This window comes from Pleurodeles waltl, unplaced genomic scaffold (genome assembly GCF_031143425.1).
Source record: "Pleurodeles waltl isolate 20211129_DDA unplaced genomic scaffold, aPleWal1.hap1.20221129 scaffold_65, whole genome shotgun sequence".
NCBI classification, from domain to species: Eukaryota; Metazoa; Chordata; class Amphibia; order Caudata; family Salamandridae; genus Pleurodeles; species Pleurodeles waltl.
Genome location: NW_027150363.1, coordinates 2,154,641 through 2,226,729, shown reverse-complemented (window position 1 = coordinate 2,226,729; position 72,089 = coordinate 2,154,641). Strand labels below are relative to the sequence as shown.

The 72,089-nt window shown below is 48.5% G+C and overlaps 1 protein-coding gene across 2 annotated transcripts; it reads right to left on the bottom strand.

Moving 5' to 3' along the window:
- Nucleotides 1-27,827: 27,827 nt before the first annotated feature.
- Nucleotides 27,828-47,716, bottom strand: LOC138278830 (avidin-related protein 4/5-like). 2 transcript variants are annotated; one of them, XM_069219340.1, is made up of 4 exons: nucleotides 47,599-47,703; nucleotides 39,817-40,000; nucleotides 38,204-38,324; nucleotides 27,828-28,094 (listed from the first exon to the last, which is right to left on the bottom strand). In XM_069219340.1, exons 1-4 carry the CDS (start codon nucleotides 47,692-47,694, stop codon nucleotides 27,971-27,973), a joined length of 525 nt encoding a protein of 174 aa, XP_069075441.1. In that variant the 5' UTR covers nucleotides 47,695-47,703; the 3' UTR covers nucleotides 27,828-27,970. The 2 variants fall into 2 exon arrangements, 1 of the variants encoding a protein (XP_069075441.1); XR_011200867.1 differs by lacking the exons at nucleotides 27,828-28,094; nucleotides 38,204-38,324; nucleotides 39,817-40,000 and adding an exon at nucleotides 43,838-43,883 and having other exon boundaries at nucleotides 47,599-47,716.
- Nucleotides 47,717-72,089: the final 24,373 nt, after the last annotated feature.

Genomic DNA, 72,089 nt, shown 5'->3' with positions numbered 1-72,089 from the left:
ATCTTCTTTAGCAGTTATTTACAGCTTTCAGTCTTTCTTCCAGGACCTTTTCAAAAGAAGGTTACTTGCCAGAATCGGTAAAATGGTCAAGATCAGTTTAGCAGCTTGTCAAATCAGGTTTTTTAAAGGTCTCTTCTGGTTACTCTCAATAGTCTCTGCTGCACGTTTCTTAGTTTCACAAATTTACAAAGTTCAGTTGATTGATCTTCTTCATATTCCAAAATATTGACCTGAAATTTCTCGATCAAAACAAAAAGACAAAATTCACTCTTCCATTCACATGTCTTTGCATATGCCCATTTAGGACCTGCGTATCTCCAATTTGCAATTCGCTTTCTTTTCAATCTTCGATCTCCATTTAACTCTCCATCACTCTAGTCTTCTCTTCTTGTTGTGTCTATTTCTTCTTCAGTTGTTGACACAATAATTGTTTCTTTCCTCTTGGCTTGTGATGCTGACCACTTATCTCTTTTCAGTGGACTTTTTGTCAATGCTCTTTTCAGTGCTGGACTTGTAACTTCCTTTTGTTCTGTAGGATTTTCTCTTGATGTACCTGCGGCTGATTCAGGAGGAGTCAGACGGTTTTGGCTTTGATCTACCTCACCTCCTTGCACCTCAGGCCTTCAGTAACAATTTAGAGATATTTAAATGAGAAAGCATTAGGAGGCTTTTCTACTTTTGAGGTTGCCTCTATTTTCACTAAAATATCTGCATTAATCTTAACTTGGGTTTGAGTTACAGCTGCTATCTCAAAGATGTGTACCGCTGTTTTTGAAGCCACATCTGGTACATGGTTCCCTTTAAGTAAATTTCTTCACTCTTGTGGGACTTACTGTGCTGTTCATGGACCAAAGGAAGTTTGTTATTTAGAACAGCTACCCTATCAAAAAGTTGTTTACTTTTTATTGACTTCTCCTCTGAATCTGTAAATCTGTTTAAATACCAGTGCTGTAAATCTAAATTGTAGCTTTGTACACAGAATAGTGAATATGACACAATAAATGTGAGTATTGATTGGATCAGCTTTCTGAAGGACAACTAGCAGGGCATGTATTTCTGCTAGCGTTGCAGTGTTGTCACCCAGTACATATTGTAAACATCTGTGTGTGTGAAGTGTTATATTATATTCACATTTTATATCAGTGATATGTAATGAAGTAGTTCACTGTACCCAACAAAGACATAAAGTGCATGCTTTGGGAATACTGGTTTTTATTGCTTTTATTGCTCCTTCAGAATAGGTTTGGGAGAAATTATAATGATTTGAATTCCCTGGGCAAGGATACACCCCCTAAATATTTCTGTTTACACTGCAGTGACAATTTTCCTAATGGACTTGAAGAGCAATACAGAGGTGATCTACATATAATGGGAGTCATCAATTCATCATTGTAAACTGTCCATATGTAGCCCAAGGTGCTAGGAACAATGTTCATGATTAGACTTGAATTATGGTCACATGTCTGTAAATATTTTGTCTCTAACGTGCCTGCTTGCAGTACATATTAGATAGCTGTATGTGTTTCTGTCTGAATTTCCCATTTTGTGTGGGTGTAGTCACCTCATACAAGGTCTGTTAGAAATTAGGCCTCTAGTTGTCAGAGGAGTGCAACCTGTCCAAGTAGGGATGACAATCCTAATAAGGGGAATTCACAACACAACCTAAATTATTCTGTGTTCACCCTCTGAGCCGGGAGGTTTGACTTATAATGCAGTGTGTAAAGTATTTGTGCAATAACTCATACAGTAACACAGTTTAAACACCACAAAAGACTCCAAAAGACAGGGAGGTTGGATAAAATAGATTATGATTTTATAAATAAATCAAGACCAAAATGACGAAAATACAATACGTAGAGTTATGCAGTTTTAAAGATTTAGGAAAAATGTTTGCATAGAAGCACAGAGCGCCAACTGTGATTATCTGGTCACGCTGGACCAGGATATAGTCACAAGTTCAGGTCCACCGCAATGAAGTGCGGGCCAGCTATAGGGACCAATTTGGGCTCTCTGAACACCCTACCTTAAATCCTGGTGCGCAGTCTGCGCAGTGTTGCTTTGTGAGGCTTCGCATCATCCGATTTGGTTTTGAGGAGCTGTGCAGTGAGGCTTTGTGGGGATTGGAGTTGCTTTGCATTGATCCCAGGGAGCGGTGCAGGAAGGCTTTGCAGGGCTTGGCGTCGCTTTGCATCGATCCTGGGAGCTGTGCGACGAGCCTTTGCAGGGCTTGGCATCACTGTGCGTTGGTTCTGATGGGTTGGCAGCTGTGTGGTGAGGCTTTACAAGGCTTTGGGACACCCAGAGTGGAGCCTGGTGAGGCTGGCAGCTGTGAGACGAGGCTTTGCATTGCTTCGTGGCAGTACCCATGAACACCACAGAAGACAGAGCACCTCATGTACGTTTTCAAGGCAGAGCAGACTCACAACTTGCAGAGTCCATGTGCAGAGGTTCAAGTCTTTGAGACTTAGGAACAGGAGGCAAGCTAACAAGCCTTTGGAGATCCCTTGTGGTAGGAAGGCAGAGTTCTTCCAGCAGACATAGGGAGTAGCAAGCAGCCAGGCAACAAGCAGAAAAGCAGTCCTTCCAGAAAAGCAGTCCTGTTGAGTCATTTGAGCAGCACCACAGCCCTTCTGAAAGAGTCCAGTTGTAGGTTCAGAATTGTCTGATTTTAGTTGGTCACAGACCCGGTATATATATACCCAAATGTGCCTTTGAAGTGGAGGAATCTTCAAAGAGTATATTTGAAGTGCTCCAGTTCCCCTTTCAGCCCAGTCCTTTCTGCCAGGAGATCTGTGCGGGTTATCAGTCCTTTGTGTGGTCTCGGGCCAGTAGCCTTTGAAGCGTAAGTGAGAGCCCCTCTACCCTTTCTGGCCAAGAATACCCATCAGTGCGCACATGCAGCTGAGTGTCCTGTGTTTATGGCTGTCGGGATGCAATGTGCAAGGGGAGCTATCACCCAGCAAAGGCCAGTTGTGGATTGGAGACAGGCTGTAAGGCACAGAGAGATGCCTACTTTCTAAAAGTTGCATTTCTAAAATAGTAATGTAAAATCCAACTTTACCAGTAAGCAGGATTTTTCACTACCATTCCAAACATAACAATCATAGCAACGCTACTCTTCTCAGATCAGAAATTACCACTTAAAAGTATATCAGGGAAATCCCAATGCTGGCCTGTGAGAGGAGGGGGCTTCACAATAGTGAAAAATTACTTTGAGAGTTTTTCACTACCAGGACATGTAAAACCTAAAAGCACATGTCCTGCCTTTTAAATACACTACACCCTGCACTGTGGATCACATAGGGCCTACCTTAGGGGTATCGTATAGGTAATAAAAGGGGAGTTTCTGGCTTGGTAAGTAGTTTTAAACGCTAGGTTGAAGTGGCCGTGAAACTGAACACACAGGCCTTGCAATGGCAGGCCTGAGGCATGGGTAAGAGGCTACGTGTGTGGGTGGCATATTCCGTGCTGCAGGCCCACTAATAGCATTTAATCTACAGGCCCTGGGAACATGTAGTGCACTTTACTAGGGTCTGACAAGTAGATTAAATAAGCCAATTTGGGTATTAACCAATGTCACCATGTTTTAAGGGAGAGACCATATGCACTTTAGCACTGGTTACCAAAAAAAGTGTTCAAAAAGTGGAGGGAGGCAGGAAAGAGTTATGGGTGACCACCCTAAGGCTGTCAGGTCTAACACTAAGTACCCTGGGATGGTGCATGATGCCTTTGTCCGGAGGAATAGCAGCATCCCAAATGTGATTGCCCAACTACACAGGCACAGGGTGTGGCTTGTAGGTAAGTCTTGGTCTCCACCCAGTGTATGTTGGTGTATGCCTATTCTGTTGGCCAGATAGGTTAGTGTGTGGCTAAATGTTGTACCTCAATATTTGCAGGTGACTTTGTTTACACAAACCTATCGTGGCTGCTGACCCCTCTGAGGAATGCCATGACAAGGGCAGAAGAACGTTATAATGAGGCACATGGGCGAACCAGAAGGATAATTGAGAGAACCTTCAGCCTCCTGAAGGCCAGGTTCAGGTGCCTCGATCTGACAGGTGGATACCTGTGCTACTCACCCGAGAAGGTCTGCCAGATAGTAGTGGCATGCTGCATGTTGCACAACCTGGCCCTCAGACGCCATGAACCTTTTCTGCAGGAGAAGGAGACTGGAGATGCCCCTGTGGCTGCAGTGGACCCTGAGGACAGTGAGGATGAGGAGGCAGAGGATAAGGATGTGGACAACAGAACATTAGTGATCCATCAGTACTTCCAATGAGACACAGGTGAGACAGTGCAATTTCACATATCTATGCCTATTGTAGTATTTGGTGTGGCATTGGCATTCTGGCATTACCCACTTATTTCCCCTACTTACTGTTACCTATGGATTGTCATTTTACAGATGTTGCTGATATGACAACAATATCCTGATGTGATCACAACAGCCAGCAACAGGTCATTCATTCTATGCTCTCACTGTGTACAGTTAATTTGCAATAGATGTAGCTGTTTCAATCAATTCACATTTTCAATACATGAAATACTAGTAGTCGAAGTTTGTCCAAGGGTGTTTATTGTAGTACTATGATATTGAGGGAAAGGTGCAATGGAATGGTGTGATGATGCAGGAAAGTCCAGGGTATTGGTCCAGTCTGCTTGAAGCACAGGTGCAGTGTCTAAGGGGGACATATAAAATGGAGCAATGGCAGTTCAAGGTGGACAAGGTGACAGAGTGGGACACAAGGGGGACAATCAGGGGAGACTCATTTCCTGGCGGTGGTCTTGGCAATTGTCTCTGGCTTCTACCTGGGCCTCCTGGAACGTTTGCAGTTTGGTTCACCTTCTGCAGGGGAAGGGATGCTGGTGGATTGCAGGTCCTTTGGTGGTTCCTCCTGTCCACTAGCAGCAGCAGAAGTGGTGGGCTGGTCGATGAACTGGCTAGTGGTAGGGGCCCGCTGGTATGCTGTTGCCTCCCTCATGATGTTGGCCATGTCTGCTATCACCCCTGCTATGGAGATCAGGGTGTTGTTAATAGCCTGAAAGTCCTCCCTTCTCCCCTGATACTGTACCTCCTGCAGCCACCTGTTCTTCTGCACGTTGTCAAGGATCTGGCCCATCATATCCTGGGAATGTTGGTTGGCTCCCAGGATCTCGGACAGTGCCTCCTGGAGAGTCAGTTCCCTGCTCCTGTCCTACCCCTGGTGCACAGCAGTCCTCCCAGTGTCCCTGTTGGCCTGTGCCTCTGTCCTCTGAACCGTGTGCCCACTGACCCCAGGTCCCTGATTGTCTTGGGGGGGAGTTGTGGCCTGGGGTCCCTGTACAGATGGGCACACTGCTGATTGACGTGTCCTAGGGACAGAGGTGTGGGTACGCTGGGTGGGTGCTGTGGTGTTGGTTCCTGGTGGGGGAGGCTCTGTGGTGGTCTGTGAGTGGGATTTGGTGATGGACTGTCCAGTGATCCCTGATGGGCCAGGTAGGTTCTCCAGATCCAGAAGTCCAGAGTTATTATCATCACTGGGGGCGTCTTCTGTTGGGGTACTGGATAGTGGTGGCAGCTCCTTTCCACTGACACTGGATGGGGTACCTGTGGGGATGTAAATGATGTATTATGCTTCATGTGTCTGATATTTGTACATTCCTGGCTTCCCCTCTATGGTTGGTGTTACTCTGCCAGCTTTTGCTTGTGTATGTGATATATTGTGGGACTGTTAGTTTCTCTATGCTGTGCATGTTTTAGTGATGGGTGTGCATGCAGGGCAGGGAGGGGTGTCCATGCATTGGTATGGCAGACAGGGCTTAGCATTAGGATTAGTGAGATGGGTGGTTGCAGTGTGTGGGATGAAGTGGATAGATAGGAGTGAGGCTGTGGGTGTGAGATGGCGTGCCTGTATTGGGGTGGTGATAGGCAGTAAATATTGACTTACCAGTGTCCAGTCCTCCGGCAACTCCAGCAAGTCCCTTAGGATGCAGCATTGCCAGTACTTGCACCTCCCATGCTGTGAGCTGTGGGGAAGAGGTGGGGGTCCACCGCCAGTCCTCTGTGTGGAGAGCTGGTGCCTTGCTGCTATGGAATGTACCTTCCCCCGTAGGTCATTCCACCTCTTCCTGATGTTGTCCCTTGTTCTTTGGTGCTGTCCCATGGCGTTGACCCTGTCCACGATTCTCCGCCATAGCCCCATCTTCAATTTCCTCAACCATGACCTTTAACTCCTCCGCAATGAAATGGGGGTGCTTTGTGGTGCCACGGGTTTTGTGTGATGTGTGTTGCTAAGGGTGTGTTGGATAATGTGGTGCGGTGTGTGATGTAGAGTGCGTGAGGGGTGTGTGGGTGTAACTGCTGTGTGTGTCTAGGTGTCTCTGTGCTCTTCTTCTCAGTCTCCTGGTGGCAATGGTTGTTAGTAAGGGGTTGCGGGTAATGTATTTTATAGTGGTGTGGGTGTGTGGGTGTGGTGTGTGTGTATAAGTGTGAGGTGTGTGTCTTTAGTATTGGCCTACATGGTATTGCTTTGTATGTGAATGTCAATTCTGAGCGCGGCGGTATGTACTGCCAATGGTTTACTGCCGTTGAATGTCCGCCGTGGTGATTCCTGTGTCATAATGTGGTGGGCGCTGTTTTGTTCGCGCAACAGTATGGGTTTTGGGACCATCACTTTTCCACTGACCTTTGGGCTGGCTGATTTGTGTATGTGGCTGTATTCTGTCGGATTGGTGTGTGTGTGTGTGTCATAATATGGTGAATGGATATACGCCACTGCGGCGGTAAGTTGGAGGCCGTCAGCATGTCGGTAAGTGGGATTTACTGCCAATGTTATAATGAGGGCCTTAGGCCACAAACTATGAGCACTGGCGTCCTGGCTAGCAGGATCCCAGTGAAACAGTAAAAACACACTGACAAACTCTCACAAAAATGGGGTAACCATGCTAGAAAGAGGCTACTTTCTCACAGGTAGGCTCAGGGGCTTTACCTGGGCAGGACCTATCCCCTGACCTATGACCTTTACCTCTGCACTCATAACACCAGGGCTTTTGTATTGTGTATAGAGTGAGAAGAAGAGGAGGATGATTTATCCCCACCCCCAGAGGAGTGTTGTGGACCTGATGAAGGATATTTGTGCTTACTTTTATCCCCATGCTTGTCCTGGGATTTTTCACTATATTTCTTCTTGCTGTCCTTGTCACCCCCAGTATGAGCTTTTCTGCTCACCCTTATTCTGCCCCTTTTGTCTGCCATCTTTCCCAATTCTTGGGGAGAGGTCAGATCTGAGTCCAAAAGATATTAGTGCAACAGATCAGACACACAATTACTAAGAATATGCTCACTCAAAATCAGATTATATAAGCTTTCATAGTCAGACACCTTGATGCCATGCAACCAACCTTCTAAAACCTTCACTGAACAGTCTACAAAATCTATCTAATCCTGTGAGGACTCTTTTCTGGATTCTCTGAACTTTAGTCTATATTGTTCATTGGTTAAGCCAAATCCATCCAAGAGTGCAGTTTCAAGAACATTGTAGTTGTCTGAGTCATCTCTAACAGTAAAGAGTCTATCTTTTCCTTTGCCAGAGAAAGACAACCGCAGGATAGCAGCCCACTGTACCTGAGGGACCCTCATAACTTTAAAGGCACTCTCAAGTGCAGCATACCAGCTGCAAATGGCATCCCCCTTCTTGGAAGGGGGCAATCTTATGCAGGTTTCTAGAATCAAATGTGTTTTCTCTACCGCCGGAACTTCTGAAACTACTTCTGCTGCTACCACCATGGGGAACTAACCCCAACCCCTGTCTTTCCCTTTTCACAGCTAGGGATTCCCTATCTAAGGCCAACTGTTTCTGCTGCAGCCTCAGTCTGGCCTCCTCCAAACTCAACTTTCTGAGTTCCCTATTTAGGGACTGATCCTCAGGGTTGGATGTGTGGGACACTTCTAACACAGAAGTGACATGAAAATGAGCAGAGGATGACCTTTCTTTAACTTGAGATACTTTAGTGACCTGGCCTCTAGGTGTGAAGGGTGCCCCACCTGTGTATGACCCCTTCCCACTACTAGCTACACTAAGAAGTTTGTTAAGGGAAAGATCTGTGGAAGGACCCTCCCCTGGATCTTCAGGACCCTCTCCTGAATCTCCCTGAGTGGAATCTCCCTCTGCCTCCCCTTCTGATTGTACCTGACCAATAGGATGCTCCTGGACATCTTGCAAGAGTAGATTCAAGAGAAATTCCTTGTTGGGGTTCTTCCCAATCCCTAAGCTTCTTTCCAAGCAGAGACTACTCAGACATTTGAAATTTAGACTTTCATAAGTAGTTTTAACAACCCTCGTGGTAGCCTCTACAACAGACATAGTGAAAGAAAAGTTTAGGGAGAGGAGAAACAAGTTAGTAAACTATTTAACTTTTAGAGGAAAAGAAAAAGTTTTCAGAACTTTTGAAAACTTTTTGAAAGTTTGAAAGAACTTTTTGACAGTGAAGAATGACTGCTAGGTACAATTGTATGTAGCTCCTAGTATTGGAGTACACTTTTCTTGTGAAAAGCACCAGTAACAAAGTGGTAAAGCAATTGCAAGTACTTATCCCAGCGCTGCACCACCAATGTAGGAGGCTGGCCTGGATTGTAGTGGGTACCTAAGGTACTTACACCTTATACAAGCTCCAATTATCCCTTATTAGTGAAATGTAGGCAGTGTTCTAGCATCTTAGGCTGTCTAGAGATAGCTGTAGCAGAGCAGCTTAGGCTCAACTAGGAGACACGCAAAGCTCCTACAATACCGCTATAGTTACACAGTACTTATACAGGAAGATGCAAAAGTGGATTCTCCGGTCAGCAGAAAAGTACAGAAGAGCACCAAAGAAGATGGCTGAAGGTTCCTGCTTGGTGCAGGAGATATCCCACGTTGAGTTGTTGGATGCAGGCGGTTTGCGTCAATGGATTCCGCCAACAAGCCTTGGTTCAAGCAAGTACACGGTTGGCATCAAAAAGGAGCTGCCTGGACCCAGGATGGCCATGGGGGTCTCAAATCCGACTGAGAAGACAGAGCAGTCTCTCAGAACTCCAGAGAGCCCTCAGAAGACCAGGCAGCCCCCCTGGGAGTCCCAGAACACGGGGACAAAGAAGATGCAAACTGTGGTTGTCGCAGCACTACACTGGAAGGTCCCACGCCGCCGGATAACAACTCAGGGAGCTGTGCGTCGCAGGATGGAGTGCTGGGGACCTGGGCTATGCTGTACATGAAGGATTTTTGGAAGAAATGCACAGAAGCCCAAGGAGCTGCAGAAGACACAGTGCACAGTGTCAACACCAGGACAGTGCATGCTCTACGGGAAACATAATGCAAAATGCCAAACCTTATGCAATGAAATAATTCATGCATTGTGTGTTGATATTGCATATTAACTTTTTGCATTGCAGGTATTTATCTTGAAATATCATTAATGCTGCTTGTAATGTATTGATCATTTACAAGCCTTTCCTGCAGCCTGGTTGGGTGTGGCATGTGGGCGGGGCCTGGGTCTATTTAAGGAACCCAGCCCAGCTTCACGTGCTCACTATTCAGAGGTCCGGTGCAGAGCAGCAGCAATTTCCAGGGCTCCTGTTCCAGAGGCCTACTTGGACATTTCCTGGCCCTGTCCTCATTATCTTGCTGATCTTCAAGCAGGGCGGTAAGGCGGAGTTCAGGGTAGCCCCTCAACCCTGTTTCTACAAACATTTGAGTTTTTGGCTTTGTGATTTACAGTGTGTGTGATTTAATTCTTGGCACTTAACCCTTGCAGTTCGGATTGGCAGAGTGCGCGATCATTTCAAGACATTTGAATGTTGACGGTTGAATCAGCAACAGTGTGCGCAATTCATTCTTGACAATTAACCCTTGCAGTTCAGATCGGCAGAGTGCGTGATCATTTTTCAAGGCATTTGAATCTTGATGGTTGAATCAGCAACAGTGTGAGCGATTCATTCTTGGCAATTAACCCGTGCAGTTCAGATCAGCAGAGCGCGCGATCATTCCAGGTACTTGAGTCTTGAAACGCAGTCAGGCAATAAGGTGCACAATAACTTCTGGGCAAATTGAATCTTGAAAATTAGATCAAACAGAGTGTGATCTTTCTAGACAAAACAAGTTTAGTCAGTTTGTCAATTCTACAGTGTCATTCATGAATCCTATAGCAGTTAATTCTTTGGGAACGGATGTACTCATTGACTCTTGTTGTGATGTGATTGCTATTCTAAGGATTAACTTGAGATAGTTCAATGTTCAGATTATATGATTATAAAAAGGTCACGTTATTGAAAAGTTCTTGATCTCTCATGTTATTAGGGCACAGAGAATTAAAGCAAAGTTCATGAAGATTAATGTAAATGACCTTGGTATTGTGTTCTTAACTCTTGCTTCCACAGGTCTCCTTCCCCGCTGTTCCCAACCTAAACCCCATCCCCTGCTTGGCCATTCTTTAACTCTGTGCTATGATAGCTAGTAGAGTTTGGAGCTGCCAAGATGTGGACATATTGGGAACAGGCGCAAACCCAGAGGATCCGGTCTCGCTGACACACAGGGGTACTCTCGCAGCACGGTTAGGCAAGCTCTTACCTCCACCAAATTTGGACAGCTGGACCATCGGACAGTCTGGGTCACTTTGGTCCACCACCTGTGTTCGAGGGAGCATGCTCGTCATCAGGAGAGGATTCCCAGAGTACCAGTTGTCGTCGCAGAAGAGTGTCTGCTGAAGCAGGGAAGTGACTCCGTCACTCCACAGGAGATTCTTTCAGTTCTTCTGGTGCAGGGTGAAGACAGGCAATCCTCAGAGTGTGCACACCTTGGAAATTGTTGCAGTTGCTGGCTGGAGCTGAAGATGCGGGGTCACAGTAGCCTTTCTGGATACTTTGTTGCAGTTACAGTGGTTCCTGGAGCAGTCTGCTGTTGATCCGACGGTCATAGGATGAAGCAGGAGTTGCAATGGATTCCTAGTGGAAACTTGCAAGCTGAATCTGAAGAGGAACCCACAGGAGAGACCCTAAATAGCCCTGAGAGGGGGATTGGCTACTTACCCAGGTATGCACCTATCAGGAGGGGTCTCTGACGCCACCTGCTGGCACTAGCCACTCAGAGATCTCCAAAGTGTCCCCACACCTAGGAAAACAAGATGGCTAACGCCAGGGACACACTGGAGGAGCTCTGAGCACCACCCCGGGGGTGGTGATGGACAGGGGAATGGTCACTCCCCTTTCCTTTGTCCAGTTTTGCGCCACTGTAGGGACTGGGGGTCCCTGAACTGGTGTATATATGGAAAGTGCATTAGTCATACCAAAAGGCATGACGCAGTATTCAGAATGGCCTAACGGAGTTCCTTAATTCGTAAAAGAAGATGGGCACCCCGCAGATCTGACTTGGTGAATATCGTAGCCCCATGGACTGCTTCTGAAATATCCTTAATAAGAGGTAGGGGATACCCATCCTTGACGGTAATTTTATTCAACTCTCAAAAGTCAATACAGGGGCAGAGATCTTTAGTCTTCTTTGGTACAAAGAAAAGAGGAGCCCAGGCAGGTGAAGAAGAGGGAACAATCAATCCGCTTTGCATGTTTTAATCTATGTATTCCTTAAGTAGTTTCCTTTCCTGCTCTGATGAGGAATACATTCTTCCAAATGGGACCACTTCCCCAGGTATCAAAGGAATAGCGCAGTCATGATCCCGATGAGGAGGCAAAATGGGTTTTTGAGGTTTGTGGAACACGACGGAGTATCCTTGTTAGCATCTGGGTACTCCTTGAATCATATTAATGGTCATGTTTTCTTCATTGGAAGAGGAAATGGACCCTTTCGGAGACCAATAGGCATCTGTCGAATAGCAATGTAGTTGACAAAAGTGGGACGAAAGTGATATAGTCTGTGTCTCCCAATTTATATATGGATTATGTTGTGTTAGCCAAGGAATACCCAGAATCATAGTATGGTTAGGGGAAGATATCAAGTTAAAGGCAACATATTCCTTATGTCTTCGGAATTGCAGGCAAAGGGTAGGAGTGTTATCCACCACTGGTCCGGAAGTTAAAGGAGAGCCTTCTACTGTTTGAACATGTTCAGGGATCTCTTTAGGAACACAAGGTATTGTTTTTTCCTTTGCCCATTTCTCATCTAGGAACATCCCACTGGCTCCACAATCCAATAACGTGAATATTTGTTCTCCGTGTTTAGGGCACTGTAGATTTACTGAAAATATAAAAAGAGCTGTGGTATCTTCTCTGGAAGACCACATGGAAGGTATCTGAATGCCTCCCGTCCCCTTCCTTCTCACAGGGGATGGGAGTTTGCGTTTCCCAAATGTCTGATGGGACGGATTGGACACATTTGAATTAAATGACCCGCACTGCTTCAATAAAGACACAAGCCTTTGCGACGTTTGTTTTCTCGCTCTGCTTCAGGTAACGATCCCCAAGCAACATCTATTTGCATGTAGAAGCTGGTTTCTCTGATCGGTTTTCGTCAGGGCGATATGCAGAAGGGCGCATTGCTACTGACTGGGACTGAAACCTGGTCCTTAGTTTTTCCAATCTGCGTTCTTGTAAACGGTACTCAGTATTAAGAGCCAGGTCCATCAGTTCTTTCAATGATTCTCCCTGGGTGGAATGCACCAGTTCATCCATTATTTTTTCTTGTAATCCTCGATGGAACAGTGTCAAAAATATGCATTCAACCATGTGATTTCAGCCGCTTGTTGTTTGAAACGGGTTATGTAAGTCAGGACATGATGTATCTCACATAATGCCTCTTAAGCAGCGGATTCCAGTCCAGGTCATTCAAACATCTGTTTAAAGACATTTAGAAACAGTGGATGTGTCACTCCATCACAACCATGACTTATATCTCATCCGCTGAGCTCTAAATCGGCCTAAAGTCACATGCAGAGGTCTCCGGGACCACTACTACAGCGACAACAGGAGGGTCCCAACCACAAGAGGACAGTTTAAAGAAACTGAGGGGCAGATTTACTGATCTCTCACCAACCACAGTGAAGTACCATAAGCTGCTGCGCTGCACGAGAGGGATGGAGCAGGACAGTCCACTATCTGCTGCTCAGTGCACAAGAGCTGGTGCACAGCTTGGCTGCCTTGGACCACACACACACACCTGTGCACCGTAGTGTAAATGTTTCGACTTGAGTCCAGCATACGTTTTGTACTGGAAGGGTGTTCAAAATACTGTGCTTAGACATACTTCCCAATGTTTTCCATTCTGTGATTGTGTTGTCCAATACACCACACATGCAAAGTTGTTCCTACATCAAGGACGTGTAATTTTTGGAGTCAGGCCCTGTCTACAAATGTTAGGAAATAAAGCTTGTTGTAAAAAACTGTGGGTGGTTGCATCACTGCAAAGTAGCTTATAGCACTTCTTTCATTTACTTCAAGACAACTTTCCAACTCAAAGCAAGTGCTACACTGGGAAGAAAACCTAAACAGGGTTGCAGCACTTTGGACCGGTACAAGGGGATGATAAATCTATTTCTGAGTGTGGATGGTCTTTCCCTGGGTATTTCATCTACCTGGTGCCTAAGTGCACTCTTGCTAATTACCAGGTTTGCGGTAGTGAAGGCTGTGATGACCACAGGGCCACGAGATGTGTGAAAGCCACGTGCTTGTATCTACACTGTGAAAAGCATGGCATTACTATGGACCCAATAATGAAAAACTGAAAGTTACAATGTGCCTGGTAACAGATAGAGGGTTAGCACAGCATCCCTGGATGCCCTGTCCATCACTTTCTGACCCTTCTTTGCATCAGGGCCAGGATCGCCTTCAGCCACATCAGCTCCTTAATGGTCATTCCTGGGTCTTGTCCTCCGACCTGTATCCTGATGAAGGACCTAGAATAAAAGATAAGAAACACAACATGTGGACAGCACCGGAAATCACCCCTAGAAACCTGTAGATGTCACAAGTGGCTCTTCTAGAGTCCACGCGCTTGAGGTATGGTTTATGATGTGCAAAGGGCCATTGTGGCAGGGGGGAGGCATAACCGCCTTCAATTGAAAAATACATAACAGCGCATTAAATACATAAAGTAAGACAGATTGATGAAATGTGCACCTTTAAGAAAAATACAAGAGACCATAGATGTACAGTCATAAAATTACAATACTTACATGTACATAAAAGAGAGTGTTTAAAATAACACAGTATGGGTTAAATACATGACATTCATTGATATGCAGTAAAGGTACAAAAAAGAAAGTATGTGTAGAATCAAATGCCATGAAAAAGATGTAACTGCATCGGAAAAAACCCTTTAAAGATCTGAATGAGATTAAAAAAATTATTTGAGTACATAAAACAAATTAAATCTGATATCTAAAAATTCACAAATCGGCACTGACATATGTTGGAAATGGGGTCTCTGGTTGGCAGTCAATATGCACTCTGTCCAAGCAGGGACCCTCACTCTAGTCAGGGTAATGGAGATACACACTTGGATAACCCCTGCTCACCCCCTGGGTAGCTTGGCACAAGCAGTCAAACTTACCTCAAAGTCAATGTATAAAGTATTTGTACCAGCACACACGGAAGCACACTGAATACACTACAAAATGGACATCACACCAGTTTAGAAAAATAGGCAATATTTATCCTAATCAAACAAGACCAAAATGAGAAAAATCCAGCATACACAAGTAAAGTTTTGAATTTTTCAAATAATAGAATCTTATTCCATAGAAAACAATGTAAACATTGTTGTTACACAAAGTACCTGGTTTGCATAAAAAATAAAGCTACACGGGTGAGCATGCATCGACAAAGTCAGTGATGTGTCGTTTTTCTCTCCCACAAGGGAGCGATGCATCGATTTCCAGGTTGGACACCTTGGGTCCACTCAGGTTCGCATTGATTTTGATGCGTAGCGATGATGCGTGCGAAATCTGGCCGCACGATGATGGAAAAATCACGCTGCATGGGGTTTGCATAATTTTCAGCAACTGCAAGTGGGTGTTGCATCGTTTCTCCAGCTGTGATGAAGGTGATGCATCGATTTCCCTGCCGCGATGCAGGGGATGCACTGATTTTAGCTTTGAGGTGGGTCATTTTTTACAGCCGTGTTGCAGGAAGTGTGTCAAAAGTTTCCCCACATGGCTTCCTGTGCATGGATTTCAGTTCATGTTCTTCCAGCTTCACCTTTCAAAGGCCGAGGGAGCTGGCAGGGCAGGAGTCTCAGCAGAGAGTCCAGATGCTGGCAAGGTAAGTCTTTGATGGCCCTAAGACTTCAAAACAGGAGGCAAGCTCAGTCCAAGCCTTTGGAGATACTTCACAATCAGGAATATACCACAAAGTCCAGTCTTTGTCCTTTTTCAGGCAGAAGCAGCAAATACAGGCCAACCCAGCAAAGCACAGTTATAGGCAAACGGGCAGTACTCCTCCTTCAGCTCTTCAGCTCATCTCATTGGAAGAGGTTCCTCTTGCATCCAGAAGTAAACTAAACATCTGGGGGTTTGGCTCCACTACTTATACCCTTGTTTAACTTTGAAGTAGACTCTGTTGAAGGAAAGTCTCTGTTGTTCACAAGATCCTGCCTTTCCCAGGCATGGCTTCAGACACAAACCAGGGGGTTGAAGACTCCGTTGTGTGGGGGCAGACACAGCCCTTTCAGGTATAAGTGACTACTCCTCCCTCCACTTTAGCACAGATGGCTCATACGGATATGCAGGCTACACCCCAGCCCCCTTTGTGTCACTGTCTAGGGGAAATTCACAAACAACCCAAAAGTCAGCCTGACCCAGACAGGGAAACCACAAACAGGCAGAGTCACAGAATGGCTTAAGCAAGAAAATGCCTACTTTCTAAAAGTGCAAAAAGTGCAAAAGATGGACAAAATGCTGAACAATGTCGAACATTCAACCCTTGTACAGAGATCTGGGCCTAACTCCATCATTTTATTGCTATCCATACCATTATAGTTTGGACCCAGCCATATGCAAATGATTCCTGACTCTGCTTCCTGTGGGAACAGTCGAGCCCTAACTAAGAAGCCTGATCCTCTCTGGATTGGAAACAAACATCCTGGGACCGGTTTCAGGGTATCATCCTTTATCAGCCAGGCTAGCTTGAATCCAGTGGATGTTCAGGTTGAGGTCTGAGGCCAGTTCAACTTTCTTAAAGGGATTTGTTTCCAAGCTTTGGTAACATTTCATCCACAGTGCTGGAAGTGTAGGACAGCCATAAAATGCTGACACTAGTGAGCTGTGGGGCTCAGGACGTCAGTTCCATTTTCCTCATCACAATTCTTTATATGAACGAGGCATATCTGTAGCTCCTGGAGGCCCCCATGACACCGCTATTAGCTGCTTTTATTTTCTGTCAGTAGATTGTAAGGCCACATGTGCACATGTCCACATGTGAAGGGCCTTCCCTTAACTGATCAACTCTACCCACAAAAGGAGGTGCTGAATAAGACCCAGCCGGGGGGGTGGGAGTGAAGTAGGGGGTACAAGCAGCAAGGGGGCTCACAACCTAAGTACTTCCTTCTTCCTCACCCTGGCCCTTCTGAGGCTCCAGCTGTGTCCCCTGTACTTTAAAGCACAAGGTGCACTAAGCATGAATGAAACACCTCCAAGGACCTGGCCAGGTGGATCCGAGGGAGCCGATGAGTATCCAGAGCTGTTCCCCCTGGCTCACTGCGGTGCCCTTGTACCCCCTTCAAACTGGACTCTGTGACAAGTCTATTCCCTCCTCCCTTCCACTGATATTAATATAAAAACAAACAAAGTCCAGTGTTTCTCAATGGAGGAAGGAAAGGTGAGTGAGTGAGTTACACAAGGTTGGAAGTGGTGGATCTCAGCCTTTCCTGCCCAGCAGCATTGCTCAGGAATGTTGAGGTGTGAAAACTTAAAATAACTCAGTCCCGAAAGTGCTCTTACAAAAGTAGGGTGACCAAAAAAACATTAGGAAACTTCTCTTATGTAATCCATCCAAAAGAGCTGTCTGACTGGCAAGCAGTAACTTTAACAAAACATTCCACTCTAAGTGAGATATGCAGAACATGAACAAAAGAAAAAGGAAGCAATAACTTTAACATTGTTTTTCTTCCAAATGAATTGATGAATTGAAAATCCTAAATGATTGTCGAAAGCTGACAAACCATGTATTATTAGTATTTAAAACAAATATGTAATCTTTGTAAACCAATAATTGTAATATATTTTTTGGCCAAACTATAGTAGAACTAACCCAGCAACAAGCAGAGTGCTATCAAAATAACAAACCCCTTAGAAGATTTGCAATATAAAGAGCTGTTAATTGTGCCACCAAACCCCATCAACCTATCACAGGGGGTTAGTGGTTTTAGAGACCTTCAACTTCAGAAAAATAGGGATTTTTTTAAAGTGACTCTTTCATAAGCTACTATCACAAAACTGTAGTCCCTGCAAGTGTGTAAACAACAATGGGGGAAGTGAGTAAATCTACATGAGTATGTTTACCATTACACCTTCATCACAACTGCAAGGCTAAACTGAGATCCCTGTGCAAGCATGTGTTTGGACAGGGATAAAAAATTACAGGTTACTACAGCCAAAAATGAGCCATCGTAAGTCCAGCACCATACATGGCCAACCACTGATGGTGGAGAACTCCCTCATGGAAATTAATTGCAATCATTTCTAAAGCTTAATAAACTTTATCATCTTCCCCACACTTTACGATAGGGAGATCTCCGGTCGGGTGGCAGAGATTTCCCCATGATAAAGTTTAGGGAGAAAACTTATTTAACTTGTAAAAATATGTCAAATATTTTTGAAAAATATTGATAATTTTGAAGTAAATAACTAATTAATTTAAATGTATTACACTCAATATAATTTATTTTTCTGAAGTGTACATTTAAAAAATGCCACCTACAGTATAAAATATTTTATTATGCATCAATAATTAATAAAATTAATACACGTGGTGTATATAATTAATTACATGTAATTTAACTGTATTTTAATACATAGGTGCATTGATTGCTACGTTCAAAAGAGGTCATTAAAATGTGTTAAAATTAAATATTATGTTATTTTTAGAATGCCAATACTAACAATGTGATTTAATTCATGGAGGACATTTATTTTTTATAGAGAGGGTCATCCCAAAAATCTGACAATGGACATTGGGACTCAGTGAGTGTTTGTGAACTTGGCAGCAGTAACGCTGACAGAAACTACAGCTCATCCCCCCCACTGCACCCTCCCCTGCAGACTGATTCCATTTACACTTCCTCCTCCCCCGGCCGCCCCCAGATCAGAGCCAGGCTCAGTGTCTGTGTTATAGGATAAGATTAGACCTGTTGTACCCTGAGCCACAAACTGTCACCGGAAGTGCTGGTAACTACAGGTTACTGCTCTGAAGCATGGCTCAGCAGGGATCAGCTGCTATGTCATGTAGTGTGTCATACACATGGCATCTCACTGCTTTTATTAGTCCGACTGTGAACTTCAAAATGGTCCTGAGGTTTCCATCACAGACCAGGGTGTGAGTTGCTTGTGAAGCTGAGCTCTGTGTGACTGGTGTCTTCCTCTGTTAGAGGAGTGTGTGAACTTCAATCAGCTTTTGGTGAATGTTCCTCATATTTCACTCTGCTCTCAGTAGCAATCACAGAGATACGGACATTTATAAGTCAGTATTATGACAGTATTGTAAATATGCTGCTACCAAAGCAGGTCATTGCATCCTCAGGGGTCCAGTCTTCAAACAGTACAAGATCCCTGGGATCGAAGTCCATTATTAAGAAACCCACCACACTACGGGTCACGCCACATTAACTTAAAGTCAGGTCTGGATCTTTCCACTGACCCGTCAGCAGCAGGTGATCCTCAAGCGTCACTGTTTCTCAATGGTTGAAGGAAAGATGAGTGAGTTAAACAAGGTTGGAAGATGGATCTCAGCCTCTCCTCGCCCGCACCATTGCTCAAGGAAGATGGAGGTGTGAACGATTACAGAACAACTCAATTTTGAAAGTGCTCTTACGAAAGTAGGACGACAAAAATATTAGGGAATGTTCCTGGTGTTATTAATGCTAAGAAAAGTGCTGGCTCTTTGCCTAAAAGTAAGTTCATTAAATCAATTTGCATTACATAATCTACGGGGAAGGTGAGCAAAAAAGGAAAAAAACAGCAATTTTAGGGGCAGATTTAAGGAAAGTGACGCTGCACCCAGTGCTGCGCAACTTTCCTTGAGCACCTTAGCACCCCGTACCGCCACCATGTGTGCGCCAAATTAAAAATACGGCGTACCATGGTGCAGGGTAGGAGGCACTGGCGTCAGAATTCCTGACACTATTGATGCCCTCTGCAGTTTGGCGCTAGACCTGAACAGTATATAGAGGCCCTTTGTAAACAATGGAGTGCCCCCTTTTAACGCCTGCTCTGAAAAGGGGTTAAAAGTGCTGAACAAAATGCCGCAAAGTAATCTCTTACATTTCCTTACACCATTTGTCGGCCCCTTGCATACATTATGCCTGGCACAGGCATAATGTGCCGCAAGGGTTTACAAGTGTACAAGTGTACAAGTGCGTAATGGATGCCTTGTGCCACTTTGTAAATATGCCATGTGTGAAAAGCAACTTTAGCACTGCCTTAGCGTAAAAAAATAATTACACTATGGTGGCGCTAAGGAGCCTCTAGGGCTTCTTAAATCCAGCCCTTAGGTTTTTTTTTATTACAGCTAAAGGAAAAGGCTCAAAAGTTTGCAAAATAATAATCTATTTTTAGCACTTGGTACATGTCTATAATCAATATAAAACAACAATTGTATTAAACATACACATAAAATGCAAGATGCGTTTTGTTTTTAGCCAAAGAGTATTATTGATGTAGAATAAATACAGAAGTGGTCTGGGAGTAAAAGACCTCTTGCTAGAGTAGCAATATAAAGAGATATAACATCAGCCACTAAACTGGTTCTTTCATAAAATTAATTCCCCCTGTGATTCTCACTGTAAGTCTGTTAAAAGCACAGTTTTGTGACCCCGTTCAGCCTGATGTTGATAGGGGATTTAGATGCTGTTCCTTGTTTTATTTACATCTTAGAAACTTCTGAATGACGCTTTGGAAGGAATTACAAGTACTAGTTCCGTAAAACTTCACCGCCCCCTCCTTTTCTTCCTTACCTCAGTACTGTCTCCCCGATTAATCGGGACAAACACTTGAGGCCTGATTTAGATGTTGGCAGAGAAGTTACTTCATCACAACAGTGACGGATATCCCGTCCGCCGAAATCTAAATCTTATTATCTTCAATGGGATTTAGATTTCGGAGGACAGGATATCCGCTATCGTTGTGACGGAGTAACCCGTCCGCCGAACTCTAAATCTCATTATCTTCAATGGGATTTAGATTTCGGCGGACAGGATATCCGCTATCGTTGTGACGGAGTAACCCGTCCGCCGAAATCTAAATCTCATTATCTTCAATGGGATTTAGATTTCAGAGGACGGGATATCCGCTATCCTTGTGACTGAGTAACCCGTCCGTGGAACTCTAAATCTCATTATCTTCAATGGGATGTAGATTTCGGCGGACAGGATATCCGCCATCATTGTGACGGACTATCCCGTCCGCCGAACTCTAAATCTCATTATCTTCAATGGGATGTAGATTTCGGCGGACAGGATATCTGCTATCGTTGTGACAGAGTAACCCGTCCGCCGAGTTGTCAATCGGACCCTTGGTGATCTTCATAGGGTACACAGACACAGCTTCAGACTAGATGAGAGTGGCTGAATTCATTCCGGTTCCACAACTCCTCCACTCTCTCCAGTCAGGGGCTGAGGCTAGAGACATTGCTGCCTGTTCACGAAGGGAAACTCACCTGTGTAGATTTACTATTAGTCAACTTTCTCTTACTCTAAAGTATGGTCTGTGGTGCAGCAGAGGGTGCAATAATGCCAGGAGATTGGGGGTCAGTGGACAGGTGGACGTAAGGTCGGTGTAGATAGAGTGAGGGTTGTACAGGGTGTGGGTTGAGAGTTCTTCAGGCTGCCTCCTAACTATTCCCATAGTCTCTACGAGAGACACAGATCGACAACAATGTGTTATGCTGCCTCTGAGCTGCTGGGGTAAATCTGCTTGATATTGCTATCTTTAGTGAGCTACGTGTGCAAAGGAAGTAACTTGATGATTGATTCTGAATAAAATAGAACATTAGGTCTCAGAATCTCCTTATTCCTTTAGTCTCTTATCTGTAAACTTTAGGAATGCTTTGAAACAGGCTCAGTTAAGGGACATGTGCTTTAAACACCCTGCTTTGTCGTGACTTGCACTATAATTGTTGCTCATAAGATGAGCAATTTGCATGGTTCTTCTAACTGCCATTTACAAACGCTGTACACCCACTTCCTTCATAGCTTTAGGTTATATCACTAGGTGGCTTAAGATGCCTGTGAAAGTCCTCTGAATGTGTCCCTGCTCTGTTTTCAGCCGATCATATTAAAATCTTTTTTGTTGAGATGAGAATTACAAATAACACAGTATACATACTTCACTGATGAAGACTAGCCTTTTTCAGCTCTTGAAGTGAAAGCTGAGAAGTGTGTGCCAGACATCTGGACACATTCTGTTTAAATTATAGTACTCAGCTTCCTTCAGGACCTGCTTAGAAGGAAAATAGTTGAAAGAAGTGACCAACAAGTGCGCATGAACAATTGACATTTTGCAATTGGCAGTTGCCAGATGGTCTGGTACAGTGTTGAGTGGGGGGGGGTAACTTTAAGGTTACATCACTGAAGTATTAGGTATTGTGAAATATCCATGTGTCACACAACAACAAGTGTAGCAAATGTATTCAGGTGGAGAGTGGTAGAGGGTGTAGGATGCAGCTGGCGGTACAGTTTGGAGCACACAGTTTTTTTTTGTTTTTTATAAAGTGCGCAGCTCCTCCACTGAGCGCCTGGTCACAAGTCTGGAGAGAAGGACCTACACGCTCCCATCTACTGGGAACCAGACCGAAAGGTTTCCAGAGCATGCCTAGAAGTGGATTCCTGGGTAACAGCCCTTAATGAGAGTGGCAACAAATTCCACTCTTTACATGCCAAAGCCGAGGAGGCACTCCCTCCTTTCCTAACTTATCTAGAGTGTGGGACCTCAACCAACAAGGCCAAGGAAGATCACCGAGGTCTGCCCAGAAAGTAACGCATGGTCCTATTGATGAAGTAATTTGGGATCCTCGAATAAAAGGGTCTGTGCATAAGCGGAAGACCCTTCAACAGAATCCTATTCTTTACAGTAAGCCAATAGTGAGCTTGCAGATGGTGAGCTATAGTCCCGCTCTTGGGAATACCTAAAAGTGTTTTGAACCACTTGGAGTCTCCTGACCCACCTCCCAGGAAGCTGAGTCAGATAATGTCGGCTTAGTCAAGTCTTGAAGTTATCAAGGCACAAACAACTGTCCTACAGGCCATCACTAGGAGGGAATCCAGAATATTTTTCAAGTTCCAAAGTAACCTTCCCTTCCCTACTTAGGGAATAGAGAACCATTCTTGTTTTAGGAAGCTTATGACAACCTGGCCTTTCTCCTAAGGGGTGAGCGAGTCATTTCCAAGCTTTCAGGACAGGCTTTTTCCAGCATCAACATGCCCTCGGGTAAAACTGCACTCCAGAAATGCTTGTCATTCAAGAAGACTTTGTGCAGGAACCGTGGCTGCAGCGTTGTTTCAGTAATTAGACTTGTCTATTGTTAAATAAGTATACAGCATGTCTTCAGACATGGTCCCATGCAACACACAAAAGGAAATGTTAAAGCCTTATTGTGGAAAAGCAGAACACCCTAAGTACTGATAGGACTCTCACACCACTTACTGACTAGCAGCCAGTCACTTCTGAAAGTATTCGTACACTCTTTCACATACTAGCAGTCTCGCACTACTGACAGCACTCTTACATCCCTCACAACTAGCAGTCTCATACGGTGGAGGGCACTTTCACACCTTTCACAGTGTAGTCATGTTACACCATCAACAAAAGTGTTGGAAAGTACCCTCTTTCTTGGCATGGTTACCCCCTTTTTCTGCCTGATGTCAGTGTGCTTGACTGTGCTCACTGGGATCCTGCTATCCAGGACCCCCGTGAGTATGCTCTCTCTCCCAAAACTTTATATTTCACCCACAATTGGCACATTGGTGCCCCAATATAAGTCCCAAGTATATGGTACAAAGGTACCCAGGGCATTGGGGTTCCAGGGGATCTCTATTGGCTGCTGCATATATTTTGCCACCCATAGGGAGCCCAAGCAAAGGCTTCTGCTGGACTGGCATTGCAGCCTGTGTGAAAAGGTGCAAGCACCCTTTCACTGCCACTTTTCACTGCACCAGGTACCCACCACACACCAGACCAGCCTCCTACCAAAAGTCTCACAATACTCACAGATTAGTAGTCACACTCTACCAGAGGTACTTTCCCACCCATCACACAGCAGGAGCCACACACTAATGACAGCACACTCATGTCTAGTCCCATTTTATGGGAAGCATGCCCGCAGCCCTTCAAAACACGCAGCAAAATCAGTTGGTTGGTTGATAACCTCTTCATTAACTGGTGAGTTTGTGTGCATGGGAATTGGAGATCTGGCCGCGGTGGTCCATGAACACAGTTGAATTACTTTGGACACAGAGGTCGATGTCTCTCGAACTCCAGGTGAAGTCCAGCCAAAAAACGGTTGCTGCCGGTCTACTGGTCTCTGGTTACAGCAAAACCAGCAGTACCCTTCAAAAGTCGCTAGCATCTATCATGAGCAACCGAACTGCACTTTGACAACTCTCCCAGATCCAGCAGACTCACGTGCAACTTTTCAGTGTCAGGATTCAGTCTCCGGGCTGTGCTTTTGGGGTCAGCAGGGAACAAGAACTTGTGGCTATCAACTTTGCCAAAGTGGCTTCATCAGCTTTTGTGTCTCTGAAGCTCTCTCAGGAAATCAGTCAACTGATTTTTGAGTTCAGCTCTTCTGCCTTCCACGAGCAGGGCACCACAAGCACAGTCCTCTGATAGCTAGCCTAGGGGCAGCAAGTGCAGACTGGTATTTTGTGCAGCTTCTGCTTGCCAGGTCCAGAGGACAGAAGGGAAGTCCCTCTTTTGTCCTCTCTCCAATCCAGATGTGACCTAACGTATGGATGGACAGGGAGGGGCACATTTAGGCTCAGAACATGCCTTGGGGGGATATGTAGACTACTAGTCAATGGGCTACCAGGTACCCTCCCATCTGATGATGACTTCCAACAACGTGTAGAATCTAGCTATCCCTTAAAGTAAAATTTTGCCCATTTCCAAGATGGCAGAAACCTTCTCTTGGTGTCTAAAGTATGGTAGCCCACCCTAAATGTATGGCTACCTGTGGGCTACCCACCCATGGAAAAACAGGTGCCCATTTCCAAGATGGCAGAAACCTTCTCTTGGTGTCTAAAGTATGGTAGCCCACCCTAAATGTATGGCTATCTGTGGGCTACCCACCCATGGAAAAACAGGTTTGGCAAATGTTTTTCTCTTTCTGAGAACCAATCTATCAGAACAAAAGAGCAGCCTCTCTCATGTGTGTCCACCATTTGTTCTTCAAAGGCAGCTTCTACTTCGAGGCTCACCTTTGGGGCACACTCTCTGTGTGGCTTCCTGCCCAGGAGCAGTAATACTTCTTCCAATAGCAGGCCTCTATCGTTTCCATTTCCGGGAGCCATTCATACCTCTCCAGGGTGGGCAGAAGGCTGTCCTGTGTCCAGTATCTGTGAATGGCCACTAGAAAACCTGGACAACAGAGGGACAGCTTTCTAAAGTTGCTTTTATTCAACAATTTCATTAAGTTTGACTTGGGCATGAAGTCAAATTTAATGTAATGATTCTTTGGACACCCTGAAGTACTACCTTTATTAGTCCCATTGAGGATTAGTACAGCTGAGTGGTCAGGCCCAGATTTATGAGAAAGTGGTGCAGTGCAGGCAGCAAGTCACTGTGTCACTTTGCAAGGGCATGAATGTGCTGTATTTAAGGAATATGGCACATTCCTATCCTTTCCTCCTGCATTGGCACACAATGGGCTCCCTAGTGCCAACACAGGCATCCTTACACCATGAGGCAAGGGTGTCTGAGTTGCATGCAGGATTGTTTTTGTGCATGAAGGGCACCTTCCTGCACAAAAACGATCCATGGAGGCTTTTTCCTTCTTCCATGTGTGCTGCAGAATGGAGCACACATAGAAAGATGAAACAACAATGAGAAATGAGGATATTTCTCCTTGCTGCGTCTCCCCTGGGGAAGCGTAAAGGTTTGACACATCCCCAGGTCCATGTAAAACTGGGGATGCATCAAGATCCATGGGTGTTGTGTGGGAAAACCCACCGTAATGCCCAGGGAACACCTCGCTAGCGCAAAGTAAGTCAACGCAACAATTTGCGCTGCCTTTATATATGAGTCCTGTGACCTATGTCATAATGTGCCGGTATGTACCACAACCTGTTGGCGGTACCACCGCCATATTACCACCGACCGCCGAGGTCAAAATGACCCCCTAAATGTTGAACAAGGTATTTTTTAAAATTTATAAATAAAGTGAAAAAATCCAGATGTCAGGTGACCCCTGGAAAAGACTCAGCTTTTTCCCTCCTGGTCAGGCTGGAACCAGAAGAAAGTATGGAAACTTTTGAAAACTTTTCCTTCAGAGTGGGGCCTGGCCGGCAGTTCCACAGTGTGGAATTGGATTTCAATTTTGTCCCACCCAGAGACATCCATACCTCTGGAAAAATTACTATGTGCCATTCTGCAGTCCTACTTAGATCATTTTCAGTGAGAAATGTTGCAAGCTCCAGCACACCAGAGGGACCCGCCTGTTATAGAAATATGCCCTTTGGTTCCATAGTATTGGCTACAATTTCAGCAATGCGCTGCGTGCAGAAAATTTTCTCCTCCAAAGTGACAAAATCTCAATCTTCATCGGGTCCAAGAAGAAATTATAAACATTTTCTACAAGAAAGTGACAAAGTCCCTTTCTGAAGTGAGACTAAGAGACTTTTTTGAAGTTTTTGATGTCCAGACTTTCACTGGGACCAATCCACGTGATGTATTTGACCCAGGTTGCACCATAGTCAGCTTGATTTTGCACCTTGGTTTAAGTCTGTGGCGATCACTGACTTACCTTGCTGTTTTATTTTTTTATGGTTGTTTTTCTGCTAAATCTTTCAAAATTCTCATCTCCTGCCACCCTAATTCGATTTTCGTCATTTTCGTGACATTTTGCTCATCACACCTTTCTCCATATTTTGGAAACTGGAGTGGGATTTTTATTCGGATGTGCCTTTGACTTTTTAACTGTTTTGGTGCTTCCAAATATTTTATACATTTTCTTTAAGTTAAGCCTGTCTGCTCTGTGCCTTAGCGAGCAGGGGTTGAGATCAGGTTTAAATTACTCAAACCTGTGACTGGGACTAACTGGTTGGTGACTTTATTACTAGTAGTGGGCTTCCAACCAACCCATAATTAATAATTCTTGCTTGCAGATTGGTGTCCAGTAGTGGGACCCAGAACTTGCGTTTAGCAATTCCACACACTTTTAAAAGTTGAACTTAAAAATCCTGTAATTTAATTAACAACAAATATTGGTTTTTAATCTTTTATTGGCATAATGTATTTTATTGTTGAATTTTAGATTTTCCTAAATTCCATTTTACTGCAATTTTTGCATTTTAAGTGCTTTTTTGGAACAATGGAGGGGGATCTGTCTTCCATGGAGAGCCTTACTGTGGTAGAGCAGAGGTGAATGTGCAGAGAGCACTCTGGTTAAGCAGAGAATCCCAGGAGGAACATTTCCATAAAACCATCAGGGCCTGCAAAGAGGTCCAACAGCATCAACGCAGGATGAAGGGATTCAGGAGATCCAAGGAGAGGAGGAGGCAGATGATGAAACCATCGGGGCCTGCGAAGAGGTCCAACAGCATCAACGCAGGGTGAAGAGATTCAGGAGACCCAAGGAGAGGAGGAGGCAGATGATGGAACCATCAGGGCCTGCAAAGAGGTCCAACAGCATCAACGCAGGATGAAGAGGTTCAGGAGACCCAAGGAGAGGAGGAGGCAGATGATGAAACCATCAGGGCCTGCAAAGAGGTCCAACAGCATCAACGCAGGATGAAGGCATTCAGGAGACCCAAGGAGAGGAGGAGGCAGATGATTAAACCATCAGGGCCTGCGAAGAGGTCCAACAGCATCAATGCAGGATGAAGAGATTCAGGAGACCCAAGGAGAGGAGGAGGCAGATGATGCTCTGACCCAAAGAAGCTTCTCATGTGCAGCTTCCGGGACAATCCAGGACATTGACTCTAACGTTGAAGCTCATCTTGAGTTACAAACGTACCAAGCCATCCTGGTGTGGCTCTAGTTGCTTCATCTACTCCAGCGACAAGCCCTTTGGTCACCACCCTTCAGGAATCAACCTTGGGTGGAGTAAGTGTCCATGTCAGGGTTGAATGTATGTTCACACCTGACTCTGCTCATCTGTCATGTGCAGAGAGAGCACCTAAAGACAACCTCAATCCCAGGAGTGTGCACTGGCCACGGGTAGGGTGAGGTATATCATTAAGGATACATCATGAGAAGAAGGCATGAGATGTGGAGAGGACAATGGAAGCTACATATGAAGAGAAGTAACAGGTGACAGAAAGAAGAAGGAGGTATTAATAGGCCCACCTAGTGCAATCAATGTCATATAATTTGCTCTTAACCAGGGCATTGCATGTGTGGTGTAGGCTGAAATAATGCACATTTGAAAGAGAATATTAATGTCCTTATCCTGGAGGTGTTCACCTCTACACACATGGTTACAAAGTCAAATACACACCGAGCACCTTCACAACTGTTTTATTAACAATATTTAAAATGAACAATACATTTGAAGAAGCCATTAAGGGTGGAAGAGAGGCTGCTGAGCACCGCATCCCTGGATGTGGCCTTCTCAGAGTGTCAGAAGCAGGCTTTGCTCCCACCACTAGCTCTTCACTTTGCCTTCAGTTGGTTTCGGGGTGCGGTGTATCTGACTCTGGGCCCCCGTCCACTGTCCAGCCGCTTCACCATTTACATTATCATTCGTTGAGAAACTGGCGGTCCCAAACCTGTGTTAAAGGAATAACAAATATGTTAGGAAGATGTCATGAATGGTAGAAAACCAAGGGAGGTAATGCTGGCATATTGTTCTCAGTATTGAAAACAGAAGATAGAAAAGGAATCAAACAAAGCACACATGCAGCGAGCACACATGCAGCGAGCACACATGCAGAGAGCACACATGTAAACAATCTCACATGCAGCAAGCACGCATGCGGCGAGCACACATGCCAAGAGCACACATGCAGCGAGCACACATGCAGCGAGCACACATGCAGCAAGCACACACACAACGAGCACACATGCAGCGAGCACACATGCGGAGAGCGCACATGTAAACAATCACACATGCAGACAAGCACACATGCATAGAGGACACATGCAAAGAGCACACATGCAGCAAGCTGACATGCAAAGAGGACACATGTAGACAATCACACATGCAGACAAGCACACATGCAACAAGCACACATGCAAAGAGCACACATGCAAAGAGCACACATGCAGCAAGCACACATGCAGAGAGCACACATGTAGACAATCACACATGCAGACAAGCACACATGCAACAAGCACACATGTAGAGATTACAAATGCAGAGAGTACACATGCAAAGAGAACACATGTAGACAATCACACATGCAGACAAGCACACATGCAACAAGCACACATGCAAAGAGCACACATGTAGACAGTCATACATGCAGACAAGCATATATGCAACGGGCACACATGCAGCGAGCCCACATGTAGCGAGCACACATGCAAAGAGAACACATGTAGACAATCACACATGCAGACAAGCACACATGCAGACACGCACACATGCAGCGAGCACACATGCAGACAAGCACACATGCAGAGAGCACATATGCAGAAAGCACACATGCAGAGAGCACACATGCAGAGAGCACACATGCAGACAAGCACACATTCAGAGGGAAGACATGCAGAGAGCACACATGCAGACAAGGACACATTCAGAGAGCACACATGCAGAGAGCACACATGCAGACAAGCACACATTCAGAGAGCACATATGCAGAGAGCACACATGCAGACAAGCACATATGCAGAGAGCACACATGGAGCGAGCACACATGTAAACAAGCACACATGCAGAGAGCACACATGCAGAAAGCACACTTGCAGAGAGCACACATGCAGACAAGCACACATGCAGAGAGTATGTTAACTACAAAAGAGGGTATTGCTTACTGGCACACTTCACAGTGCCCTTGCATCTTGTACACACTAGTTCCCTGTAGAGTGTAGTCACCTGATGTAACTTTGTCATCAGTTTCCCCCTTAACGTAATATAAACCCCATGACTCTGCTGACCCAACAAAATGAAACGTGGGTTGACTGTACTAGCTGGGAACCCCTTGAGAAAGACATCTAATTGGAAGTTTTGATAAACTACTCTCCTCCCTGTTTAAGATCACAGGTGACACATTTCACATGCATTCTCTGTCTTCTGTCCTGAGGAAGGTTCTCTAATATAATTAATCAATCAATCAGAGTATTTGTAAAGCGCACTACTCACCGGTGAGGGTCTCAAGGCGCTGAGGGGAGGGGGTAATGATGAAATGATACCATTGAGTGGATAGGTTAAGGATTTGTATAAAATCAGCCCTCAGTAGGTAGATACATGTAAACTATCCGTTTCACTATACACAATACAGAGTCATCACTTCTTTTCCCAAAAGTACCACAGATCCACAGGCTGTGTTGTACCATTTTTCAGCTAGCATTCTTTGACATATGTTTAGGGTGTTTAATTTGAGAAGGTGATGTATTAAAATATGAAATCATTCAATTTCCGATATTTTAAATTGATTGAAATCCTTCCAGATAAGGCAATGACCGTGAAAGGGGCCACCCTGGAATGGCTTTGATTTTTCAACTGGCTGATGATATATGAAGTACCATGAGGCTTCATATCACTAAATGCATCCTTAAACTGTGAAAATGCATCGTGTTGGAATTACTCTACATAACATTATTTTTCTAGCTCCTCAGTGAGATCCTTAGTCGCATTGCAACCCTGATCCAAGTTTTAGTTCCAGACATGACAAGAGAACACCAAGTCAATGGGTGTGCCAGAATGCCGTGACACTACAGAGCCAAATAAGGCTTTGCAAGATGTCAAAACAAACCAGGAACTTTGATTTATTCATTGAAATCCCCAAACATTCCCTTAGAAAAGTATTAATGTAGTTGTCATGGTAACCCCATGACTCCCTGAGACCTGGGGCCTTAGAGGGTTGTGGAAACAGAACAGAAACTAAGTGAAGCCCTACGATTCCTCTTTACTTCCTGTTGGATTTGACCCTCTCTGCAGGGTCATCCCATACCCTTTTGCCTTTAACCCTCCTGTGGTGCTAACTTCAATGTTTGGTGGCTTTAACACACGTCTAGCTAGGGCTAAAGTGCTTGCACTCTCTCCTTTAAAAATTGTAAAATTGGCTAACACCTAATTGGCACATTTAATTTACTTATAAGTCCCTTGTAAAGTGGTACTACGGGTACTCAGGGCCTGCAAATGAAATGCTACTAGTAGGCCTGCAACACGTTTTGTGCCACCCACTTGATTAGCTTTTAAAGACATGTCCAAGGCCTGTCATTGCAGCTCGTCTGTGTAGTTTTAAAGGGACATTTAGACCTGGCAAAATAAACCCTTAGCCAGGCCTAAGCCTTCCTTTTTAATACATGTAAGTCATCTCTAAGGTAGGCCCTCAACAACCCATAGGGCAGGTTGTATTGTATTTTAAAAAGTTGTACATGTATTCTGAAGTCTTACATCTCCTGGTAGTGAAAAACTTTGAACTTTGTTTTTCACTATTGCAAGGGCTTCCTCTCCCATGGGATAGCATTGGGTCACCATGTTACATTTAATTCGTGTTAAGGTATGTTTGAGAGCAGGTAAGAATCTCATGTTTGGTGTCTGAACATTTATAATTTAAAATTCCTTTTAATAATGAACTCAGATTTTGAGTGACAGTTATGAAAATGCCACTTTTAGACATTTGTTTTTGTATGAACTAACCCTTTGGTGCCTGCAGCCTGTTTTCTGAGTCACGTGACTAGCTGTAGTTGGCAGATGGCCTTTGTGTATTCCTCCCAAACTGCCATACAATAGAGACGTTGGGTGTTGGCAGGATGGGCCATCTTGACTTGATCAGAGGGGCTGAGCTGTCACCTGTTACATTTGCACTTTAAAGACCCTCACTCTAGCCTGTTATGATTGCACACAGACTGAGGCCAGGGCAGGTGTGCAAGCATTGGCAACAGGTACAAAAATAGGACCCTCGGATCCACTCTTTAGTTCTCTCCTGTAGCAGTAGTTGTAATAGCAGTAGTAGCAGTAGTAGTAGAGGTAGGAGTAGTAGTAGCAGTATTAGCAGCAGTAGTAATAGTAGCTGTAGTAGAGGTAGTAGGAGTAATAGTTGCAGTAACAGTAGTTGTAGTAGAAGTAGTGGTAGAGGAACAAATAGCACTAGTACTAGCAGTAGTAGTGGCAGTAGTATTAGTAGTAGTAGTAAAGATATTAGTAGCAGTAGTATTAGCAGCAGTAGCAGCTGCAGCATTAGTAGTAATAGTAGTAGTGGAAATAGTAGAGGTAGAAGTAGTAGAATCATTAGTATTAGTAGTGGTAGTAGAGGCAGGAGTTGTAGTATTAGTAGCAGTAGTAGCAGCATCAGTAGGAGCAGCAGTAATACAAATAGTAGTAGAGGTAGTAGGAGCAGTAGTAGGAGCTGTAGCAATAATAGCAGTAATAGTAGTAGTAGTAGTAGTAGGAGCGATAGTAGTGAAGGTAGTAGTAATAGTAGCATTAGTCATAGCAGCAGTAGTAATAGTAGTAGCATTACCAGTAGTGGTAGCAGTGGCAGTAATACTGTAGTAGTAGTAGCAGCAGTAGCAGTAATCATTACAGTACTGGTATTAAAAGTAATAGTTGAGGTAGAGGTAGTAGTAGTAGTAAAGGTCATAGTAGTATTAGTAGTAGTAGAGGTAGTAATAGTAGTAATAGTAGCAGTGATACCAAGAGTAGTGGTAGTATGAATAGTTGTAGCAGTAGAAATAGTAGTAGTACTAGCAGTAGAACTAGTAGTAGCAGCAGTAATACAAATAGTAGTAGCAGCAGTAGTAGCAGCAGTAGTAGCAGCAGTAGTAATAGTGGCATTAATAGGAGTGGTAGCAGTAGAGGTATTAGTAATAGTTGCAGTAGTATTAGCTGCAGTAGTAATAGTAGTAGTGGTAGCAGAGGTAGTAGTAGTAGTAGCAATGGCTGTAATAGTAGTAGTAGAAGCAGTAGCAGTAATAGTTATGGTAGTGGTATTACAAGTAGTAGAGGTAGAAATAGCAGTAGTAGTAAAGGTGATAGTATTAGTAGTAGAGGTAGTAATAGTAGCAGTAGTAATAGTAGTAGTGGTAGTTGAGGTAGTAGTGATAGTAGCAGTAATACCAAGAGTAGTGGTAGTAGAAATAGTAGAAGAGGTAGAAATAGCAATAGTACTAGCAGTAGTAGTAGCAGCAGTAGTAGTAGTAGTAGAGGTAGCAGTAGTAGCAGTAATAGTAATCCAGCAAAGCGCTACAATAACGCTGTTGTGGAAACGAGCCAACCGCGGTGTCATTAGGCGGGTGGGGACTGCACACTTTCTTGTAGATCTGGCCTGTTGTGTTTATGTTTCATGCAACCCCTCTTTTAGACCAAAGAAGGTCGGCACATAAGAGAATGGGAGGGGGTCACAGGGATTATTTGCAGTAAGATTAGTGAGCTGCTTCTGTGTTAAATCTTGAAAGCATTTCACTATCCCTGAGTATTCGATATAAACATATTTAGCATGTGGAATAGTGTGCCTGTGGCCAAAGAACACATGAAAGAGGTGACACTGGATCATATATTCAAAGTTGTTCTGGGCCCACCAAACCCTTAAGATGTCCCTGTCTGTCTCCATCACCATGAGTCTTGGCTGATGACTCCCTGGGTAGGCCTTCTGACACCTCCTAGACACAATGAAGAGCACTGTCTAGTTTCTGAATCCCCTCCCCAGCCCCCCACCACACCACCTCCACATCCTGGATCCAGGACAGCAGGAGCAGCGCCTGTTATCCTGGTCCAGCGTACTGAGACAAGTCCCTTCAGAAGTAATCAAGGTGCAGATGTCCCTCAGGCTCAGTTGGTCTGGCTCCAGTCTGGAATACTGAGCACAAAGATATGTGAAACTGGCAGCCAACAATTACCAGCTATGTTTCAAGAAGTCAACCCACATCATAGTTTTCGAGTCTGATCCTAAAATTATTGACTAACCTCTCATTGCGTGATCTCGATAGATGACACGCAATGGTTGTCTTGGCCTTTCAACTGAGCCATGACCAGGAAGCCTGACCACCATATTTAGTGGAATCTGTTGGTCTTTGGAGGAGAGAGATGAGCTGTGACGCTGTGCTTCGGTTTTACAAGAGGTGGTAATGTCCTCTGATGGCATTCCAGGTCTTAGGTCCATTGTGACCCACGGTATAGTGATAAATTGAAGTCCCAAAAAGAGCAGATTAAAATAGCACAAACAAAATGGCATAACCTTCCCTGCCCAGAAGGCAAGGAAATCTGTGTACTTTTCTGCTACAAACACAGGCCACTCTGAAGGGCAACAAATTGATGAGAAGCCCCTCTAGACTTACATCAATGTCTCTCCCCTGCAGTTGGGTGAGACCAGCATCTAGCATTGAGACTGCACTCACACCTGCTGCCCAATCTAGACTCACCTGAATGTCTCTCCACTCCATCAGGGGAGACGAGGATCTAGCACTGAGACAGCACTTACATCTGAAGCCTTCTCTAGACTTACACGAATGTCTCACCCCTGTAGTCAGGTGAGATCACGATGTGACACTGAGACAGCACTTACATCTGCAGACCCCTAGAATTACATGAACGTCCCACCCCTCCAGTCAGGTGAGACTAAGACCTGGCACTGAGAAGGCACTTACATCTGCAGACTTCTCTAAGTGTACTGAAGAACCCTAATAAGGGTGAAACTGGTCCCTGGTTCTGGTGTTCCTGTCAAGGGAGAACCTGGTCTGGCCGTTAGGGCTGGACTGTCCCCATGAGCCGCAGGTTCAAGACTGATTTGCATATGACTGAGTCCAAACTGAGGTGGTATGGAAGCGAAAACAATGGATTAGGATGCACCCTGATCAATTGTGAGTGGCTGAGATTAATTCAAGCATTCTATTTGCCACTTTGTTGTTATTGCATATGGTGCCCTATGTTTGGCAGGTATGCCCAGATGGGGGTCTTGTGCTCACTCTGCCACTGAAATCATATCCAGGTGATGAGCCCAGATGTGGGTCTTGTGCTCACTGTGCCACTGGAATCATACCGAGGCGATGAGCCCAGATGTGGGTCTTGTGCTCACTGTGCCACTGGAATCATACCCAGGCGATGAGCCCAGATGTGGGTCTTGTGCTCACTGTGCCACTGGAATCATACCTAGGCGATGAGCCCAGATGTGGGTCTTGTGCTCACTGTGCCACTGGAATCATACCCAGGCGATGAGCCCAGATGTGGGTCTTGTGCTCACTGTGCCACTGGAATCATACCTAGGCGATGAGCCCAGATGTGGGTCTTGTGCTCACTGTGCCACTGGAATCATACCTAGGCGATGAGCCCAGATGTGGGACTTGTGCTCTCTCTGCCACTGGAATCATACCCAGGTGATGAGCCCTTGATCAGATCAAAACCGGTCCTAAGTTGATTGTATTCCATTTCAGGAAGAACTTAGCCTGGCAGTTCATACTGCGTCAAGACTGATTTGCAGATGACTGGGTTAATACTGAGGTGAAATGGTGAGTGAAAAACAGCAAATTGAATTGTGGCCCAAGCGATTGTCAGTGCTTGAGATTAATTCAAACATTCCACCCATCATGTTTTTTTTTTAAAACACCGGAACAGTCAACATTACCCGAATTTTATTGTAGGGAATTAACACTATCAATTCAAATATTTGCCATATAGTATATCGACTTCTCAGGTATTCACTAAGGTATTGGCACCACCAGAAGCATTCTAGCATTTACAGGGAATTCATACCTTCCCTTATCTTGAAAATTAGCTCATCTCTGATTGTTCTTTTTCTAAAACACAAATGAGTCTCAACAAAGTCTCAAAATTCCTATGTTCGGCGAGGTTACAGCACATCCAGAGCACCTCCGTCAGACTCATCCTGAACATCCCCCGCCGCAAACAGATCACCGAACACCTGAGATACTTCCACTGGCTCTCTGTCGAGAAAATGATCTACTTCAAACTCCTGTTACAAGGCTGTATGCAACCTAGGACCTACCTACCTCAACCAGCACATCACCTTCTACTCCCCTGCCAGGCCTCTCTGCTCCGCTCAACAGGCACTAGCCACCGTACCCCGTATACGGTAGACCTCAGCTGGAGGAAGACCCTTCGCCTACCCGGCGGCAAAGAGCTGGAACACCTTTCCTCTTCATCTCAGGCAGTCACCATTGGTACCTCAATTCAGGAAGGACCTTAAGACCTGGCTCCTCGACTGAAGCACAGAGGACCAAAGCCGCATAGCGCCTTGAGACCCTTGCGGTGAGTAGTGTGCTTTATAAAGTATGATTGACCGATTGATTGAGGTTCATCATCGACTCCAGTCTTCTCCCAGAACAGCAAAAACATTTGTTATAAACCTATCAGACGTGCAGAAGGGTCAGGCGTTTCTAAGGGTTTGGCAAGCGATCCCACAAGGTTACACTTCAAGTGACCACCTAGTTTCAGAAAATGTTCAGGTCAGTTTCCACTTCTTGGTCAGAGGCAGCAGGGTCTTCTCTGCAGTAAATCTGTGGGGAGGCCACCTGGTCCACACCAAATACTTTTATTTCTCATCACTTACTGTTAATCTTCAAAGTATTTCCACAATTATTGGACTTGTGGCAAACATTCTATGGCCCTAGCTGTACACTTGGGTTGTATCTCTGGAGCGGATGGTGGTGGGACCTTCTATTTTGTGAGTTGTGTCTACAAGATAAGTGTCCTGAAGGTAACGCACCTTGTCTTGGCATAAGTAACGCCTCTACCTGGACATCCATTGTGTTGTTTGTGCCACTGTGTCTTCAAGGTGCAGGTTTTGTTGCTGAGGGTGTCATTAGTACTGAGGCAGAAGGAGGTTTAGATGGTTCTGCTTAACGTTCGAGGGATGGTGAAGCGAGGGACCCACATACCCCAGTGGTATTTAACGCTCCTCATGAAACGGACGCAGAGATCCTGTTTTGCACTTCATCTTCATCGTGTGTGCTCTTTACTGCTATTTATTGTACGCATAACAGGGTTTTCTAATAAAGACGTTTCTTTATGCAGATAATTCTAAATGAAGTGCAGTGGTCGAAGTGGGAGGGATCAGATGGGCACGACAAGCCCATACTTTTTAATTTAAGAGAAATGGTTCCCCTACTTTTGTGGAAAGAGCACCGTTCCAGAATGGTTAAGTCTGAGAGTTGACATGGTTGGGCTGAAATGTAAGACAGGGAGTCTGTGAAACCGAGGGGGGGCAGACGGCTAAACAAGCCTTCCTGCCAGTGGACGGCTGCCTGACAGAAATGTGCACTACTGGTTAATCTGTAAATGTAAAGGGTGCCTGGAAGCCAGAATTGGCTTTAAATGATGGAGCCACTTGAAGCTTCCTGACGACACAGATGTATTCTTTTTGAGTGGTATTGCAAGGGAGTTACCAGCTCAGATGTGAAGTGTGGTTTTTAATGGACAGTTATAAAAAATGTACTATGTACAGTCTGACTGTTACCAAAATGTAGATTTTGGAACCACTTTATGTTCAATGTTTTTTTACATTTAGTAGCAATATATCTAAAACTGTGAGTAATCCAAGTTTAAAATAATGATTTACATATTCAGTGCCTTCTGTCACTGGCTGGGGCCTCATGGCACTAGACATACACAAGTCACTGTTCTCCGCTGCACCACCCAGGAGTCAGTTCAGTGGCTCTCTGGTTACACACTGACCTCTGCGGAGCATTAACTAACAGGATTTGTGGTGTACAGAGCGCATTTCCCACTGATTAACAGAACTTGAATTTATTTCTCATTTAACCTGTGCCATATTTTGTACGTAGTTACCTGAAGGTGAAAGACTGAGAAAAGTTACATAATGTTTGTTTTTTAGCCACGCCTTTGACCCCACCCCCACTAACCACGCCCCTTTGCACACAGCATCAAGGATCCCATACTTTTTTAATGCGCTTCAACCACTGATGAAGTGTATGTTGAAAATATGAAGATATGTGATGCAATGCGGGTTATGATGAAACATGGGTCAGATTCAAGAGCCCCCTGTGCCATAATATCCCCACATTAGCATAATTTTTTTGGCACTAATGTGACGAAATTATGGCAAAAACGCTGCGCCAGATTTACAAAGTCACGCAATACATGCATTGCACCACTTTGTAACCCCTGGTGCCACATTATGCCTGCACCAAACATAATGTATGCACTGGGGGCGTTCCCCCGTTAGGGGGGGCTGAAAAAAGGGGCAAAGAAATCTACAAGATTTCTTTGCATCATTGTTTTTGGCATTTTTAAAGCCTGCTCAGAGCAGGCGTTAAAAGGGGGCACATAACAGTTTTCAAAGCACCCCTAGGAACTGTTCAGGGTTAGCGTCACAATTTTGGCACCAACCCTGACCGGAAAGAGTCACATAGAGCTACCCAGACAAACCACAGTTAGTGCTGTCAGTAACCTGCAAAGGGGCAAGTACAGAGCTATGGATCAAAGTGCTTCGAAGCCAGAAGTGAACAGTACAGAGACCCTAATGCATGCATGACTCAGGGACACCTCATCCATATTTTTTTTGCAGTTTTCTATAGTGCTAACTCGTCCGAAGGCATTGAAGCGCTTTACATGAGCACCAGTTACGTAACACAAGGACACATTCATTCTTCGTGGGCAGATTAAGTGATTTTCCCAGAATCACAGGATGTTGAGCCGGCGCCGGGACTCGAGCCTGGTTATGATACAGAGTAGAGAGATCGGCTCCACCAAATGGGTAGCTCTCCCACCCACACATCAGTGCCCCCCCCTCACCGTGAGCTCTTCCAGTCCTCTGTCAGGTTTCCCATTGGCTCTCTCAGGATCCAGGTGGTTCTCAGGGTTGGTTCTCCATCAGGCTTTGTGTAGCACTGCCCTGCCAGCATGGTGATGGTGGCTGCAAGAGAGGGGAGCAAGGCACGGTGAGAAAAGGGTTTAATAAAGTGATAGTTGTGTACAACTGCTAGTCCGATCTCACATATCTGAACCTGATTTCATATGCCATAATGGAGAAAAGAAAGCTTTGGTGAAATAGAATATTTGCCTAAGATCAGATATTTTGAGCGGAGAAGCCGGGATTTATCCAGGTTTCCTGGTCTGACTTTACGTAAATCACCCAGTAAATGAATATCGATTTGTCTTCCCTTGTGTTAAGGCTCCACGGGGTCCTTGTGTACAGGCGCTGCGGGGAGGAATGTCTCTCTACCTTACCTGCCTCTAGGCTCGGCCTGTAGCTCGGGTCCATCACTTACAGACATTATTATATTGACTACAGCTCTAAAGGTGCGTGCAGTCACATTGTGACGTCAGTAGACGTGACCTGTACCTGCCCCTCCACATCCACCTCCATGAGATGCTGACGTCAGTAGACATGACCTGTACCTGCCCCCCTCCCCATCCACCCTCATGAGATGCTGACGTCAGTAGAGGTGACCTGTACCTGCCCCCTCCCCATCCACCCTCATGAGATGCTGACGTCAGCAGAAGTGACCTGTACCTGCCCCCCTCCCCATCCACCCTCATGAGATGCTGACGTCAGCAGAAGTGACCGGTGCCTCCCCCCCTCCCCATCCACCCCCATGAGATGCTGATGTCAGCAGAAATGACCTGTACCTGCCCCCCCTCCCCATCCACTCCCCATGAGATGCTGACGTCAGTAGATGTGACCTGTACCTGCCCCCCCTCCCTATCCACTCCCCATGAGATGCTGATGTCAGCAGAAGTGACCTGTACCTGCCCCCCCTCCCCATCCACTCCCCATGAGATGCTGATGTCAGCAGAAGTGACCTGTACCTGCCCCCTCCCCATCCACCCTCATGAGATGCTGACGTCAGCAGAAGTGACCTGTACCTGCCCCCCCTCCCTATCCACTCCCCATGAGATGCTGACGTCAGTAGACGTGACCTGTACCTGCCCCTCCACATCCACCCCCATGAGATGCTGATGTCAGCAGAAGTGACCTGTACCTGCCCCCTCCCCATCCACTCCCCATGAGATACTGATGTCAGCAAAAGCGACCTGTGTCTGTCCCCCTCCCCCATCCACTCCCCATGTGATGCTGATGTTTGCAGAAGTGACCTGTACCTGCCCCCTCTTGTACCTTCCAAGAGATGCTGATGTCAGCAGAAGTGACCTGTACCTGCCCCCCCTCCCCATCCACCCCCATGAGATGCTGACGTCAGTAGACGTTACCTGTACCTGCCCCCCCCACCCCCCTCCCTATCCACTCCCCATGAGATGCTGATGTCAGAGCAACAGTACAAAACATCCCAAGAAGAGGAAAGGGGTGTAAGGTAGGCGGGGAGGGGTTAGAAACAGGGAGAAGGGGGCGCAGGAGGGGCGTGCGCCTCCCACAGCGCCGAGAAGACATAGCGCCGCGCAGTACTCACGTGCAGCGCTGTTCTTGACTGTCACTCCGAAGGTTGGGTTGTCGCCCTGCTGCTGGTATCCAATCAGCACAGACGTCGGGGCTTTGCTGGATGACTGGTAGGTGCCGGTGATGATCCCGTTGACCCCAAGGCGCATGGTCATCAGGGTGCCATGTTCACTCCTCCAGGACCCCCCGAGGCTGCACTGGAGGGGAGAGGAGAGTGTGAGGTCACTACAGACCACAAGAGGTGCAGAGAGCACCAGCCAATCACAGTCACATCTTCACACCTCGACCCTCCAACAGGGGCATGACTCTATCACCAGGCTAGTCCACCACACAGCAGGGTGCCATGTTCACTCCTCCAGGACCCCCCAAGGCTGCACAGGAGGGGTGAGGCGAGTGTGAGGTCACTACAGACCACAAGAGGTGCAGAGGGCACCAGAGAGCATCAGTCACATCTTCACACCTCGACCCTCCAACAGGAGCATGACTCTATCAACAGGCTAGTCCACCACACAGCAGGGTGCCATGTTCACTCCTCCAGGACCTCCCAAGGCTGCCCTGGAGGAGAGAGGCGAGTGTGAGGTCACCACAGACCACAAGAGGTGAAGAGAGCACCAGCCAATCACAGTCACATCTTCACACCTCGAACCCCTGTGAGAAAGTAGCCTCTTTCTAGCCTTGTTACCCCCACTTTTGGCCTGTTTGTGAGTGTATGTCAGGGTGTTTGTCACTGTTTTCACTGTCTCACTGGGATCCTGATAGCCAGGCCTCAGTGCTCATAGTGAAAACACTATGTTTTCAGTATGTTTGTTATGTGTCACTGGGATCCTGCTGGTCAGGACACCAGTGCTCATAAGTTTGTGGCCTATATGTATGTGTCACTGGGACCCTGTCACACAGGGCCCCAGTGCTCATAGGTGTGCATGTATATGTTCCCTGTGTGGTGCCTAACTGTCTCACTGAGGCTCTGCTAACCAGAACCTCAGTGGTTATGCTCTCTCATTACTTCCAAATTGTCACTGACAGGCTAGTGACCATTTTTACCAATTTACATTGGCTTACTGGAACACCCTTATAATTCCCTAGTATATGGTACTGAGGTACCCAGGGTATTGGGGTTCCAGGAGATCCCTATGGGCTGCAGCATTTCTTTTGCCACCCATAGGGAGCTCTGACAATTCTTACACAGGCCTGCCACTGCAGCCTGAGTGAAATAACGTCCACGTTATTTCACAGCCATTTTACACTGCACTTAAGTAACTTATAAGTCACCTATATGTCTAACCTTTACCTGGTAAAGGTTAGGTGCAAAGTTACTTAGTGTGAGGGCACCCTGGCACTAGCCAAGGTGCCCCCACATTGTTCAGAGCCAATTCCCTGAACTTTGTGAGTGCGGGGACACCATTACACGCGTGCACTACATATAGGTCACTACCTATATGTAGCTTCACAATGGTAACTCCGAATATGGCCATGTAACATGTCTATGATCATGGAATTGCCCCCTCTATGCCATCCTGGCATAGTTGGCACAATCTCATGATCCCAGTGGTCTGTAGCACAGACCCTGGTACTGCCAAACTGCCCTTCCTGGGGTTTCACTGCAGCTGCTGCTGCTGCCAACCCCTCAGACAGGCATCTGCCCTCCTGGGGTCCAGTCAGGCCTGGCCCAGGATGGCAGAACAAAGAACTTCCTCTGAGAGAGGGTGTGACACCCTCTCCCTTTGGAAAATGGTGTGAAGGCAGGGGGGGAGTAGCCTCCCCCAGCCTCTGGAAATGCTTTCTTGGGCACAGATGTGCCCAATTCTGCATTAGCAAGTCTACACCGGTTCAGGGACCCCTTAGCCCCTGCTCTGGCGCGAAACTGGACAAAGGAAAGGGGAGTGACCACTCCCCTGACCTGCACCTCCCCTGGGAGGTGTCCAGAGCTCCTCCAGTGTGCTCCAGACCTCTGCCATCTTGGAAACAGAGGTGCTGCTGGCACACTGGACTGCTCTGAGTGGCCAGTGCCACCAGGTGACGTCAGAGACTCCTGCTGATAGGCTCCTTCAGGTGTTAGTAGCCTATCCTCTCTCCTAAGTAGCCAAACCCTCTTTTCTGGCTATTTAGGGTCTCTGTCTCTGGGGAAACTTCAGATAACGAATGCAAGAGCTCATCCGAGTTCCTCTGCATCTCTCTCTTCACCTTCTGCCAAGGAATCGACTGCTGACCGCGCTGGAAGCCTGCAAACCTGCAACATAGTAGCAAAGACGACTACTGCAACTCTGTAACGCTGATCCTGCCGCCTTCTCGACTGTTTTCCTGCTTGTGCATGCTGTGGGGGTAGTCTGCCTCCTCTCTGCACCAGAAGCTCCGAAGAAATCTCCCGTGGGTCGACGGAATCTTCCCCCTGCAACCGCAGGCACCAAAAAGCTGCATTACCGGTCCCTTGGGTCTCCTCTCAGCCCGACGAGCGAGGTCCCTCGGATCCAGCGACTCTGTCCAAGTGACCCCCACAGTCCAGTGACTCTTCAGTCCAAGTTTGGTGGAGATAAGTCCTTGCCTCACCTCGCTGGGCTGCATTGCTGGGAACCGTGACTTTGCAGCTACTGCGGCCCCTGTGCACTTCCGGCGGAAATCCTTTGTGCACAGCCAAGCCTGGGTCCACGGCACTCTAACCTGCATTGCACGACTTTCTAAGTTGGTCTCCGGCGACGTGGGACTCTTTTGTGCAACTTCTGCGAGCACCATTTCACGCATCCTCGTAGTGCCTGTTTCTGGCACTTCTCCGGGTGCTACCTGCTTCAGTGAGGGCTCTTTGTCTTGCTCGACGTCCCCTCTCTCTTCAGGTCCAATTTGCGACCTCCTGGTCCCTCCTGGGCCCCAGCAGCGTCCAAAAACGCCAAACACACGATTTGCGCCTAGCAAGGCTTGTTGGCGTCCTTTCGGCGGGAAAACACTTCTGCACGACTCTTCAAGGCAAGATGGAAACGTCCACCAAAGGGGAAGTCTCTAGCCCTTTTCGTTCCTGCAGAAACCTCAGCTTCTTCTGTCCAGTAGAAGCTTCTTTGCACCCGCAGCTGGCATTTCCTGGGCATCTGCCCATCTCCGACTTGCTTGTGACTTTTGGACTTGGTCCCCTTGTTCCACAGGTACCCTAGATTGGAAATCCACAGTTGTTGCATTGCTGGTTTGTGTCTTTCCTGCATTATTCCTCTAACACGACTACTTTGTCCTTAGGGGAACTTTAGTGCACTTTGCACTCACTTTTCAGGGTCTTGGGGAGGGTTATTTTTCTAACTCTCACTATTTTCTAATAGTCCCAGCGACCCTCTCCAAGGTCACATAGGTTTGGGGTCCATTCGTGGTTCGCATTCCACTTTTGGAGTATATGGTTTGTGTTGCCCCTATCCCTATGTTTCCCCATTGCATCCTATTGTAACTATACATTGTTTGCACTGTTTTCTAAGACTATACTGCATATTTTTGCTATTGTGTATATATATCTTGTGTATATTTCCTATCCTCTCACTGAGGGTACACTCTAAGATACTTTGGCATATTGTCATAAAAATAAAGTACCTTTATTTTTAGTATAACTGTGTATTGTGTTTTCTTATGATATTGTGCATATGACACTAAGTGGTACTGTAGTAGCTTCACACGTCTCCTTGTTCAGCCTAAGCTGCTCTGCTAAGCTACCATTATCTATCAGCCTAAGCTGCTAGACACCCTATACACTAATAAGGGATAACTGGGCCTGGTGCAAGGTGCAAGTACCCCTTGGTACTCACTACAAGCCAGTCCAGCCTCCTACACCCCCCAACAGGAGCATGACTGTATCAACAGGCTAGACCACCACACAGCAGGGTGCCATGTTCACTCCTCCAGGACGGCCCCCCCCCCGAGGCTGCACTGGAGGGGAGAGGCGAGTGTGAGGTCACTACAGACCACAAGAGGTGCAGAGGGCACCAGAGAGCACCAGCCAATCACAGTCACATCTTCACACCTCGACCCTCCAACAGGGGCATGGCTCTATCAACAGGCTAGTCCACCACACAGCAGGGTGCCATGTTCACTCCTCCAGGACCCCCCAAGGCTGCACTTGAGGGGAGAGGGGAATGCGAGGTCACTACAGACCACAAGAGGTGCAGAGGGCACCAGAGAGCATCAATCACAGTCACATCTTCACACCTCGACCCTCCAACAGGGGCATGACTCTATCAACAGGCTAGTCCACCAAAAAGCAGGGTACGAATGACATCATGGGCATACCAACAGGCAGAGGTCACAAACATCAGGAAATTCATGACGTTATTGTCATACCAACCGGCACAGCTCAAGGCACATGTCCTAAAATAGAAGTGGGGCCACTAACCAAGCTGGACATTATGCAAGTGTCATCATGGCACGTGACAGCATATGACATCACACGTGGAATCACAGGAAGTGGCATCACCATCCATGACCTCACAGGAAGTGACATCCCAAGAAGTGGCATCAGATCTTAACACCGCACACACGTTTAGCAGGTCTATCGTGAGTACATGTGACCACATTACAATATTTAACTAATGATATTTTGCATTGGGGTTGTCACAACCCTGACTCAAAATCTGGGCCTCAACTTAGAAAATGTATTTTTTTAAACCCTGCCACAAAGAAATTTTCAAGAACGAGAAATGTGGCAGTAAATCTGTTCTGCTTAATTGGTTGCAAAGTCTGTATTTTAAAATATCTGATGGAGTTAAGGCACCCGCTGCAGAGACCTTTGTGTTCCAACTAGATCTCAGCCAGTACTGATAACGGTAGGATAGCTCTGGAGGTTACACATTTGCTGCAGGGATCTCTGCAGCGCACAGTCCTAGTGTTGAATTAAAGTAGCAGAGAGGGTTAGAGTGTCTTCTGCAAAGCACATCATGTAACACATGTGCATTGTATGTAGCCAGGTAAGTGGGTTACTGCTTTTAACACAGAGATCCTTTTGTTACTCGCAGTTCATAAATTGTGATCCTTCTATTGAGCACAGAGAGCTGTGAAGGACATGTGGCTACTACACCTTGTAACCCTCAGTGTCTTACGTAACACATCCTGTGCTATGATTTACACACATGATTTATTGTCATCGCATAATATGTACGTGTGATGTGAAGCGCTCTGACATCCTGCATTAGGATGATCAACACAATAGATCTTTAAAAGAAATAAGATCAAATCGTGATATTTAAATTATTATTTGTGTAAATATTGAGAGAGACCAACACGTCAGACCTCCTTACAGTGCTTGCTTATGTCTCATATACAGAGTCACAGCAGCCTCTCTTAAGCACCTGCAAAGTGACGGCAAGCTGTGAGCCTTAATTTCTCTCCATCCCTCCATTGCACTTGCATTTAGGTGTGAGCCCCTCTAGCCTCATAGCCCCCAATCAGGATACTCTAAAGGTTTGCCCTTAACTTCGGCCTTTGTTATGGGTCCAGCTGGAATCTCATAAGGCCCTCCCAACTTCACCCTGCACGCTGCTGCTTGAAGGAAAGCAGGCACTGCCGAATGTGTCCCAGGGCCTGAAAATTACACCTGGACAAGTTTAACATGATTCTGTGCGCCTCAACCTCATGGCAGGGTAGACTGGGGGATACCCTGTGAAAATATTGGGTAGACGCCGTCTACTCACGTGTACTCCCGACTTGTACCCTGCATTGCTCACAGACACAAGGAAATGCATGACGTTATTGTCATACCAGCAGGCAGAGTTCACAGACATCACAACACGCCTAAAAGTCTATTTCAGCCAGACACATCTTTGTTATGGTATGCCTCAGCTGTACTAACCTTTGTTATGGTTTATCTCCGCTATACACATCTTTGTTATGGTCTGTCTCAGCTGTACTAACCTTTGTTATGGTTTATTTCCGCTATACACATCTTTGTTATGGTCTCTCTCAGCTGTACTAACCTTTGTTATGGTTTATCGCAGTTAGACACATCTTTTCTTATGGTCTGTCTCAGCTGTACTAACCTTTGTTATGGTCTGTCTCAGTTGGACACATCTTTGTTATTGTCTATCACAGCTAAATACATCTTTGTTATTGTCTATCACAGCTAGACACATCTTTGTTATGGTCTGTGTCCGCTGGTCACATCTTTGCTATCGTTTATCTCAGTAAGACTCACCTTTGTTATGGTCTGTCGCAGCTAGACACATCTTTGTTATGGTCTGTCTCAGCTGTACTAACCTTTGTTATGGTCTATCACAGCTGTACTAACCTTTGTTATGGTCTATCGCAGCTAGACACATCTTTGTTATGGTCTATCTCTGCTACTCACACCTTTGTGGCAGCATTTCCTCCATACAGGCACTGGCAGCCAGGAGGCTGCAGGAAGTGACAGGGCTTGCCACTAGTGTGTCTGTAGTTGGAGAGAACAGGGAGAACTAAGCAACTAAGACAATACTTTACAGAGAGGACTTTACAGCTGGAGGAGAAAGAACACTGGAAGAATATTGGCGATATAAAGTTACAGAGTCAGGACCAAGCAGTGAACCTGGAAGGCACCGATGCAGAGTGTGGTCCAAGGTTCATGGGCAGCAAATAACATGGAGTTTTTGGTTAAAATTGCCAAAAGTGTCTGCGTGGTCCCGTGCTAAGCTGATATCCCTGCCTGCACTGTTTGACCTTAGACAGGTCCCTTTATCTTCCCATGCCCACAATCCCTTGCCTACATAGACTTTGCGTAGCTAGCAGAGAGATTTCCTGCAGTAATCAGAGATGAGCATTTACACTAAGGAGGTCATTATGACCCCGGTGGTCGGTGATAATGTGGCGGTAGTACCGTCACATTATGACAACCAACCCGCCAATATACCATTCCAACCTCCAATGCAATAACAGCTGCCGGGCTGGAGATAACAATCCCCAGCCCGGCGGCCGCTATTGTACCACCAGCAGCATTTTGACCCTGCCTACCGCTATGGCATTCGCAACGCCACAAAAACCATAGCAGTAGGCCCTACAAGTGACAGGGAATTCCTTTCCCTGTCACTGGTAGGAGGATCACCCACCCCCCCAAACACTCCCCAGCTGCCCCCCAACCCACCTCCATCCACGCTCCCCTCTTCCAATCCCCCCCCCCCATTCATGCACACTCGCAGACACGCTCCACGCATACTCACACTCACTCACACAGGCATACACGCATTCATTCACACATGCATCTATTCATTCTTGCACAAATCCGTACACACATTCACACTGACACACAGACGTGCATTCACATTTCCATTCATACATGCATTCTCACACATGCACACACCCACGCAAACAACACTACACACACAGTCGCATTCACGCACACACACACATATTCATGCACACAACCCCATACACACACACACAACGCCCTCCACCCCCCTCCCCTGTTGGAAACCCAACTTTCCTGCATCCAGGGGGTCTTCTGTCAGGGAACAGGACGGGGCGCTGCTACAGCCAGTAGAGCTCGCCAGCAGAACACTGCCAGGCCGTATTATTTGTCATAATACGGCTGGTGGCAGTCTACTGGTATGGCGCAGCTGTTGGTAGCAGCGCCACCTTAACACCATCCGCCAGTATGGCCACAGCCGGATTTCCGCCCTTCTTATGGCGGAACTCCGGCTGTGGTCATAATTTGGCGGATGGATGTTAGCCGCGGCAACAGTCTTTTGGTGGCCGTCGCCGCGGTGATAGGCGGCATTTACCGCCAATCTTAAAATTAGGGTCTGAGGCTTGTCACCCTACAGGCTCCTAGGAAGGATTACAAATTTAATATAATTTCAATGTATCTTACCAGTCCATGGGCAGAATCAGCGATAGCCACTAGGAGTACCAGTGCAATGATCCCGGAAAGGCAGCGGAGAGCCATGGTGCTGTCAAAGAAGAACATTCATATGCACTGTGCAACTTTCTTATATACCTCTGCATGTGACATGCGCTACCAAAACATGTCGACTCCCTATAAAAATATGAGTAATAACCTGTTGCGACATGTTGTTAAAACCAGATGATCCACACCCAAGGAATGTTTCATCATATCAGGGCGGAGGATGTATCCTCAACATGGTGTTTTTCTTCGAAATCATGGTTTAAGAGGATGAGACTGACCACCTCCAAATAATGAGCTCTTATCGTGGTGGTGACAGCATAATAGTGTATAAAACGCGGCTGTCCCACTTTACACACGCGCGCTTCATTAACACAGAAACTTACACACTGATGAATCATCACTGCTCCACCCTGCCCCACACATGAGCAATGAAACTTGGAATCATTATTCTTTGGCGTGACCCATGTGGATACCGTGTAGTGCAGTGCCTACTTGGCAGAGCATCATACGCACACTGAGAAGAACCTTGCACAAGGCACATTTGTTGTATAGAAGTAGGGTGGACAAGATTATCTCCCCAGATGCTTAAAATTAGACTTATTTTTTCCTCTTTTTTCATGGGATTCTGTCTTCTTTCTGACCACAGTGTGAAGTTCTGTGGAAGAGCAGTAGGAAGTATGATAATTGGTTATTGCTCTTGCAGCATGTTAGAGATATGGTCACTAGTTGGCAGAGGTATCCACCCTTGTCCAAGTAGGGAACGCAATCCTAGACACGGAAAGTCACACACAATCCAAATTATCCTGTGGCCACCCTCTGGTAGTTTGGCACTGAGCAGTCAGGCTTAACTTAAAAGGCAATGTGTAAAGTATTTGTGCAATCAATCATACAGTGACACAGTAAAAACACAAGAAAAATACACCACTCAGGCTTAGGAAAATAGATAATATTTCTCTCAACAAACTAAGGTCAAAATGACAAACATCCAATAAGCACAAGTTGAAATATCACTTTTAAAAGGTTTAAGAGAGCCTTAATCCTTAGAAATAAACAGTTGTCTCTTTGTTATACTCAGTACTTGGTATGGGTAAAAAATAACAACGCATGGAGACCGCAGAGGAAGAGATGCGTGGAAAAATAAGGTGTACGTTGAATTTTCCGACGCAGCACAGACGATGCGTTGTTTCTTTCCACATTGCAAGGGGCTTCCGTCGCTTTTCGGTGTGAAGTCTTGGTTCCTCACTGCGATGGGGAGATATTTTGACATCCAGGGACAATGCGTGGAAAATCCTTGATGGGCTGGCATAAGGCACAGGTGCTGTGTCGATCCGGTAGGCGATGAGTCTAATTTTCTATTGCAAGGCAGGCGCTGCGTTGAATTTCCACTCAGGAAGTCAGGCTGTGTTGTTCTGGTCAGCTGTGCACTGATTTTTCGGTCGCAATGCAGGTTTCACCTCAGTTTCGGCAGGCGGTGCATCGAGTTTTTGATGCACAAGGAATTTACTGAAGAGATAAAGTCTTTTTGACCCTGAAACTTCAGAAAACAGGAGGCAGGCTAAATCCAAGCCCTTGGAGAGCACCCATGGGGAAGGCAGAGTCCTTCTCAGCTGAGTCAGAGGCCAGCAGGGCAGCAGGGCAACAGCATGGCAGCAGTCCTTCTCAGAAAATCAGTCCAGATGAGTCCTTTGGGCAGCCAGTCAGTTCCTCTTGACTGGATGCAGCTGTAGGTCCAGAAGTGTGTGATTTGGAGGGGTCAAAGACCCAGTTTATATGCCCTCAAATGCCTACAAAGTGAGGGAGACAGGGTCCTAGTGGGGGGGTTGATCAGTCTATTGTGTGAGGGCAGGCCACTGGCCTTTGTAATGTAAGTGCAGACCCTCCACCCTTCCAGCCCAGGAAGACCCATTTAACAAGCAGAAGAATGATGATGAAACTGGGTGTCCTGTGTTTCGGGTTACCTGGGTGTAGGAAAGTCCCATCTTGCCTGGCATGTTACCCACATTTTCACTGTATGTATGTATGTTTTAGCCCCTCAGTCCCTGGGATCCTGCTAGGCAGGACACCAGTGCTAATAGCATGTGCCCTGTATATGTTTCCTGTGTGGTGCCTGACTGTATCACTGAGGCTCTGCTAACCAGAACCTCAGTGTTTATGCTCTCTCTGCTTTTTAAATTTGTCACTGCAGGCCAGTGACTAAATTGACCAATTCTCATTGGCACACTGGTACACCCATATAATTCCCTTGTATACGGTACTTAGGTACCCAGGGTATTGGGGTTCCAGGAGATCCCTATGGGCTGCAGCATTTCTTTTGCCACCCATAGGGAGCTCAGACAATTCTTACACAGGCCTGCCACTGCAGCCTGAGTGAAATAACGTCCACGTTATTTCACAGCCATTTTTCACTGCACATAAGTAACTTATAAGTCAATTATATGTCTAACCTTCACCTGGTGAAGGTTGGGTGCCAAGTTACTTAGTGTGTGGGAACCCTGGCACTAGCCAATGGTGACCCCACATTGTTCAGGGCAAATTCCCCAGACTTTGTGAGTGCGGGGACACCATTACACGCATGCACTATACATAGGTCACTACCTATGTATAGCCTCACAATGGTAACTCCGAACATGGCCATGTAACATGTATAAGATCATTCTGGTATTGGGGGGACAATTCCATGATCCCCCGGGTCTCTAGCACAGAACCCGGGTACTGCCAAACTGCCTTTCCGGGGTTTCATCTGCAGCTGCTGCTGCTAAACCCTCAGACAGGATTCTGCCCCCCTGGGGTCCTGGCAGCCCTGGCCCAGGAAGGCAGAACAAAGGATTTACTTTGAGAGAGTGTGTTACACCCTCTCCCTTTGGAAATAGGTGTGAAGGGCTGGGGTGGAGTAGCCTCCCCCAGCCTCTGGAAATGCTTTGATGGGCACAGATGGTGCCCATCTCTGCATAAGCCAGTCTACACCAGTTCAGGGATCCCCCAGCCCTGCTCTGGCGTGAAACTGGACAAAGGAAAGGGGAGTGACCACTCTCCTGACAAGTACCTCCCAGGGAAGGTGCCCAGAGCTCCTCCAGTGTGTCCCAGACCTCTGCCATGTTGGAAACAGAGGTGTTGGGGGCACACTGGACTGCTCTCAGTGGCCAGTGCCAGCAGGTGACGTCAGAGACCCCTCCTGATAGGTGCTTACCTCTTTCAGTAGCCAACCCTCCTTTCATAGTAGCCAAACCTCCTTTTCTGGCTATTTAGGGTCTCTCCTCTGGGCTATTCCTCAGATAACGAATGCAAGAGCTCACCAGAGTTCCTCTGCACTTCCCTCTTCGACTTCTGCCAAGGATCGACCGCTGACTGCTCAGGACGCCTGCAAAGCCGCAACAAAATAGCAAGATGACTGTAGGAAAGTACCATCTTGCCTGGCATGTTACCCCCATATTTCACTGTATATATGTTGTTTTAGTTGTATGTGTCACCGGGACCCTGCCAGCCAGGGCCCCAGTGCTCATAAGTGTGCCCTGTATGTGTTCCCTGTGTGATGACTAACTGTCTCACTGATGCTCTGCTAATCAGAACCTCAGTGGTTATGCTCTCTCTTTGCTTTCCAAATTGTCACTAACAGGCTAGTGACCAATTTCACCAATTCACATTGGCATACTGGAACACCCTTATAATTCCCTAGTATATGGTACTGAGGTACCCAGGGTATTGGGGTTCCAGGAGATCCCTATGGGCTGCAGCATTTCTTTTGCCACCCACAGAGAGCTCTGACAATTCTGACACAGGCCTGCCATTGCAGCCTGAGTGAAATAACGTCCACGTTATTTCACAGCCATTTACCACTGCACTTAGGTAACTTATAAGTCACATATATGTCTAACCTTTACCTGGTAAAGGTTGGGTGCTAAGTTACTTAGTGTGTGGGCACCCTGGCACTAGCCAAGGTGCCCCCACATCGTTCAGGGCAAATTCCCCGGACTTTGTGAGTGCGGGGACACCATTACACACGTGCACTATACATAGGTCACTACCTATGTATAGCGTCACAATGGTAACTCCGAACATGGCCATGTAACATGTCTAAGATCATGGAATTGTCATCCCAATGCCATTCTGGCATTGGGGAGACAATTCCATGATCCCCTGAGTCTCTAGCACAGACCCGGGTACTGCCAAACTACCTTTCCCGGGGTTTCACTGCAGCTGCTGCCAACCCCTCAGACAAGTTTCTGCCCTCCTGGGGTCCAGCCAGGCTTGGCCCAGGAGGCAGAACAAAGGACTCCCTCAGAGAGAGGGTGTTACACCCTCTACCTTTGGAAAAAGGTGTCGGGGCTGGGGAGGAGTAGCCTCCCCAGCCTCTGGAAATGCTTTGATGGGCACAGATGGTGCCCATTTCTGCATAAGCCAGTCTACACCGGTTCAGGGATCCCCCAGCCCTGCTCTGGCGCGAAACTGGACAAAGGAAAGGGGAGTGACCACTCCCCTGACCTGCACCTCCCCTGGGAGGTGCCCAGAGCTCCTCCAGTGTGCTCCAGACCTCTGCCATCTTGGAAACAGAGGTACTTCTGGCACACTGGACTGCTCTGAGTGGCCAGGGCCAGCAGGTGACATCAGAGACTCCTTCTGATAGGATCTTACCTGTGTTGCTATCCTATCCTCCTTCCTAAGTAGCCAAACCTCCTTTTCTGGCTATTTAGTGTCTCTGCTTTGGGGAATTCTTTAGATAACGAATGCAAGAGCTCATCAGAGTTCCTCTGCATCTCTCTCTTCACCTTCTGCCAAGGAATCGACCACTGACTGCTCTGGACGCCTGCAAAACCGCAACAAAGTAGCAAAGACGTCTACTGCAACCTTGTATCGCTGATCCTGCGGCCTTCTCAACTGTTTTCCTGGTGGTGCATGCTGTGGGGGTAGTCTGCCTCCTCTCTGCACTAGAAGCTCCGAAGAAATCTCCCGTGGGTCGACGGAATCGTCCCCCTGCAACCGCAGGCACCAAAAGACTGCATCACCGGTCCTCTGGGTCCCCTCTCAGCACGACGAGCATGGTCCCTGTAACTCAGCAACTCTGTCCAAGTGACTCCCACAGTCCAGTGACTCTTCAGTCCAAGTTTGGTGGAGGTAAGTCCTTGCCTCCCCACGCTAGACTTCATTGCTGGTTACTGCGTGATTTGCAGCTGCTCCGGCTCCTGTGCACTCTTCCAGGATTTCCTTTGTGCCCAGCCAAGCCTGGGTCCCTAACACTCTAACCTGCAGTGCACGACCTCCTGAGTTGTCCTCCGGCGTCGTGCGACCTTCTTTTGTGACTTCGGGTGAGATCCAGTTCACTCTTCTTCGTAGTGCCTGTTCCGGCACTTCTGCGGGTGCTGCTTGCTTCTGAGTGGGCTCTTTGTCTTGCTGGGTGCCCCCTCTGTCTCCTCACACAATTGGCGACATCCTGGTCCCTCCTGGGCCACAGCAGTACCAAAAAACCCTAACCGCGACCCTTGCAGCTAGCAAGGCTTGTTTGTGGTCTTTCTGCGTGGGAGCACCTCTGCAAGCTTCTTCATGACGTGGGACATCCTTCCTCCAAAGGGGAAGTTCCTAGTCCTCTTCGTTCTTGCAGAATCCACAGCTTTTACCATCCAGTGGCACCTTCTTTGCACCCACAGCTGGCATTTCCTTGGCATCTGCCCACTCCCGATTTGAGTGTGACTCTTGGACTTGGTCCCCTTGTTCCACAGGTACTCTCGTCTGGAAATCCATCATTGTTGCATTGCTGGTGTTGGTATTCCCCTATCACGACTTCTGTGCTCTCTGGGGAACTTAGGTGCACTTTACACCTACTTTTCAGGGTCTTGGGGTGGGCTATTTTTCTAACCCTCACAGTTGCCATCATCTCCTGGGAGTGGTGGTAGGCTCCCTTGATGTTGGAGAGGGCCTTGTGGAGAGTGGGTTCCCTGGGCCTGTCCGCCCCCTGTCGCACAGCAGCCCTCCCAGTTCCCCTGTGTTCCTGGGCCTCCGTCCCCTGGACCGTGTGCCCACTACCACTGCCCCCAGTTCCCTGTTGTTGTTTGGGTGGTGGGTTAGCCTGGGTTCCCTGTAGTAGTGGACACACTGCTGATTGACGTATCCTGGGGACGGAGGTATGGGCCCGCTGGGTGGGTGCTGTGCTGGTGTTTCCAGTGGGGGTTAGCTCTGTGGTGGCCTGTGACTGGGTGTGGGGAACCGACTGTCCATAGGTCCCCAATAGGCCAGGCTGGTCATCTAGATCCAGTTGGACAGAGGTGCTGTCATCACTGTGGGCCTCTTCTGTTGGTGGTGTGGACATGTGTGCACCCTCCTGTCCGATGACGTTGGGTAGGGGTACTGCAGGGGTATAAAAGGATGTTTATTACATCTGTGTGTGCCATGGTGTGCAATGGGGGTGTGACCGGGTACCCCAGTGCTTGCATTCCTGTGTGGGACCTTGTTTGATGATGGTTTAGTGGGGTGTATGGGTATGTGCAGTGGCCATGCTTTAGTGATGTGTGTCCATGCATTGTTGTTTCATGCAGGGCTTGGTGTTGGGATGGGTAGGTTGTGATATTGGGACATTTGTGAGGAATTAGAGTGATGGGGTGAGGGTGAGGGTGGGGGTATGTGCTAGCATGCAGGTAGGGTGGGGGATGTAATAGTTAAGATTTGACTTACCAGAGTCCATTCCTCCACCTACTCCTGCGAGGCCCTCAGGATGCAGAATCGCCAAGACCAGCTCCTCCCATGTTGTTAGTTGTGGGGGAGGAGCTGGGGGTCCACTGCCAGTCCGCTGAACCGCCAGGTGGTGTCTTGAGACCACGGAACGCACCTTCCCCCGTAGGTCGTTCCACCTCTTCCTGATGTCCTCCCGATTTCTTGGGTGCTGTCCCACTGCGTTGACCCTGTCCACTATTCTTCGTCATAGCTCCATCTTCCTTGCAATTGAGGTGTGCTGCACCTGTGCTCCGAATAGCTGTGGTTCTACCCGGACGATTTCCTCCACCATGACCCTGAGCTCCTCCTCCGAGAACCTGGGGTGTCGTTTCCGTGCCATGGGGTGGTGTAGGTGATGTGTGGGGTGGTGTGTGGGGTGATAAGTGTGCTGATATGTAAAGATGTTTAGTGTGAGGTGCGTGGAAGTTCTGTGGGTGATGGTGTTGTGTGCCTGTGGATGCTAGTATTGTTGATGGTGGTGTCTCTCTCTGGCCTTCGTTCGTGAAATTTGGTCGTAGGGGTTTGTGGGTGATGTGGGTGTGTGTTTTATATTGTATTAGTTGTGTGGGAGTGGTGTGTGTATGTGTATCAGGTGTGTGTATTTGGAATTGTCCAATATGGCTGTGTTTTGGAGATGTGCGTGTATTTTGAGCGCGGAGGTGTGTCCCTCCAATGGAATACCGTGGTTGAAAGACCGACGCGTGGATTCTTGTGTTGTGATAGTGTGGGCGTATTTCTGTTGGTGTGACGGTAGAGGTTTTGTTTTCGCCAGTTTATCACTGACCTTTGGTGTGGCGGAATTGTGTGGGTGTCTGAATTTTGGCGGATTCCGTGCTGTGGGTCATAATAGCTGTGGCGGTTTTCCACGGCCGCAGCGGTGTGTTGGCGATCTTCTGCACAGCGGTAAGCTGCTTTTACCGCCAATGTTGTAATGAGGGCCTTAGTTCTATGCAGCAATAATGAATTAGAAAAGCAGTTGGACCACAGCCCGGACACTAGCTCGCTGAGCAAACTTATGGAGGAAATGTTTTCAGATTACTGTATGTCCCTCTAGAGGAGTTCAGGGATACACTAGCAATCCAAACAATCTTTTATTTATGAATAACACACTCAAAGAAAGCACTAAGAAATGGGGAAAAGTAGTTTAACATGTTAATTTTAAAAACAGTTAGGCATGTAACAGTCTGCTAAAACATGCTAAATGTTCCTAGCATTGTTAACCCTAATGCTATTTCCATGGACGTGAATTCAACAAAATGCCATAGGTAGCAGAAGTGACATCCCATGCCCTTTGACTTCCACTTTCACTCACACACTTGCTTACACATACACACACATTTACACATACACACACCCTCTCACATAAACACACTCTCACCCGCAAGCATGCGTACAACATACATTTAAAAGCCTTTTTGCTTCTCTCAGGACCCAGGAAGGGTCATATTCCAGCTAATTACACTCCACTTTTTATTACACTAATAATGAATATAGTGATTCACTATCAGTGTAAAAAAGAATGACAGAAACTAGGAAAGTGGGGTCTCAATTAACATCTATGAGGACTAGTTGCCCTACGGTAAAGCTGTCATTTCTTGGTGTGGGGTAAGCTTCAATCCAATGACTAAAGATACAAACAATCACCAACACATATCTCAAGCCTCCACGCAAAGGCATCTCAATAAAATCGATCTGCATTCTGCTAAATGGACCTCCTGCTTTTCCATTGTGGCTCAAACTAACCACAGTCCCTTTTCCCAAGTTCCTCTGCTGACAGATGATCCAACAATGGCAAACTGCTTCGGCAACCTGTCTAAATTTTGGATTGAACCAAAACTGCTTAAATGTTCGAATCATGGCATCCCTTCCAACATGTGCTTGATCATGAAAATATCTAGTGGTTTGAGTCAACAAATTGTTTGGTAAAACCACTTGTCCCTCTCAGAACACCCATACGTCATCCTCACGCTGAACACATTTCAATTTTAATTAATTTTTTTTCACCCTTGTCAACATTATCCTGGAGCGCTTTCAATTCTTCCAAAGTATCTATGACATGTAGTTCATATTTGGGCACATTTCTTCTTCCTCAGGTAACAATTCTCATTTGTCTTTGAACGATATACAGTTCAATGTGAAAAACCTCGTGACTTGATCCGCATATCCATTTCCCATTGATACAAAATCTTGTGACTTCAGCTGTGTACTACATTTCACCACAGCAATCTTTTCAGGAATTTTTAAAGCTTGTAACAAATCATGAATCCTTTCACCATTACTAACTGGTGAACTGTTGGAAAATGGGTTATTGGTAGGGCAGGTAGGTACCTACACCTAGCAACAAGCCACTAACCGCCACATAGGTACAGTTAGGTCTCCGTAAATTAATCCCAGCTCTACTCTTGGTAGCTTGGCATCGAGCGTTAAGGCTTAACTTAGGAGACAAAGGTGGTCATTCTGACCTCGGCGGTAAAAGGCACCTACCGCCGGTCAGAAATCCTCCATAATCCCGCCGCGGTCGCGGTAACCCGCCACGGTCATTCTGACCTGCAGCAGCCAAACCTCCGAAAATCCGACAGCCACAACCGACCGCCAGACCAGCGGGCGGCGGAAAGGTGGAGGTGACCAAACCTCCACCGCCTTGCCAACAGAAATACGCCCATGCCATTACGACCCACGAATCCACGCGGCGGTCATTCAAACGCGGTATTCCATTGGCGGGACACACCGCCGCGGTCAGAATACACACAAACGAACAAAACTCAGCCACATTGGACGATTTGAATCCCACACACCTGATACACATACACACACCACTCCCACACACACAATACAATATAAAACACCCACCCACATCACCCACAAACCCCTACGCAAAAAAATTCTGAAAGAAGGCCAGAGCGAGACACCAGCATCCACAAACTAACAGCCACAGCCACTCAACACCATCACCCACACACTATCCACACACAAAACAACACACACCACCACACTCAACACACTTACCTACACATACTCCACCCCACACATCATACACACCACCCCATGGCACCCCAAAGACAACCCCGCTTCACAGACGAAGAACTCAGGGTCATGGTGGAGGAAATCGTTCGGGTAGAGCCCCAGCTGTTCGGCACACAGATACAATACACCAGCATTGCCCGGAGGACGGAGCTATGGCAGAGGATTGTCGACAGGGTCAACGCAGTGGGACAGTACCCCAGAAATCGGGAAGACATCAGGAAGCGATGGAACGACCTACGGGGGAAGGTGCGTTCCATGGTATCCAGGCACAACATCGCCGTGCAGAAGACTGGCGGAGGACCCCCACCTCAACCCCCACAATTCACATCATGGGAGGAGGAAGTCTTGAACATCCTGCATCCTGACGGCCTCGCAGGAGTCGGCGGAGGAATGGATACTGGTAAGTTGAAGCTTCACCACTGCTTCCCCCCCACCTGCATGCCAAATCATACCCCAACCCTCACCCCCATCCTCGAACCCCACCCTCACCCCCACCCCCATCCTCACCCCCACCCTCACCCCCACCACCATCCTCACCCCCACCACCATCCTCACCCCCACCCCCAGCACACCTATTCCCCGCCAATGTCTCACCATCACAACCCACACATCCCAAAACCTAGGCCTGCATGCGTCCACTAAGCATGGACACCCATCACCAAAGCATGCCCAATGCATATACACATCCCCCCCACAAGCCACCCTCACCAAAGCCCCCACACACGAATGCCAGCACTTGGGGACACGAGAACCCATAGATACACCCATATGCCACACATTGAAACTATAACCATACCTCTATACCCCTGCAGGACCCGACCGTCAACACACCGCGGCGGAGGGGCCAGAATTTTCCACACCCCCCACCCAAGAGGCCGTCAGCGATGACAGCAGCTCTGTCGACCTGGACACCGATGACCAGCCCGGACCATCGGGGACCTCTGGACAGTCGGTTCCCCTCACACAGGCCCAGGCCACTACAGCCCCAAACCCCTCTGGGAACACCAGCACAGCTCCCACCCAGCGGGCCCATGCCTCTGTCTCCAGGGCGCGTCAATCTGCAGTGTGTCTACCACTACAGGGCACCCAGGATAACCCACCACCCCAACAACAACAGGGACCTGGGGGCAGTGGTAGTGGGCACACCGGCCAGGGGGCAGAGGCCCAGGGAAACAGGGCAACTCGGAGGGCAGCTGTGCGACAGGGGGGGGACGGGCCCAGGGAACCCACTCTCCACGAGGTCCTCACCACCATCATGGGAGCATACAACCGCTCCCAGGAGACGATGGCGACGGTACTGGTCCGGTTCCAGGAGATCCAGGTACTGCAGGAGGAACACTATCGGGGGTACAGGGAGGACATCAGAGCCATCAACACCACCCTGGTTACCATGGTAGGGCTGCTGCAGGACCTCGTCAACACCAGGGCGGACACTCAACAACACCCAAGGGCCCCTGCCACTAGCCTGGACCAAGAACAGCCAACCACCTCCGCCGGCGCTAGTGGACAGGAGGCCCCCGCACAGCAGCAGCCCACCAGACCCCCACCTCCTGCAGGAGAAGAACCACCCCGCAAGAGGGCCCTGAGATCTCGCAAGACAGAGTAGGATGTCAAGACCCCCGCCAGCAATGGATACCACCTGATGTCATCCCACTGTCCCACATTGTCACCCTGTCCATCCTTGAACTGCCCATGCTCCATCTCTCCACAGGCCTCTGGACAATGCACCTGTGTGACTGTTACTCTGGACTCTGCCATGGACATTCCTTCACCATAGCCCCCACCCACTTGAAACCACCCATCCCATTTTGAGCACTTAAATAAACACCAATTTTGCACAAAACTATCTGGAGTCTGGCTGTGATTTCAATATATTGTAATTGACATGACAGTGCAAATATGTCCTTGTACATGGTGAAGTCAACAAACAGCTGCCACAAAGCTGTAGTCCATGGGGAAACGAAGCACAGGACTCGTAGTGGGGACCCCAGATCTGAAATAGGGAAGGAAAAGCCAAAACTCAGTCATCATACACTGGGGCAAATAGACAGGCAGCAGAGATGCAGGAGAGTAGTTAACAGTTACTAAATTATCTTTGAAATGTTACCTGTGTCCTATTGGAAGTACTGTTCAATGATTCTGTCCCTGTTGTCTGTTTCAGCCCCGTCGTCTTCCTCCTCGTCACTCTCCTCAGGTTCCACCGCTGCCACAACACCACCGTCTCGACCATCCTCCTGCAGGAAAGGCACCTGGCGGCGCAAAGCCAGGTTGTGAAGCATGCAGCAGGCCACGATGATGTGACACACCTTCTTAGGTGAGTACATTAGGGATCCACCTGTCATATGCAGGCACCTAAACCTGGCCTTTAGGAGGCCAAAGGTGCGTTCGATCACCCTCCTAGTACGCCCATGGGCCTCATTGTACCGTTCCTCTGCCCTGGTCCGGGGATTCCTTACTGGGGTCAGTAGCCACGACAGGTTGGGGTACCCAGAGTCCCCCACTAGCCATACACGGTGTCTCTGTAGCTGTTCCATCACGTAAGGGATGCTGCTATTCCTGAGGATGTAGGCGTCATGCACTGACCCTGGGAATTTGGCATTGACATGCGAGATGTACTGGTCAGCCAAACACACCACCTGGATGTTCATTGAATGGTAATTTTTTCTGTTCCTGTACACCTGCTCCCTGTCTCTTGGGGGAACCAAAGCCACATGGGTCCCATCAATGGCACCAATGACGTTGGGAATATGTCCAAGGGCGTAGAAATCACCCTTCACTGTAGCCAATTCGCCCACCTCAGGGAAAATGATGTAGCTCCTCACGGATTTCATCAGGGCAGACAACACTCTGGATAACACCTTCGAAAACATGGGCTGAGACATCCCAGAAGCTATTCCCACTGTTGTCTGAAATGACCCACTTGCCAAGAAATGGAGTACTGACATGACCTGCACCAGAGGGGGAATCCCTGTGGGTTGGCGGATGGGGGACATCAGGTCGGGCTCCAGCTGGGCACACAGTTCATGGATAGTGGCACGGTTAAGACGGTAGGTCAGGATAATGTGGCGTTCTTCCATTGTCGACAGGTCCACCAGCGGTCGGTACACGGGAGGATTCATCCGTCTCCTCGCCCAACCCAGCGGACGGTGCCTAGGAAGGACAACATGGAGCACACAGTCAAGCAACCCACAGGTACGTACTCACAGCTAGCACAGTAAACGATTCTCTATGCAGTGAATGGCGTGTCTGAGTGGCTATGCAAGGCCTAGGCCTGTGTGACGCAGTTGAAATTGAGCCATGTGGGCCCTGGAAATGGCGGCTGCCTGACCTGTGAAGTGTGACAATGGGATGTGAGGTCAATGCGTTGGCGTGGCACACCGCGGCGGGCGGCGGGCGAAGACCACGGCGCGAAGCCGCATTGGTTAACATTGAAGCCTATGGGTTTCAGGAGCCAATGGCGAAGGGCGCCGGCGGTGGCGGGACGCACCGCCGCGGTACGCACCGCCGCGGACGTGACCGCCATTTTCTATCTACTTATCCACTTGCGACTTGAACTTTCACAGGAGAGGACCTATACTGCAAGTGTTGCTGTGACCTCGGTCTGGAAGGGACAATGGCTGCTGCGCCTGGGGAAAGGGCCCCTGCCTTCACTGGAGAGGAGTTGGAGAAACTTGTGGATGGGGTCCTCCCCCAGTATGCGCTACTCTACGGTCCTCCAGACCAACAAGTGAGTTTAATTCAATCTGGATTTGGGGCCACTGGCTGGCTTGGGGGCCTGGCGGGGGGCCTGGCGGGGATGGGGGGCATGTTGGGCCTGGCGGGGGTCATGGCGGGGGGCCTGGCGGGGATGGGGGGCATGTTGGGCTTGGGGGGGGGCCTGGCGGGGATGGGGGGCTTGTTGGGCATGGCGGGGGGCCTGGCGGGGGGCCTGGCGGGGATGGGGGGCATGTTGGGCCTGGCGGGGGGCCTGGCGGGGATGGGGGGCATGTTGGGCCTGGCGGGGGGCCTGGCGGGGATGGGGGGCATGTTGGGCATGGCGGGGGGCCTGGCGGGGGGCCTGGCGGGGATGGGGGGCATGTTGGGCATGGCGGGGGGCCTGGCGGGGATGGGGGGCATGTTGGGCCTGGCGGGGGGCCTGGCGGGGATGGGGGGCATGTTGGGCATGGCGGGGGGCCTGGCGGGGATGGGGGGCATGTTGGGCCACTGGCAAGGAAAATGCTGACAAACTTGAACGTGGTATTTCTCCCTCCCTGTACGTGTCACATAGGTCCGCGCCCATGAGAAGATCGGGATTTGGCGTGCCATCGCCAAGGAAGTCCGGACCCTGGGGGTCCACCATCGACGGGGCACCCACTGCCGCAAGAGGTGGGAGGACATCTGCCGCGGGACCAAGAAGACCGCCGAGTCTCTGCTGGGGATGGCCTCCCAACGTAGGCGGGGTGCCTGCCGTCAACTGAGCCCCCTGATGTTCCGGATCCTGGCGGTGGCCTACCCTGATTTGGATGGGCGCGTGAGGGCAGCACAGCAGACACAAGGGGGTGAGTCCAAGCATTATCTACTCTGTTGTCGCGCAGTGGAGGTGTCTGAGTGGGGGAGGAGGGCTGGGGGTCCCCCTAGGCCAGGGCGATATCTGGGCTGGGCACCCCCGTAAGCCCCTGTGTCCCCAGCCACCACCCTCAGTAGTTTGTCAGTACAGCCATCCCTGGGCCGTGTCATCCATGGGTGCAGTTGTCAACTCTAGGCGTGTAGGGCATGTTCCACGGAATGCGTAGCGGACCCCAAGTGCGCAACTTAGTGCAGGGGGCATCTGTGTCTGTCATGTCCGCTAACTGTACCGGAGATCCATGTACTCAATATCCCTTTATTTCTCTCTCCCCCCCCCTTTTTGTTTGTCTTTCTGTGCTTGTGTGCATCAGCATCATCAGGCGGAGGAGAAGTGGCATCGGGGCAGGAGGGAGCTGCATCTCACATGGCCCAGGAGGGCCATGCCACAGAGTCAGACTGGACCAGTGAGACGGAGGGCGAGGGGAGCTCCACGACGGGGACGACTGGACCCTGCAGCGACACGAACACGTCCTCGGAAGGGGGCTCCCTTGCGGGGGTGGCACCATCCGTGCCCCCCGCCATTACAGGTACAGCCGCCACCCAGCGCACCATCTCCGCCCTCCCAGCAGCCCCTCAGCGTTCGCCCCGTGCCCGCTCTGCCAGGAAGCCGGGCATCTCCTTCGCCCCAGGCACCTCAAGCCCTGCCCCTGTTACCCCCGCTGCCCTCAGTGAGGAGGTCATTGACCTCCTCCGAACGCTCATTGTTGGGCAGACTACCCTTTTGAATGCCATCCAGGGGGTGGAGAGGGAGGTTCATCGCAGCAATGCGTACCTGGAGGGCATTCATTCGGGTCAGGCTGCCCATCAGCGATCGTTCCAGGCCCTGGCCTCAGCACTGACGGCAGCCATTGTCCCTGTCTCCTGCCTCCCTCTACTAACTCCCTCCTCCCAGTCTCCTGTTCCTCTGCCTGTCCCACCCACACCATCAGACCAGCCTGCACACACCTCAACACCCAAGAGAAGCTCATCCAAACATAAGCACCACAGATCACGCAGACATTCACACACGCAACATTCCGATGCAGACATGCCAACAGTCACTACCACCTCTGTGACCCCCACCTCCTCGTCTCCCTCCTCCCTCCCTGTGACGTCTACACTCACACCTCCATTCACCTCACCATCAGCCAGTGTTTCCATCACCAGCACACCCTCCACTCCAGTCCGCACACGTGCAGTCACCACCCCCACTGCCATTTACACGTCCCCTGTGTCCTCTCCCACTGTGTCTGTCACCCCCTCTTCCACACCACACAAACGCAGCCACCCACCCACCCAACAGCCATCCACCTCACGACAGCCTATCCCTCCTGCACCTGCACCCAAAGACAGCAAACGTGACTCACCTACAACCACATCCTCTCCCTCCACTCCCATTCCCACTGTACCTCCCACTCTCCATTGTCCCAAGAAACTCTTCCTCGCCACTACTAACTTCTTTCCTGACCCTGAGCCCCCCCCTCCTTCTCGTCGGGGTAAGAAGAGCACCTCAGCCACCACCAGCCCTGCAGCCCCTTTGACAAGGGTGCAGGGGTATTGGAGCCCGCCAGCCCGCATGTCTGGATCTTCGCCCAGCAGCAAGGGGACAGCCAGCCCACCCCCTGGGAAGAGGAGCAGAAGGCGGAAGGGGCGCCGCAGGAGCCCGCCTTCTACATCTCCCCCGGACACCACCCAGAGACAGTCACCAGCCACAGCTCCAAAGGGAGGAAAGGGCCACAGGCCCACGACTAAGGAGGGCAAGGGCAGCAAGTCGGAGAGGTCAGGCAGCAGGCCTGCTGCCCAGGAGGAGCCCACAACCCCCATAGCCGCTGCCCCGGGAGGAACCGGCACAGCTGCCCCGGGAGAGCCCACCACCCCCATAGCCGCTGCCCAGGGAGGACCCAGCCCAGCTGGCCAGGAGGGCCCCACCACCCACAGCCCAGGTGGGCATTGAAGGAGCACCATCCCCGCTGCCCAGGAGGGCACCACCAGGAAATGAGCAGTTGGCCATAGACCGGCCGCCGTCTCAAGAACCGCTGAACTGGGCCCTTCAAGGCAAGGAGCGCTGAACTGGGCCCCGCCGTCTCCAGAACCGCTGAACTGGGCCCCGCCGTCTCACGCACCGCTCCGCTGGGCCCCGCCGTCTCAAGAACCGCTGAACTGGGCCCTTCAAGGCAAGGAGCGCTGAACTGGGCCCCGCCGTCTCCAGAACCGCTGAACTGGGCCCCGCCGTCTCACGCACCGCTCCGCTGGGCCCCGCCGTCTCAAGAACCGCTGAACTGGGCCCTTCAAGGCAAGGAGCGCTGAACTGGGCCCCGCCGTCTCCAGAACCGCTGAACTGGGCCCCGCCGTCTCACGCACCGCTCCGCTGGGCCCCGCCGTCTCAAGAACCGCTGAACTGGGCCCTTCAAGGCAAGGAGCGCTGAACTGGGCCCCGCCGTCTCCAGAACCGCTGAACTGGGCCCCGCCGTCTCACGCACCGCTCCGCTGGGCCCCGCCGTCTCAAGAACCGCTGAACTGGGCCCTTCAAGGCAAGGAGCGCTGAACTGGGCCCCGCCGTCTCAAGAACCGCTGAACTGGGCCCTTCAAGGCAAGAACCGCTGGCCCTTTGGCAGACGTGGCAGGGCAGGATCTATCTCGGGCAGGGCTGCAGGATGTCCTCTGGCCAACTTGCCTCCTCCAGTGGCAGTGGGGTCTGTTATGGACTGTATGGACCGTGGCTTTGCACTCCCCAGGATGGCCCAGTGGGCAGGCCACCCACTGTATGGACTGTTTGGACTGTGGCTTTGCTCTCCCCAGGATGGCCCAGTGGGCAGGCCACCCACTGTATGGACTGTATGGACTGTGGCTTTGCTCTCCCCAGGATGGCCCAGTGGGCAGGCCATCCTGGGAGAAGTGTGGCTCAATCGTTAGAGCGGCAGACCCTGAAGCAGAGATCTGGCTCAAGACCAGGGTTCAAGTCCCGCTTCGGCAGGTCTTGGGCTCAATTCCCCTTGACCAGATAATTCTCGCCTCGGTGCCTAATCTAATTCATGGGTCCCACTCTGCAACTCTGGGCAATAGCTTGCTTAATCTCCACAACGGCCCCAACAGCGCTTGGATGCCTGGCTTCACCCTGGGGGTGCTCAGGAGTGGGTGCCTCACAGGGAAAAGCCAGGAGGGGTTCCATAGCGGTATGAGTACAGCGCCTTGAGACCCTAACGGGTGAGTAGTGCGCTATACAAGTGCTAATTTACATTTACATTTACCCACTGTATGGACTGTATTGACAGTGGCTTTGCACTCCCCAGGATGGCCCAGTGGGCAGGCCACCCACTGTATGGACTGTATGGACTGTGGCTTTGCACTCCCCAGAATGGCCCAGTGGGCAGGCCACCCACTGTATGGACTGTTTGGACTGTGGCTTTGCTCTCCCCAGGATGGCCCAGTGGGCAGGCCACCCACTGTATGGACTGTATGGACTGTGGCTTTGCTCTCCCCAGGATGGCCCAGTGGGCAGGCCACCCACTGTATGGACTGTATGGACTGTGGCTTTTCTCTCCCCAGGATGGCCCAGTGGGCAGGCCACCCACTGTATGGACTGTTTGGACTGTGGCTTTGCTCTCCCCAGGATGGCCCAGTGGGCAGGCCACCCACTGTATGGACTGTATGGACTGTGGCTTTGCTCTCCCCAGGATGGCCCAGTGGGCAGGCCACCCACTGTATGGACTGTATGGACTGTGGCTTTGCTCTCCCCAGGATGGCCCAGTGGGCAGGCCACCCACTGTATGGACTGTATGGACAGTGGCTTTGCACTCCCCAGGATGGCCCAGTGGGCAGGCCACCCACTGTATGGACTGTATGGACTGTGGCTTTGCACTCCCCAGAATGGCCCAGTGGGCAGGCCACCCACTGTATGGACTGTTTGGACTGTGGCTTTGCTCTCCCCAGGATGGCCCAGTGGGCAGGCCACCCACTGTATGGACTGTATGGACTGTGGCTTAGCACTCCCCAGGATGGCCCAGTGGTCATGGAGTCCCCTCGTGGATCTGGCGTCGTGTACTCAAGTGGCTGAGGTGCCCCCCCTTCCCTTCCCCCTGAGGTGCCTGTCCTATTTTCTTTCTGATGCCCCTGCAGTGTTCTCTCCGTGGAGTTCTTGTCGTGGGACTGGGCCTTGCCCCTTTGCACAGGACCCCTGTGATCCACGGACAGTGGTTGGACTACATTTAGTAGCTGTGTATATTTTGTACATAGTTTATTTATTTATTGGGATTACTGGTGTACATATTTCAATATATCTGCCCGTTTATGATCTCTTCTTTTGGTCTTTGCATTATTTCGGAGGGGGGTGGTTTGTGGGTTGTGACAGTGATCTGTGGGAAAGCATTGATGTGTGTGTTGTAGTGGGTGTGGGTGGGTGGGTGTGTGCCGGTAATCTTTTCCCTCCCCTGTGTCGTAGGTGCAGTACTCACCGATGTCTTCCGCGCCGCCGGGCGTGCTCCTGGTATATGAGCAGGTATAGGAGTGCGGGGATGACCTGCAACTCTGGTTCCATACTGCCGGAATCTCGCGTGGAGTGCGTAGAGGTGAGCGTTTTCCCGTTCGTAGTCTGTTTCCGCCGTGTTCTTATCGGCGGTGCTCCCGCCCCGGAAAAGGTGGCGGATTGGTGGGTCGTGATAGGGTGGGCGGTACTTTGTCTGCCGCCTGGCTGTTGGCGGGGACCGCCGCGCTGTTTGTTTGTACCGCCGTGGCGGGCGGAGTGTTAATACGGCGGGCTGTGTTGGCGGTTCCCGCCAGGGTCAGAATTGCATATTTTAGACCGCCGGCCTGTTGGCGGCTTGGCCGCCGCTTTATCACCGACCGCCAGGGTCAGAATGAGGGCCAAAGTGTAAAGCATTCAAATATCACAAAACAGTAATTAAATAAAACACAGGAAACAGTTTAAAAATCCAAAACCAATTTATAAAAATAGCTTATATTTTTATCTTTAAAATGACACAAAAACTATTAAAATCGGTCCAGGGGAACCGGAGATATGAATTTTTAAAGTATTATTATTTTCTAGCGCTTAGAAACAAAAAGCGCCAATCGGGTCATCTGGTTGCACCAGGACCGGGGCAAAGTCAAACTTTCAGGCCGACCGCGATGGAGCCCTGCTCGGCTACAAGTCGCGGGAGGCCTCGGTTAAAAAGTTACCTTCTGACTTAGTCTCTTTTTTGATGTTTTTCTTCCCCGGGACGAACCTGCCAGTTGGATCCGACCTCCTGGAGCCCTTGTCCGGATACGCGAAGTCGGTTTCCTCGGTGGTGATTTTTACCTTCGGACTTAGTCGTTTTTTCGAGATGAAAATCCTTCGACCGGGGTAAACCTGGATCTTGATCCGACGTCCGTGGAGCCCTTCTCGGATACGATGGCTGGAAGGTACCGGTCAACTTTTTACGTTCGGACTTAGTCTCTTTTTTGGATGTTTTTCTTTACCGGGACGAACCACGAAGTCAGGCCGGGTCGCGGTTGAGGCAAGCCGGCTAGAATTTCCGCGGCAGGTCGGTCCCTCTCTGGAGCTTTTTTCCAAAAATTCTCAAATCTTTTCCAAACTTCTGGGGCTTCACCCAGATGTTCTTTTAAGGTTCTTTTGGGGTCCACAGCTCACCCCAAGGGTCCAGAAGTTCTGTGATGGTCCTTGGGGGGAGCGGACTTCAACTCCCAGAATGCACCTGGCGCAAACTCCTTTTTGGCCACTGGACAGTGGTCAGCTGGTCGCTTTCTTCAGGAGTTGGTGCAGGGGACTCTGGTTAGCAATTTTTCACCTGTAGCAAACAGGGAGTCCCTCCTTGAACCAGTTGAAGCCAGGCAAAGTCCTTCTTGTAGTGAAGCCCAAGTGTGCAGCTGGTGCAGTCCTTCTGAATGCAGGTTCCAGGTGCAGGCCAGGGGTCCAGCAGGGCAGTCCTTCTTCTTCTTTAGTTCCTTTCTTGTTGAATTCTGGAGGGGATCTGAGGCGTGGGTGCAGGTCTGCCAGTTTTATCCTTGCTCCTGGGTGAAAAGCAGGGGGGCCCTGGTTCTCCAATCAGGGACAGGGTCGTCCCCCTGTGATGACCACTTCCTGGGAAGTGTGGCAAAAATCCATCCCAGAAGGCAACAGTCTCTAAAAATCCAAAATGGATGAATCTGATTTTTGGAGAAGAGATCTGGCTGAGCCCACCCACTGGTGTGGCTAAAAATCATAAACACACCCCTCTCCTGCCCTCTCCTAATCTAATCAAGGGGGCACCTAGCTGTCTGGGGTTGCAGGATGTGGGGGTGGTGCTGGGTGCTCCAGATGTCCTTCTCTGCCTTTGAAGACCAGTTTGGCAGCCCTCCCCCTTCCTTCCTCACCATCTGCTGAGGGGAGATTCTCTCCCCCAAGCACATTCCTTTGTGTGAAGCCAGGCCACTTCACACCTCATTAAAGTAGCCTGGCAGAATCTGCTGCAGGCTAGCCAATCAGAGCACAGCAGCAAAAACAATGCAGAGCTGAAATTGGCAACTTTTTAGGTAAAGTCTAAACTTTTTACCTGCACTAGTTATATTAAATCCAACAACTGGAAGTTGTGGGATTTATTATAACAATCAATTTGATACCAAATTCTTGGTATGTAACATTTAAGGAAACTTTAAAATTTAAAATAAAGTCTGCCCATTCTAGCCTATGAAGGCCATTTACTTCAATGAGGGAAAAACGAATTTTGCTGTTTTTACCTCACCAGGGCTTATAAATCTATTTTTATAAAGTCCCTGCTTATAGTTACATGGCACCCAGCCCTAGGGGCACATAGGGCACACCTTAGGGGTGACTTATATGTAAAAATAAGGTAGTTTAAGACTTTGGAAGTACCTTTAATTCCAAAGTCGAATTTGCATATAACTTTAATTTAAAAGCAGCCAGCAAGGCAGGCTTGCTTTTAAAATGACACTGGGCACCTCAGCAATGCACCTAGGTGTGCACCACCTATGCTGTGGTCCCTAAACCTACATGCCCTACCATATACTAGGGACTTATAGGTAGGTTAACTTAGCCAATTATAATTAGCCTAATTTGCATATCCATTTTACACAGAGCACAGACCCTGGGACTGGTTAGCAGTACCCAGGGCACCATCAGAGTCAGGAAAACACCAGCATAAAGTGGAAAATGGGGGCAAAAAGTTATGGGGCCTCTGCAATCAGCCCTAGTTTCTCACACAACCCCCCCAGCCCACACGCCCAGGAGACTCAGCCCAACCCTGGGAGAGTCTTCCTGGCTTGTTAGGCGAGGAAGACAGTGAAGAAAACTGGCTGTCCCTTTGCAGGGCCTACTCTGCCTTATATCCTCCTGTCAGGGTCACTCCCTCTGGGTAGTGAAGCCATCCCAACAGTAAAAGGACCCAACTCAAACTGAAACTTTCCTCTAGGGGGGTCTTCCTCCTTTCTCTCTGCCAACTTGGGTAGTGAGGTGCCCACCTCCCCTACTCCTAACTTTGCTAGGGCAACACCTAGCTTACCCAAAGAGGTCACCCAACACTTGAGCAACCCCACCATGACCAATAGGGTCACGGGACCTACTTTGCTATTGGCCCTGGGGTCTGTCTCCCAGGCCAAGTACAGTGCTGCCAGGAAGGCTAGCACCCAGCAGAGGCTACTGACAGCTGTCAGTACCCAGAACCACACCCTAAGCTCTCCACTGACAGGTGGCTGAGCTGCTTTAGGGGCATCTTTGGGGTCCTGGCACCCCTCTTGCTGTCTAGAGTGGGGGGCTACCACCTCCTGTGGCAGACACCCTCCTTCCACTCTCCCTTCTGTCAGTGCAGGGGCAACACCTTGCATCTGGACAGCTGCCTGACTACTCAGGACTTCCTTGGGGTCAGGTGAGGCCTCACCAGTGCCAACTCTGGGCTCCCCCCCTACTGGGGAAGAAGGCCTTTGGCTCCCTGGAACTCTCTTTAAGAGTGGCCTACCCTTCCTTTTCTTCTTTCCTTTTCTTGGGGACCCCTGTCTCCTAACTGTAGGGACTGACTCCCCAGGACTTTGGGTTGGGGGGGCGCCCTGGGCGACCACCCAATCTGTGACCAGACTCACCTCTGGGAGGTCATTGCCCAGGATACAATCTAGGGGAAGGTCAGCACTGACTACCACCCTAATCCAGTCAAGGATACCCTCCCTCTCTAGGGGCACTATGGCTACAGGTTTGGAGGTGACCTCCCCTGTGGCTATCCTGACTTTCTTTGTCTTTCCTGGGACATACATGTCTGGGGTCACTAACCGGTCACTCACTATAGTGTGACTGGCACAGGTGTCTCTCAAGCCAGTGGTAGGGATCCCATTCACTTGAATGTGGTGGAAGTGCCTACTCCCACCCTCAGGGATCACCAGCTTACCATCTGGTCCTGTCTCCCAGGACAATGCTAGGAGGACTTCATCATCTGAGGAATCCTCCTCTATGGCTACACTGGACAGCCCAGTGCTAACCACCTTCTTTGGACAGGCTGCATCTCCTCTGAAGTGACCTGTCTGCTGACAGTCAAAGCAAGCCCTACTGTCCAAGAGCTTTTTTAACCCTGGGTCTCCCTGTCTCTGCTTGTCAGAGTGGGAGTGGGATTTACTCTCCTCCTTCTTAGGGTTCTGGGGTACAGAGGGAGTCTCTGTGGTGGGCTTACCACCTCCCTCCTTAGGTTTTTGGGGACCTGTCCCCCCCTTCTTGGAGTCTCCCCCCTGGGACTTGACAACCACCCTGGTTCTCAACCACTCATCAGCTGCCTCCCCTAGCTCTCTAGGGTTGGTCTGCTTAGAGTCCACTAGATGCTGGCGTAACCTTTCTTGGGTACAATTGGTCAAGATGTGCTCTCTCATGGTCAGATTGTATAACCCCTCATAAGTATCTACTTTGTTACCAATAATCCAGCCCTCTAGTGCCTTTAGTGAAATGTCCACAAAGTCAACCCAAGACTGGGTACTGACCTTCTGGGTGTCCCTGAACTTCATTCTATATTGCTCTGGGGTCAGACCAAACTTCTTGGCTAAGCACCTCTTCATACTAGGGTATGAATCTGCCTCCTCCCCCCTTAAGGTCAGAAGCCTATCCCTCCCTGAGTTGGGGACCAACTCCCACAAAAGGGAACCCCAGTACTGAGGCTTGACTCTCCTCATCTGGAGGGCCCTCTCAAAGGCCCCCAGCCACTTATCTATGTCATCCCCCTCTACATAAGCAGGAACCACCCCCTTGGGTAATCTGGGGCAAACTCCCCCACCCATGGACACCTCAGCTTCTTTATCGCTGCTTCCATCTCTTTTCTCTTTGTATGCCCACTTTTTCTTTTCTAGGGCCAGCTTCTCTGCTTCCAAAGCTATGTATGCTAGCTGGGCCTCCAGCTCTCTTTCTCTGATGGATGGGTTCTCTCCTCCTGAAAGGACCCCCTTCCCACCACTAGCTTTGGATCTGCCCCTAGTGACTGTGTTTACTGAGGACCGTTCTTCCTCATCCTCACTTGGGCTCAGATGCCTTCCCTCCCCTGAGTGGTTAGAGCTTGCATCCTCCTTTCTTTCTCCCTCCTCTGGAGCTTCTTCTGACTCTACCTCTTGGGCCTCAGCCCATGCTGTCAGGGATGTGATCAGGATTTGCTTCCTGAGATCAGTGGTTGCAGGCAACCCTCTTTCAATACACAACCCCCTAAGCTGGATTACTGTCAGTGTGGGTAGGCTAGCCAGATCAAGCTCCATGGTTCCCTAGTTTTGTGTCAACAAAAACTTTTTGCAAAAATTGGAAACAAGAATTTAGAAAAATTACAAAAAATCAATAATTGAAATTAATCCAAATTAAAAATTAAAAACTATTTTTGCACTAGGACAATTTAAAGGATTTTTAATTTGTTTTACCTAAAACTGTAACGTGATATTGAACAAAAGTACAGGATCCCGTCGCTGCTTCCAATTAGGTTGGAAAATGGGTTATTGGTAGGGCAGGTAGGTACCTACACCTAGCAACAAGCCACTAACCGCCACATAGGTACAGTTAGGTCTCAGTAAATTAATCCCAGCTCTACCCTTGGTAGCTTGGCATCGAGCGTTAAGGCTTAACTTAGGAGACAAAGTGTAAAGCATTCAAATATCACAAAACAGTAATTAAATAAAACACAGGAAACAGTTTAAAAATCCCAAAC

What these genes read in the sequence shown, in the direction of transcription:
- LOC138278830 (XM_069219340.1), bottom strand. Translation starts at nt 47,694, where the DNA reads ATGTTCTTCTTTGACAGCACCATGGCTCTCCGCTGCCTTTCCGGGATC. An exon ending in AGTCAAGAACAGCGCTGCAC is followed by an intron (nt 38,325 to 39,816) that starts GTGAGTACTGCG and finishes CCTCTCTTGCAG; the next exon opens with CCACCATCACCATGCTGGCA. An exon ending in GAGGACTGGAAGAGCTCACG is followed by an intron (nt 28,095 to 38,203) that starts GTGAGGGGGGGG and finishes CCTTTAACACAG; the next exon opens with GTTTGGGACCGCCAGTTTCT.